Here is a 72089-nt window from a genome sequence, read left to right as displayed (position 1 = left end):
TGGCTCATGACGTTCCGTTAGCTGGACATCTGGGGCAGGACAAGACCTATGACAGGCTTGTCACCCATTTTTATTGGCCCCAGATGAGAAAGGAATTGAGATATCCATTGTAGGACCTGTCAAACTTGCCAGGCAAGTGGGAAAAGTGGGCAGAAGCAGAAGGCTCCCCTCCAACCTTTTCCCGTCGTCAGTACCCCCTTTGAGCGAGTGGAGATTGATATTGTGGGGCCACTGGACCCCAAGACAGCCATGGGCAACAGGTTTATCCTGGTCTTGGTGGACCATGCCACCCGGTACCCGGAAGCCATCCCTCTCCGCACAGTGACGGCCCCCGTGGTGGGACGGGCACTGATGGGTGTTTTCTCCCGCATGGGGTTCCCCAGAGAGGTGGTGTCAGACCGGAGCACCAACTTCATTTCGAATTATATGAAGTCTCTGTGGAAGGAGTGTGGGGTAACCTACAAGTTTACCACTCCTTACCACCCTCAAGGTAATGGGCTGGTTGAGAGATTCAACCGGACCCTGAAAGGCATGATTATGGGTCTTGAAGAACCAATGAGGCGTAAATGGGATGTCCTCTTGCCATGCCTGCTGTTTGCTTACCGTGAGGTGCCACAGAAGTCTCTAGGGTTCAGCCCCTTTGAGCTTTTGTATGGACACCCGGTAAGAGGACCTTTGAGTCTGGTTAAAGAAGGCTGGGAGCAATCTCCCAGGAAACCTCCCCAGGATGTATATAGTTACATGCTGGCCTTTAGGAACCAGACTCGGCGCTTCAGAGATCTTGCTCAGGCAAATCTGGAGGCCAGCCAGGAAGAGATGAAGTGGTGGTACGATCAGAATGCCACTCTGGTTGAACTTCAACCTGGTCAGAAAGTTTGGGTCATGGCCCCTGTGGAACCTTGTGCGCTCAAGGACAGGTGAACTGGACCATTTGAGGTTGTGGAGAAAAAGAGCGATGTCACCTACTTGGTGGACTTGAAGTCTTCCAGGAACCCCTTAAGGGTCCTGCATGTCAACCGGTTAAAGCCCCACTTAAAAAGGTCCGAAGTGGGCATGCTCCTTGCCACAGATGCTGGGATGGAGGAGGAGAGTGAGCCTCTTCCTGACCTCCTGTGTGCCAAAGAGAAAGATGGGTCGGTGGATGGTGTTGTCCTCTCTGACACACTGACCCCTGAGCAGCAGCAAGATTGTCTCCATTTGTTGGTACAATTCCCTGATCTGTTTTCCTTAATCCCTGGTGTCACTCAGTGGTGTGTCCATGATGTGGACACTGGGGACAGCACTCCTGTGAGGCACAAGGCCTACAGGATGACTGAAAAGGTCAGAGCATATATCAAGGAGGAGGTCTCCAAGATGTTTGCCTTAGGGGTGGTTGAGTCCTCTAGCAGTCCGTGGGCCAGCCCAGTGGTATTGGTCCGAAAGGCTGCGGCGCCTGGTGCTTCACCAGAACTTCGGTTCTGTGTGGATTACCGAGGACTCAATTCAGTCACCAAGACTGACGCGCACCCCATCCCCAGAGCTGATGAGCTCATCGATCGGTTGGGGGCTGCCCGGTACCTTAGTACGTTTGATCTAACGTCTGGGTACTGGCAGATCGCCTTGACTGATGGGGCAAAAGAGAGGTCTGCATTCTCCACACCAGATGGGCACTACCAGTTCCGGGTGATGCCCTTTGGAATGAAGAATGCCCCTGCCACATTCCAGAGGTTGGTTAACCAGGTATTGGCCGGGCTGGAAGATTTCAGCGCCGCCTACCTGGACGATATAGCAGTGTTCAGCGCCAGCTGGGAGGAACACTTGCGCCACCTCCAGGAAGTGTTGTTGGCCCTGCGCAGAGCAGGCCTCACAATCAAGGCCAGTAAGTGCGAGATTGGGCAGGGTTCAGTGGTGTACTTGGGGCACCAAGTAGGGAGCGGCAAGGTGGCCCCCCTGCAACCCAAGATAGATACCATCCTGGCTTGGGAACCGCCCAAAACCCAGACGCAGGTGAGAGCCTTCTTGGGTCTCACGGGTTACTACAGGAGGTTTGTCAAGGGGTATGGCAACATTGTGCACCCCTTGACCTCGCTGACTTCCAGGAAGCAGCCAAGACTTGTGATCTGGACTGACGCCTGTCAGAAAGCCTTTGACACCCTGAAAACTGCAATGTGTACAGCACCGGTCCTCCAGGCACCCGACTTTTCAAAAGAGTTCATTGTCCAGACAGACGCTTCAGAGCATGGTGTGGGGGCTGTTCTAGCACAGATGAATGAGGAGGGCTGAGACTTACCTGTAGCCTTCATCACCCGGAGGTTACTTCTCAGGGAACAAAGGTGGAGTGCGATAGAGCGTGAGGCATTTGCTGTGGTCTGGGCGCTGAAGAAGCTAAGACCCTACCTGTTTGGGACTCACTTCCGGGTTCAGACAGACCACAGGCCCTTCAGATGGTTAATGCAGATGAGGGGTGAAAACCCAAAACTGTTGAGGTGGTCCATTTCCCTACAGGGGATGGACTTTACGGTGGAACACCGCCCTGGTACAGATCACGCCAATGCTGATGGTCTGTCCAGATTTTTCCGCCTTAGTGATGAGGATTCCCTGGGTGAAGGGTAGTTCTCCCCACATTTCAGCTGGAGGGGTCACGTGTTAGACCTGGCATCATTGGCATAAGTCTCTCCTCCATTTTTTCCGTTTGCCTCCTCTGTTTACTATGTTTTTGCTGGAATATTGCTTTGGGCACTGTGCCACTGCTGATCAGTGCCACAGTGCAAGTGCTCCCTATGTTCAATTGTTACATTGATTGGTGTTACCATGATTGGCTTGGTTGACTTACTGTTCAGACCCTAGTCTAGTGCACTGCGTGTGCCAAGGGCGTGTAAGTTAACTGCTGCTGGTGGGCTTGCAGCACTGGTTGTGCCACCCACAGAAGCAGCGTGTAAAATATGTCTCAGGCCTGCCATCGCAGAGCCTGTGTGCAGTCCCTGACTGCCATGTCGACTTGGCAAGGAAACCTACTTGCCAGTCTCTAAAACCTTCACTTTGCCACATTTCAGACACCTCTATGGTAGGCCCTAGGGCTGGGTGCATTGTGGGTAAAAGGTAGGTCATGCCCTGATGTGTGTGGCATGACCTAATAGTGAATTACAGCCATTTTCGTTTTTCACTATTGAAGGGCTACCTGCCTCCAATAGGCCAGACTGGGCAGACTGATTATTAACTCCATTATAATCTATCTGACTCAGGGAGCATGGTAGCAGGTCGAGTTTAGTATCCCTGAACTCAGAATTTAATAACACACCCTTTAGGATGGATGGTTTTTAAATTCTGTGTTTGAAAATGGCCCTTTTAGAAAGTGGCTATTTTCTTGTCCAACTATCCACCGGTCTCTGCTGGTTTGGTGTGTGTGTCAGGGGCTGGGTGGCTCCAGAGGTCTGAATGAGTCAGTGTGGGGTGAATGAGGCATCTACACTTAGAGTGGGGGAAGAGTAGTCCCTGATAGCTTGCCCTGCCTGACACAATGCTGGCTCCACCTCCTGCCAGTGACAATACTGGCTCCGCCTCCTTCTGGGCGGCTGAGGACCCTGCCCTGCTCAGTGAATAGGCCAGGTGCCTCAGCCTGGCAACACCCACAACAAACCCAGGATAGGGGGAATTTCCCTGCTTGGACAAAGGGAACAAAGCAGAAAAGGGGTATAAGAGAAGGACCCCTGAACCAAGAACTCAGATCACTTCTGACAAGGAAACCTCTACCAAGGACAAGAAGCCTGCTGATCTAAGGACTTGCCTCCCCCTTCTGCCAGTGTGCTGTTTGCTGGGGGGAACCTGAAGCTGCTGCTTTATTTTTGCCAAGTAACAAGGAGAGAGGAACTTGGTGTGTACTCTCAAAAGCTTGCTAGAAAATCTCCAAGGGCTGGAAGAGTGCCAGCCTCCTGTTGAAGTCACAGGGCCAAAGGACTTCACCCTCTACTGAATTGCTGGTTGCTGGAAGGTGTTGTTTCCAGTACACAGGGAAAATCTGCAGTCTCGACGCCGCCGCCGCCGCCGAATCCAGCTCGACATCGTGAGTAACGGCTCCAGTGTTCCGAGTCTTCGACGCCGGGTGCCGGGCCCGATCGACGCCAGTAGCGACGCCAGGAGTAGTGAGTATTGGCTCCAGCTCCAAGTGACCCCGCCTTGACGCCGGTATCGACGCCAGTGAATAGTGAGTATCGGCTCCAGCTCCAAGCGACCCCGTCTCGACGCCGCTGCTGATCGCATCGACTCGACGCCCTTCTCGACGCCGTGAGCGCTGATCCGGCCCGACACCTCTCGACGCCGCTGCGGATCGACCTGAATCCGAGGCACGATCGACGCCGACATCTCGACGCCGTGGATCATCGTTTTCTTCATTTCCAAAGGTACTGTGTTTGGGGGTTCTGTTGCGACTCCAGGCTCGACGTAGCTCTCCTCGCGGTCGACGCCGAACCTTGGGAATATCGTAAACTCGACGTCGTGTGACTCCTGTGGGGGTCACATTGTTGCCAAGAACTGTGTTTCAGAAGAATACTTACTTTTGTTGCTAAAGAACTATTTCCTAAGAAGAAACTTCACCTGAACTATTATTTTTCCTTCCAAAGAGTATTTATTAAGATTGTCGTATATTTTTGTCGTTATTTGGTCTTGTGCTAAGCCTTATATAAAAATACTATTTTTATAATAACTCTTGTGTTGTGTCCATTTGTGGCGTATTCACTTTATTACTGTATGTGGTCATAAATGCTTAACACACTGCCTCTGAGATAAGCCTGTCTGCTCTGCCAAGCTACCAAGGGGGTAGCAGGGGTTATCTGAGTGTGTAATCCCCTTGCCCTGGCTAGAGTTGGTGGGTCCCTATTTGTCAGAAGTGCATACCTCTGCCAACTAGAGACTGCCGGTTCTAACAGGGAGCTGTTAGGGACTCCTGTGGAACTGTAGCTGACAGGGCTTCCATGCAGTTGTTTCCTTATTGCAGTTTTGATGAAGCGATAACTGATCGCGTTTGGTTCCCAATTTGCCACCACTAGTTGCAGGCATCTGTTACAAGTTCTAAATTCCTAGACCCAAAATTGTTGGCACTTATGAATATTGTTTTTATTACTGCTTTCATGGACTTAGCAGGTGCTGCTGTTACCTGGAAGGAATACTTTGCCACGGCTGCCAGGTTTTCTAGGTTTTGCTGCACTAGCCCGAATTCAAGGCCTGATCAAGGTGCTTCTTGAATGCCTTGGGAGATGGAATAGTTTTTTTATTGATTTATTTGTATTTTATTTTATTTTATTTTTAATCAGTGAATTAGACAAATAGATTAAACGACTGGGCAGTTATGAGAACATACACTTATCATTATAGACCCATGCTTTAACATTTCCGTACATGTACAATTTGACATAGATATTATGAACGCATATCCTAGAAACCGCTTCACATTGTTTAACTGTATATATTGCAATCCTTTACACTCAGTATCATCAGTATATTCAGTTACTTACAAAGATTAGGTTATTAAAACAACATACGCATTATCCAGGTTCATGTGTGCTCTAACATAGTTGAGAGTTTCACACCATTGCAGCAATCATATAGATTTAAGGATGGAATATGGAACCCGCTTGAGCCTCCAAGAGGTTCCACCAGACATGCCCTGTGGTATTCAAGGAGTCAAAACAACCGTGGCGTCTCTTGGAGGGAGAGAATAGGATCTGGGGGAGCGTGTTGGGCGCAGTAGGATCTCTTTCTATATGCAGATGTTCTGAGCCACCTTATTATATAGTTCTAGATCAGGTGCATTGAGGACTCCCATGTCATACGGCATGGTAAGACTTTCCCACTTTGCGCGTGGTTGTTTCTCAGCAGAGTGGGCTAAAGAACGGTGATGGATCAAACCCAGATCTGTTGACTGGGTGTGAGTGTTTGATTGGTTCTGATGCTCCGTCCATCGCCACCCCCTTTTGTACCGCTTTGTTTCTCAGCCCAAGCACATTTGATCATAATTGAACGTACTGTAATGAAAAATGCATGCGTCAATAGGACTGGGATATTCTGGAATAAAAATAGGAATCTAGGAAGGACTACCATTTTCATAAATGCGATGAGCCCCATTAGGGAAAAAGGGAGTTTAATCCAACAGTTAACATCTGTCTCAAGTTTATCTAGTGCTTTCCCGTAGTTTTCTCTTATAACCGTTGTGGGGTCTGTGTGAATCTGTATGCCCAAGTACCGGACCGTATCTGTCATCCAATTCACAGGGAACTCTAGCGGGACTGGCTTCATTATGGGAGTGAGAGGGAACATCATGGACTTTTCCTAATGTCTGTGGAGTCCCAAAAGGGCTCTAAACATACCACCTCTCTAAGAACTGGGGCGAAATTTTCCTCCTGATCTTGGATATATATTAGAGTGTCATCTGCGTATGCCGAGATAATACAATTATAATTTGGGAAGTGTATACCTCTGTGGCTATGGTATTCGTGTATGGTGCTTGCTAATGGCTACGATATCAAGGAATACAGTAAGGGCGACAAGGGTCATTCCTGCCTACTGCCCCTGGAGATCCGCAGCAGCGGTGAAACTGAGTTCCCAATGCGGACCCTGGAGACAGGGTCAGAGTATAGTATGTCTACTAGGCTCAGATAAACCTCTCCTAGTCCTATACATCGGAGCACAGCGTGCATAAACGCCAATTCAACTGAGTCGAAGGCTTTCTCAGGATCCAGAAAGACAGCAGCAGCCCTCACCTCTGGATTAATTGGCTGCATAACCCCAAAGAGGGTGCTGAAATTAGATGTAATACTGCACCCAGGTACAAACCTAGATTAATCTTGTTTTATCACTCCAGGTAATAATGAAGCTAGCCTGTTTGTCAATATTGTAGCATGCAGTTTGGTGTCCACATTCAAAAGTGAAAGGGGCCTATATGATGCACATTCTGTCAGATCCTTGCCCGGCTTTAGCAGAGGGATAATAAATTCTTCGCAAATAGAGGGAGGCATAGTTCCCTCCTTCACTATTTCCTCACATAGAGTGATCAGATGTGGGATGAGAAGGCCTTATAAAAGTTGACAGTGAGATCGTCAGAGTCCGGATCCTTTCCCAATTGCATGTCTGTGAGTGCTGCCTTTATATTCAGTTAATGGGGCTATCAAGTGCTCTCTATGTTCGTTAGTGAGCCATGTCATGGCTATATGTTCCAGATAATCTTTCATGGCTTCCTCATCTGGATCTTTTCTCGTAATATGTCTGTGGAATCTCTGCACTATGTGGGTTTCCTCGTGCAACAATCTTCCTTGCTCATCTATTAATGGCCGAGTCTCACCCAAGGCGCATGGAGGCTGCTAGTGTCGCCCCTGGGGAACTCCCCCTCTCTGTATATGCGGGCTGTGGCATATTTGCCCATGTGAACCACTTCGCTATTGGCTGTGTCATGGAATTCTAGTATTTTAGTTTTAATTCCTTTAAGGTACTGACCCCAATGCACTCGTGTCTTTCTTCTAGGGTCACTAGCTCACTTTCAAGGAGAGAGAGTCTGCCTCTTAGGGATCTTAACACCCCAGAATGTTTAGAAATTTGTGTCCCCCCCAAATGAAGATCCTAAATGTTTCCCATACATGGCAACACTCTTTACTGTCCCCACGTTGTTAATGAAGAAGTCTTCTAATGCTGTTGCTAATTCTGCCCTGAATACCTGATCTAATAGGGAATATGGAGGTAAGCTCTATATGAATGTGACAGTTCTCTGCCCTTGGGGATCTAAGTTGAGCAGTATCAGGGAGTGGTCAGAGTGGGTGTGTGGCAGTGGGTCGAATCTCAAGACTTGCGGTGCCTACTGCTTAGAAATCGGCCAGTAGTCCATATGAGTGTGTGTATTGTGTACCGCCGAATAATGTGTGAATCCAGCACTTTGGGGATTACGATATCTTCATATACCTACCAGATCTAGTGTTTCTATAATGCCACTGAAAGCGCGGGCAGAGACAGAAGGGCAGTGAGGAAGGCCCATGGAACGATCTGGCGCAGGATCCAGAACACAACTGAAGTCCTTCCCACCAACTCTGCGGCAAGGTGCTCAACTGAGAGAGGAGCGAGCTTGGTGCATAATGACATTTTGGGTCGTCATAATTCGGACCATATATCTCTACCAGTACAGCTTCACAATTACCTATGTTACAGCGGGCAATGACATATCTACCTCTTGAATTAAAGTGTACCTCCTGTATCTGGATTTCTACCCATATTTAGACACCCCGGGCATGTCAGTAAAACCAGAAATGCAGTACCTGCTCCTTAGGCGCTGTGATAATTCTTTGCTGCTGTTGTGTGCTAAGTGCGTTTTCCTAAGAAACGCCACCTGTACCGATTGCCGCTTGGGCTACGCCACAACCTTACCGAAATTTCTATGGTTGTTAAGGCCCCTAATGTTCCATGTGAGAAACCGTACCTGTGTATTGGCTTCTTGTCCATCTATGTCATGTCTCATAGCATGCTGCACAGTATCTGAGTGTGTGTACGCTGGTTCCATATGGTCCAGTAATGTTTCAACTTATTGTTTCCCAAAACAAATAAAACAAAACTCCCACAACTGTCCCTCCCATGCCATAAGCATATAACCTCTGCTTGGCTGAGCATGTGCCTTCCCGTGCATGCCCAAAAAGGGACACAACCAAAACCCACAATGCAAAGAAAGTGGTGAACACATGGGGGTGGATGCCGCTCGACCCGAGGCTCCCCCGGACATGTATCAGATAGTGTGCTTGTATATATTAGCTCCCACAAAAATATACACAGCACATCCCCCCAGCTTAATAACTGGAACATTTTCCATATTTATAGCACCAACCACTTGACAGTCTCGCTGCACAGAGGTTTATGAGCAGTGCGGTACTGAAAATTCTGGACCCGTGTTATAAACATCGTCGTATCATGACGATTTTGGTATCAGCAGACCGAGAATGATTCAAATACTATGCACAAGCATTTTCGTCATGTTCGGGTGACGAAATCACCCTGAAATCAGAGTTTCTGTCCTGAACCCTCGGTTTCCATTTGAACGGCAGCCATTTTGTGATTGCCCTCACATAGGCCAATGACTAAGGCCAAAAACGAGTCTGAAGGACACATGCACCTTTGCTGACTCCTCTGTGACCTGGGCAAGCTGACTCCACTGCCTGAAGCCAAACCTGTTCGGCCAGTTCCTTTCCCAGTGGCCGAATGAGATTAGTATCAAGGCACAACATATCATAAAACCTTTCATCACACACATTCCATGCCTAATCTTACACACACCTGTCCCTGTTTCTTCCTTTATGACTTGCTTTACGAGGAGGAGGTGCCCGTTTTTATTGGGGGTCCGTCGATATCTGATGAAAGTACCGAGCCTTGCCGGGTAATTAATTGAGGGCTGGAAAAACTGAAATATGGGCTTGTCATCATGACTCTGCTTTTTCTTTGTAGTGAAAATATGTGAATGGTCAACTGTAAAACACGGAATGTTTGCCTAAAGCATAATATTTTGTATAAAAGGAGAAGGCTGGCTTTGTAAGTTTGAGCAGTCTCCTGAGAATATACACTGTGTTGTACTTCTAGGATACCTGTTACTGGTTGCAGCCAATAAATACGATCTTTGACTTCACCAAGAAGACTCTGGGTTTCTGTAGTCTGAAACAGGAAGGACTCGAAGTCTTAGGGTGTGTTCCCTGGCACCACTGGGTTCCGAAAAACCCAGTACTTCAGTTGGCGCCCAGCGTGGGCCGATTTCAGCGGTACCGGTCCAAGCCAGAGGTTCGTGAGGAGCTTCGTGTGAAAATTCTGGAGGAAGGCCACCACTTCATCGACCCCTGTATGTCGACGTGGTCCGAAAGTCTTTGCAGCGAGGTTCCCCGTTTCCCGACGGCTACGAAGGACTGCTGCCCTGACTATCGCCCTGTTTTGGACCCTTGATGATTGGTAGAGTGAAACGATAAACAAGTCTTCTGGTGACGTCATCGATACCTCAGTTAAGTATAAGTGGAGCGTCTCCCAGTCCTTAGTTTGGTTCTTAGTGTGGTTTCCCCATGGGATCTTTGATTTGGAACTTGCAAGTACCAAAGCCGAGGGACTCGTGTATTCACGAGACTATCGTATTCGATATTCCTTTGAAGTTTGAAGCTAGACTAGAGAGCGAAGATGCCTGGTCTTAGCAGACTTGGAAATTTGTTTTGTCTTGGTTATAATAGGGATTCCTGATTGGAGGACTCGTGTCCGGTTCCTCCGATTGGAACTCCAACCTATGAACTATATGTGAAACATGGCGTAGGCCCCATCACATATAATGAAGTATGGATCCGATACACCAGGAAAGATGGTGTTTTAAAATGGCCCCAATATGGTAGTTTTGACACAGAGATTCTGAATAATCTAGAGGTTAAACTTTTCGAGAAGAAAGCCCGGCCAGCGATGTTTGACTCTTTCCGCCTATGGCGTAAGGAAGCCAAACAGAAGGAAATTAAATTAGCAAAGAGAAATAAGAGAGAAAAGGGTATCTCGATAATGCAAGCTGCTATGCAGTTTAAAGATAATGAAGAAGAACAGATGAGTGAGCAGTTGCACAGGCAATGTAAAATGGTGATCGATAAATGTTATCCAGTTTTGCCGCTTCTTCAGCAAGATGCAGCAAAAGAACTTGAGAAAGATCCTTTAATGTCACACTTGTTGAGTTCGCCACCCCCTTATGCGCAGAGTGCTACAGCACCTCCGCAACCTTTAGTTGTGCAACCCCCAGTTATTGGGCCACAGGTTCTTCCACAGCCGCCAGCTCCTCTTCAGTTGGCTCCTACTCCTATGGCGCAGCCCCCTCAAGGGCCTCCAACTTCGCTACCTGCTCCATCTGTACTTCCTACGATTTTGTCTACTACATCGACTACCTCTTCTGGTGTTCTTCCTGATACTGCCTCTGCGTCTGCATCTGCGTCTGCCTTGCCTCCCTCTGTTTTTCCTCCTGTTCTTTTGTCAACTTCTCCTTCTGCCCGACAGAGAATGACTGATACTATTGCTAGCATTATATTTCCTCTCTTTGGGTCATCTGGTATGACCCCTGATTCGGAGCGTAAGCAGTCGCGTAGTCAACTGCCTGATTCTCGAGAGAGAGAAGCATTTGACCATATGGCGCGTAAATGGGTCACTTACCCTTTAAGATATGATGTGGAGTCTGTTATGGATGTCTTCCGTCAATGGGAAGCACCGAAACAAAGATACGTTTTTGAGAAAATGTGTGCTTTCCTTTGTGAGGAATTGGAGGAAAATGATTTGGAAACAAATCCGCCTGAATTATGCCGTGTACGGTTTGAGTTTTCAAAGGGCACGATTGTGAGTTCAGATGTTGAGAAAGCAGTTGCGACGTTGTTGTGCTTTAGGAATGAGGATCCTTCCCAGTCGCTGTTTGAACATGACTCCTCTGTTAGGAAAAAAGTGCGACAGTACCCAATGAGAGAAGTCCCTCCAGTATGGAAGGACGCCGTTGTGGCTGATGCCGCTAATCAAATTGAGGCTGCTCCAGCTCATTTTCAGCGTGTTTGGGTACATGTTCCCTGGAAGTGAGCTGAAGTTTTAGCCCTCAAGCAGACTTTGCCTGACCCCCGTAAAAACCCTGCAGGGTATTATAAGGAATTATCACAGACTGCAGACTCATGCATTATGAATTTAGCCGACATAGACATGTTATTTGGGAATGTTGTTCCACAGCCTTTGTGGGGATTGATTCGCCATACAGATCATGCGCAAGAGTTAGGTGACTCATGGGCTAATATTAGTACTGCAAATGATAGACAAGTTGGTGGTGCCAAGCCTGAGCCTTTGGTAGCATAACTTCCTGCTAGGATCATTACTTACATGAAGACTTTAATGCCTGCGATGCGTGTGAATTGGGATAAATTGTCTGCGTGTAAGCAGAAGAAAGATGAAACAGTGTCTGATTTCTTCACCAGGTTTGAGGAAACGTTTATCGACCATAGTGGTCAAGATATGAGTACAGAAGGTGGTCAACGGTTGTTCGTTGACAAGTTTGTGCACAATTTGCTTCCCGAGCTGTGTAAGCAATTGAAAGATTCAGAGAGTTCTTGGGCCGTTTCCTCTTCAGCACAAATATTGGCTACTGCACAGTATTACGAAAATAGGGATAAAGATGAGAAGGATAGAGCAGAAAAGAAAACTAAAGAATTGAAGACGAAGGTTCTTTTACAACAGGCGTATCCGCCACGTGGTGGTCAGAGTAACTATCAGCAACCTCAACAGTTTCAGAGAAATTCGCAAAGGTTCGAGTCTTCTCAACAGCGTTTTTCTGTAGGTCCTAATCAGTGTGCGTATTGCAAAGAAGAGGGTCATTTCAAGTATAGTTGTCCTATTTTGTTACAGCGTACGAATGGCGCTTCTGGCGCAAGAGGTCGAGGTGTTCAACAAGCTCCTAGAGGTAGAGGACGTGGGAGTTTACCCCAGAACGCACGTCCCATTCCGTCTCAGAATTCAATGAATAGTTTTGACCAGTAAAATAACGCGTCTGGTAGGACGGCTCAGTACTATGCTGACGACTACTATGCAGAAGATGAGAATATGGAAGATAATGATTGCTAGGACAGCCATAGACAAAGAGAGGGAGTTGTTTCAGTTCCAGTAGATCAGAGAGGACCATATGTTAAGGTGATTACATCAGGTGTGTCAGAGCCTTTTCTGTTGGATACTGGTGCTACAAAGAGTTCTATTATGCACTCAAAACTCCCTGGCGCACCTTTGTCTGGCGAGATGAATGTTTCAGTAGGTTTTTCTGGCGCCCCGGTTAGGAATCCGATTTCTAGTCCTATGTCCCTTTCTGTTGGACCTTGTGAATTGGAAGCACCCCTTATTCTGACAACAGGTTGTGGTGAAAACTTGTTAGGATTGGATTTGTTGAAAAGATTGTATGCGACATTATATTGTTCTCCTTCGGGAGTACAACTTACACTGGGTAGGAAAGTGATCTCTCCAATGTATTTGTCGAAGGATAAACTTCCGACCGAATTGTCGTTTCTTCCTGATATTCTTTGGGCTACTGGTCCTAATGATGTAGGTCTTTTGGAAATACCGCCATATGTTGTGGCATTGAAAGCCAATGTTAAATTGCCATGCATTCCCCAATACAAGATCTCTAGTGAAGGTGAAAAGGCGTTGCTAGCGATCATTTATGATTTGATTGAAAAAGATGTAATTGAAGTGACAAGAGGCAACGTTTGTAATAGTCCTGTGCTGCCTGTTTTGAAACGTACTGACCCTTCTCAGCTACCTGTTTACAGGTTCGTGATTGATCTTAGAGAAGTCAATAAAATAGTTGTGCCACAGTTTCCAGTTGTTCCTGATATCACTGCCCTATTGACTATGATTCCAGCTTCCGCCACCTGGTTCTCGGTGATTGACTTGAAGAATGCTTTCTTCAGCATCCCGATTGCCGAGGAGAGCAGGGATATTTTTGGCTTCAGTTTAGGAGGCCGAAGCTTCCGCTTCAAACGCGCTCCTCAAGGCTACTGTGAAAGTCCATCAATATATAGTCAGGCTTTAAAAACACAGCTTGATACAATTGTTTTAACTGATGGCGCTACCCTTATTCAGTACGTCGATGATTTGCTAATCGCTGCAGATACTGAAGAGATTTGTAAAGAAGCCACCTTGTCGTTGTTGCGTCATTTGTCTGATTTACATCACAAAGTGTCTCTTTCAAAACTGCAATATTGTCGACAAGAAGTGACCTACTTAGGTCATCTCTTATCGAAGGAGGGAAGGAAACTGACCCCAGAAAGAATTCAGTCAATTGCAAAATTGAGTGTGCCAAGGACACAGAGAGAAGTACGTGCTTTTTTAGGCATTACATCATACTGCAGGCAGTGGATGCCGAATTTCTGTTTGCTGGCCAAACTTTTGGTAGCATTGACCTGTAAAGATACACCGAATCCCGTTCCGTGGTCTGAAGATTGTCAGAAAAGTTTTTCCGAATTGCGTAATGCATTGTGTTCGGCTCCTGTGTTGGGTACCCCCGACTACAGTGAGCCCTTTACACTGTATGTCCATGAGAAAGAGGGTTGTGCATTGTCAGTGCTGACACAGTCTTTTGGAGACAAGCAGCGTCCATGCGCATATTTTTCGTCGACTTTGGATCCGGTAGCTAAAGCATTGCCAAGTTGCTTGAGAGCCACAGCGGCAGCAGCTGTTTCTATTTGACAGTCTGCTGGGTTAGTAATGAATAATATGTTGATTGTGATGGTTCCACATGCAGTGGACACGTTGTTGAACAGGACCAAGACACAGCACTTAACTAGTGCTCGATTGTCAGGTTACGAGTTGACACTGTTAGCGAGCCATGTGCACATAAAGAGGTGCAATACGTTGAATCCAGCCACGCTATTGCCAATTTCAGTACAGACAGATGATGTTGAACAGCATGATTGTTTTCTCAGGACAGAAGAAGAAACGAAAGGGAGAGTAGATCTTAAAGATACTCCTCTTGTAAAGTGTGATGGTACCTTATGGGTGGATGGTTCATGCTTCAAGCTTCCAAATGGTGATACGACTGCAGCATATGCTGTCACGACTTTGCATACGATTGTTGAAGCTGCACGTATACCACATAATTCAGCTCAAGCAGCAGAGTTGATTGCACTTACGAGAGCGTGTGTGTTATCGAAAGGAATGAAGGTGACCATATATACCGACAGCCAGTATGCGTTTGGTGTGGCTCATAGTTTTGGACGATTGTGGAAAGAACGTGGGTTCCTGACTTCGCATGGAGCTAAGATTCAGCATGGTCAGTTGGTGAATGAGCTTCTTGAGTCACTGACCTTGCAGCTACAAGTTGCAATTGTGAAATGTAGTGCACACAAGAAGGTTACTGATGATGTTGGTCGTGGCAATGCATTTGCTGACGAAATCGCAAAAGAAACAGCAAAAGATGTGATGAATCGAATGTATGTTGCAGGCCCTGCAAGATGGGTTGGTGACGTTGGAATGTGTGAAGATACGATAGAGAGTGTGAAGTCTCTTCAAGCTGAAGCTTCAGAGAAAGAGTTGAGTGTGTGGAGAGAAAGTACGGGTAAATTGGATGAAAATGGTTGTTGGGTTGACTTGTCAGAACATCAGCGATGGTTGTTACCCGATGCGTATGTGCTTGCAGTGGTGACAATGGCTCATGGAATGGCCCATATCAGTGTGAAAGGGATTTGTAAGTTGTTGGCTCCAGTATGGCAAAATACTGGAATTCCTAAATGTGCAGAGAATGTGGTCAAGAATTGCATGATGTGTCTGAAATACAATCCTGGTAGGGGAACCCCAACTCCAGCTGGTCATTTTGCGCCTCCAACGTATCCGTTTGAGGTTTTGCAGCTAAATTTCATCCACATGGAAAGGTGCAACAATTTGAAATACGTACTCGTTGTTGTTTGTGCCTTTTCAAGATGGTTAGAAGCATATCCCTTAAAAGACAACACTGCCTTATCCACAGCTAAAGCCCTTTCCAAAGAATTCTTCCCTAGGTTTGGAATGCAGAGAATGGTCTTGAGTGATAATGGGAGTGAATTTGTGGGTCGAGTGATGAAAAAAGTATGTGAAGGGCTAGGTATCCAGCAAAAATTTCACGCTGCAAATCACCCCCAATCAGCTGGACTAGTAGAGTGCTATAATGGCACGCTAAAATTGAAGTTGGCCAAGATACAAGCGAGCTCTGGTCTTAAATGGCCTGACGCTCTGCCTTTAGCACTCCTATCAACAAGAATGACTGTGCATTCGCGAGTGGGACTTAGTCCCTATGAAATTGTGTTCGGCCGCCCGGCCAACATATGGGGAGTGCCAAGGCCGACAAAATTCAGTGAGATCGAACACCCTGTACTGCTTGATTATTTGTATGAATTGACAGCTAAATTGCGTGTATTACACCAACAGGTTCACGATACTCTGCCTCAGGTCTCTGAAACTCCAGGACATCTTATCGATCCTGGATCATGGGTGCTGGTCAAGAACTTCCAGCGGACGAAGAATGATCAGCCCCGTTGGACCGGCCCCCACCTCGTCCTTCTCTCAACAAGATCAGCTGTTCGAGTGGAAGGGAAAAAGAACTGGATCCACGGCGTACACTGCAAGAGGGTCCCTTTGCCTCTACCGTACGATCGGTGGGTCCAGGAGGGGATCGCTGACTCTGAAACTGAGACTGTGCCTCGTTTTCTGCCTTTTAGCGATGCACGTGTAAAAGGAACAATTTCTGAACAAGAAAGTGACAATATTTTGCAAGAAGCTGTGCCACCGTCAATTCGATTGAACACTACAGAGCCTGAACTCTTGTTCCAAAACCAGACAGTCCCTGGAAAAAGCTGTTATAATTTGAGGCCGAGAACTAAGGACAAATAAAAGATCTTTTTTTTTGCTATTTTTGAAAGTGCAGCTCTCTCATCTGAGAAACTTTCTTATTTTTGTTTTTCGAACCGCCATCCGGGTTCAGCTGTAGGGTCGTGGTTGCCTAAGTCTTTGGAGTGCAGGTGAAGACGTTAGGTCGACAGTTCTGGTCGGTCAAAGGGAGTTGCCCTGGACTGACAGAAGCATTCCTTAGCATAGAACACCCTACCACCACGAGAAGCAATTAGAGAGGATGGAGTTTTTCGAGAATGAGAGACCTGCCAAACAGATGAACTTTAAAGCCAGAATGTGTATAATGATGACAAAGAAACAATTTTTGATATTATGTATTTTCATGTTGCTTAGTGTAATGACGTTTCTAATAGGATATATTTTATTCTCTTTCCAAGTGACATTTGCACCCACTACACAGCCTATACCTCCTTCTACTGTTTCCTCGCATTCTTTTTACCCTCTGCCTGAGCACGAGTCTGCTAGAAGATTAGAATTTGTCAATAATTCATTCATTCAGCTTCTACACCAACACCAATTAGTAGTTAACACAACTAACTGTTGGGTATGTGGTCTTATGCCTCATACTACTGATAAAGGTATCCCCTATCTGGCCCTGCCTTTCAGCCATAATGGTTCTGTGTGGGCATATAGAACGGTGTTCATATACGCTCATGAAGCCAACCCCCTACGTTCTGTGAAAGATAATCCTAAGAATAGTGCTCTAGTTAAGGGTATAGTAGATATGATTAGGGAAGATATTTCCTATGAGACTATCCCGAGGGATGAGACACTAGCATATATTGGATGGAAAATAACAGGATATGGAGTTACTCTGAGTGAGAACCATGGCAAAACTCTTTACTGTCCCCACGTTGTTAATGAAGAAGTCTTCTACTGCTGTTGCTAATTCTGCCCTGAATACCTGATCTAATAGGGAATATGGAGGTAAGCTCTATATGAATGTGACAGTTCTCTGCCCTTGGGCATCTAAGTTGAGCAGAATCAGGGAGTGGTCAGAGTGGGTGCGTGGCAGTGGGTCGAATCTCAAGACTTGCGGTGCCTACTGCTTAGAAATCAGCCAGTAGTCCATATGAGTGTGTGTATTGTGTACCACCGAATAATGTGTGAATCCAGCACTTTGGGGATTACGATATCTTCATATACCTACCAGATCTAGTGTTTCTATAATGCCACTGAAAGCGCGGGCAGAGACGGAAGGGCAGTGAGGAAGGCCCATGGAACGATCTGGCGCAGGATCCAGAACACAACTGAAGTCCTTCCCACCAACTCTGCGGCAAGGTGCTCAACTGAGAGAGGAGCGAGCTTGGTGCATAATGACATTTTGGGTCGTCATAATTCGGACCATATATCTCTACCAGTACAGCTTCACAATTACCTATGTTACAGCGGGCAATGGCATATCTACCTCTTGAATTTAAGTGTACCTCCTGTATCTGAATTTCTACCCATATTTAGACACCCCGGGCATGTCAGTAAAACCCGAAATGCAGTACCTGCTCCTTAGGCGCTGTGATAATTCTTTGCTGCTGTTGTGTGCTAAGTGCGTTTTCCGAAGAAACGCCACCTGTACCGATTGCCGCTTGGCCTACGCCACAACCTTACCGACATTTCTATGGTTGTTAAGGCCCCTAATGTTCCATGTGAGAAACCGTACCTGTGTATTGGCTTCTTGTCCATCTATGTCATGTCTCATAGCATGCTGCACAGTGTCTGAGTGTGTGTACGCTGGTTCCATATGGTCCAGTAATGTTTCAACTTATTGTTTCCCAAAACAAATAAAACAAAACTCCCACAACTGTCCCTCCCATGCCATAAGCATATAACCTCTGCTTGGCTGAGCATGTGCCTTCCCGTGCATGCCCAAAAAGGGACACAACCAAAACCCACAATGCAAAGAAAGTGGTGAACACATGGGGGTGGATGCCGCTCGACCCGAGGCTCCCCCGGACATGTATCAGATAGTGTGCTTGTATATATTAGCTCCCACAAAAATATACACAGCACATCCCCCCAGCTTAATAACTGGAACATTTTCCATATTTAAAGCACCAACCACTTGACAGTCTCGCTGCACAGAGGTTTATGAGCAGTGCGGTACTGAAAATTCTGGACCCGTGTTATAAACATCGTCGTATCATGACGATTTTGGTATCAGCAGACCGAGAATGATTCAAATACTATGCACAAGCATTTTCGTCATGTTCGGGTGACGAAATCACCCTGAAATCAGAGTTTCTGTCCTGAACCCTCGGTTTCCATTTGAACGGCAGCCATTTTGTGATTGCCCTCACATAGGCCAATGACTAAGGCCAAAAACGAGTCTGAAGGACACATGCACCTTTGCTGACTCCTCTGTGACCTGGGCAAGCTGACTCCACTGCCTGAAGCCAAACCTGTTCGGCCAGTTCCTTTCCCAGTGGCCGAATGAGATTAGTATCAAGGCACAACATATCATAAAACCTTTCATCACACACATTCCATGCCTAATCTTACACACACCTGTCCCTGTTTCTTCCTTTATGACTTGCTTTACGAGGAGGAGGTGCCCGTTTTTATTGGGGGTCCGTCGATATCTGATGAAAGTACCGAGCCTTGCCGGGTAATTAATTGAGGGCTGGAAAAACTGAAATATGGGCTTGTCATCATGACTCTGCTTTTTCTTTGTAGTGAAAATATGTGAATGGTCAACTGTAAAACAAGGAATGTTTGCCTAAAGCATAATATTTTGTATAAAAGGAGAAGGCTGGCTTTGTAAGTTTGAGCAGTCTCCTGAGAATATACACCTTGTTGTACTTCTAGGATACCTGTTACTGGTTGCAGCCAATAAATACGATCTTTGACTTCACCAAGAAGACTCTGGGTTTCTCTAGTCTGAAACAGGAAGGACTCGAAGTCTTAGGGTGTGTTCCCTGGCACCGCTGGGTTCCGAAAAACCCAGTACTTCAGCAGAAGTCCTCTGGCAGTTCATAGCATCAAGGCGCAGTACCCCAACCACATGAGGACATTAGTGGAACCTTCTTACCATAATTTCCGCAGTGCCCCCTCTCTCTATTAAGATTTCAAACAGGAGATGGAATAGTTTCTTGTAGAATGAACACAGGAGTTATTGCTGTGCTTTTCCATGAGCCCTGAGTCCTTTTACAGACATTCGGGCAGAGCAGCAGACTGCTTGGTCCAGATTGCGATTATAACTGAGTTTTGGGGGAACAGCGGCCATCAACTCTAGTTTCCACCTTTCAATTTTCTCTTTGAGTTCTGCTGTACGTTTGATTCGGTTCACAAGTCTATATTCCTCTTCACCATTGGTCGTTCCTGCAGGATTTAGTCGATGGTGTGTTCTTGCTGAGATGTTTAACCCGACCCGCAGAGCAGCGTGGTCACTTTCCTTTCGCTGTATCACTTCATCAGACCTAACACTGTTGCTCAGATCTTGACTCAGGAATACGTAGTCAATAGTTGTTTGATTGTCAAAAGAGGGGAGGAAACGTTTCCCAAGGGCATAACGCACCCACTATATCTTGGACCGATTGGAAGTTATGGGCTCTCAGGAAGCTCTTACAGCTTGTGGATTTGCGGGACGCTCCAATGCTTCCTATTTCAACCCCCAGATGATGTATTTTGAGGTTCCCGAAAAGTAATATTTCTGAGCCGGAGTTCTGTGTTATTAAGTTGTGAAGCTGTTGGATCATTTGGTCAATTTCTTCAGTTGTGGCCATTCCCTGGGTGTTGGAGTAAACATTAATTATGAATATGGTGGTTCAGCCATCTTGGCCCTTGATGTCTTTTAGGATACCTGCTTGAAACATTTCTGACAGACTGCTTAGGTCCAAATATGTCAAATGTGTGTCTTGCTTAATGTAAGTTGAAGTCCCACCCGATGGCCTTCCGCTCAGATGTGTTTTCTTTGCTGGTTTATGTAATTCTGCGAATCCGCATAGCGATGTGGGGGAAAGTGCGCATGTCTCCTGTAGGCAGATCATATCCGAATTGTTAAGTAGTCCTGGCATTGCGTTACTTTTTACAATCTTAGAAATTGCAGTCACATTCTATTCTAATTCTACTAAATTGATAAAGGTAATGTGGCTGACCTTGTGGGCTGCTGCAGTTTCTCTTTATGCTAGGAGTCCGTCGCTTTCTTGTGTGAAAGAATTGATACAACCCTGTCCCAATAGGAGTCATCTGAAGTGTGCTGGACTGCATTACGGTGGCTGGTGGAGGCTTGCCGGGCCACCTCCTGTCCTTTATCCTGCACTGGATAAGCAGACTATCGTAATCTTGTGGGCCCTCGGGCCTTTGTATTCTCTTAAGGATACCCTTCTCAAGGCTTTATTTTGAGGGGGACTCGTACTATGTGCGGATATGTTTCTTCTTCCACTGTCTGCACAAGGGTTCTCCAGTCTGCGAACTGGGGGGCATATCAGCAAGGCGAGGCGATAAAATTATCGCCGCTTTAGCGTCCGTTTTCGGATGAAAAGCGGCGATAATTTTATCACCCTATCAGCATGGACACGCTAACGCGTGAATCCATGCCTTAGCGCCTGTTTACTGAACGACCAGCTTTGCATCTCTAATGAGATGCAAAGTGGGCGTTCCTTCCCGAAATAACTGGAGAAATGTCGCTAACTGACATTTCTCCAATTATCAAGCGAATCGCTAAGAGCCATAGCGATAAGAAAAGTAGTGCTAACCATGGTTATCGCTACTTTCCTTACGCCTGCTTTAATACTGACTTAGCCATGTAATCCAATGGGAGGTGGATTACATGGCTAAAACCACCCTGCCCTATCAGCAAGGTATCGCCGGTCACAGTCCGATTATCGCTGGATTTCCAGCGATAATCACACTGTTTTCCAGCTAACGCTTGCATTTCTATCGCTTTGGAGATAAGTGTTGCTGATAGCACGCTATCTCCCCGATAGAAAGCAGCGATAGCTGGCGATAATTATCCTAGCGCTAAGTGTGCTTAGCGATAATTATCCCCAGCCCTTGCTGATATGCCCCTGGGGTTTTCTTTCAGCCCCTTTGCAGCTGTGTTGGTATCCTGAAAAGGTTGCAATGGTGAGTACTCTACCTGTGTCAGCAAGTGTGCTGTTGAACTGTATCCGGATCGTGTCATTGCTAGCAATATGGGCCAGGGATGGAATGTATTGCAGCAATGTGAGGATGTTCGATATGTTAAGAATGTCCATTTGCCCTTTGTATGTGGACTGTTAGACTCTGAGAAAAGACACAATCCCTTTTGCTAATGCTAATTTCTGCATGGAACATTGAAAGCTTTATTTTGTCCCCTGGTGGAGGCTGGGATCGTGGCGGGAGGGTGATTTTGCCATTCAAAAAGGAGATTCCTTGCACTTACTGTACTCCAGTGGCTGATGCCACCTTCACCAGCCTCTCTGCCATTCCTTGGCCCCTCAATTCTCCCAGTCGGTCTCTTCTCCTGAAATTCAGACGTATGGGGCTAGGTTGTTCTGCAACTTGTTGTTGGGCGAACATACTTAGACCTATGCTGTTTGAAGGTGTGTTTGCATGGGCCTTTGGGGACCTGTATTAGATTAGTCAGGGGATACTTTCCATGCGTCACCTTGGGATGCAGTACTGGGGTTCCTGATCATCTGCTGCTCGGAGGCTAAGATGCCTTGGAGGAACAAAGGACTTTTTAGTTGTATACACTGACTGGTCAACCCTGCTGTGAATCTCGACCACTTGGGGATAGGTTGGTTGTATTTTTTGCGCCGGGGATATGTTTGCCTCTTCATCTGGCAAGGTGGATTGGCCCTGAAGGGCTGGAGGCTAGGCCTGACAGGGCCCACAATTCTCAGCATTATTTGCTAGCTTTGTAGTCACCCTTTTTTGTGCTTCTGTTTGAAATATTGGGTATATGTGCCCGAGTGTTTAAAGGCTTTGTTACCATCCAGGCGTTGTCATGCCGGAACCTCTCCCGTGCAGACAGAGCAATCAGTCTCTTTGTTTTGTGTTTTTACTGCTTCTGTTGCTTCCTTAAGCATTTCTCTGCTCACCAGGTAAGGGAATTTGTAGCTCTGAAGGGAATGATTTCCACCTCCTGGTTCCATTGGTTGCTGTCTATGTTGAATGACCCTTCACTTTCTTTCTCTGCATTGTTGACCTCGTAGGACGGTAGTTGTTTGCAGACCGATCTTTGTCGAAGTTTATGATTGGTTATAGAGAGGCATTCAACAAGGAATGACCCTTACCTGCCTCGTGCACACCTCCCATATTTAGCACTGTGTTATGAAAGCGGAACAACCTATCATTTTTTATTTTTTATTCAGCTACAAACGTGTTTACGACTGATGGAAGTGATCCTAGTTTGTTGACAATGTCTGGGCACGCACAATCTGTCAGGAGGTTTGTGCTTTTGTTCACTTAGTAGAGTGTAAAGATTTTTCTTGCCATGTCTGCCATGGCCAGCACCATTATTTGAATCTTTTCCTTTGATTGCCACGTACGAGCGTTTGTGGCCGCAGAAAGGGAGTCATTGATTCACCTCAACATGTTGTCCTGAGCATCCAAGAGTTCTAAAGGTGGAAAAGTTGGGGATCTTATTAAAGAGTTTGTTTGTTCTGTTTGTGTGTTTTTGGGACATTTTGAAGCCCCTAGTTGCAGGTGCCCAATTTTTAGTTGAACCAGATTTCCTGTGGTTTTTCATAGGATGTTTCCTTGCCTGAAGGAGCTACCTCTGTTGAGCCATCCCCATCAACCTGCTCAGGGGAATTATGGTGGATTTGAGCCATGGTAAGTTCTCTGTAGAGGGCTAAGGGGCCCACCTGTAGTGATGAAAAGTGCATCTATTGAAAGGTAAGATCTTGCTTAATTTGAGAGTGAAGAAAGCGGTAGATGAGACAGAATTTGCCTGAGTAGTATGAGATAGATCAATGTTTCACTGATTTGACTGGTGATGGAAAGAGACCTCATTCAGATGGACAACAGTTATGTGATCCGAAGGAGCATTGAGTTCTAAAAAGTAGTACCTCTGTTTTGGTGGAATTTAATTTAAGACAATTGGATGACATCCGTAGGCTGACTGCTCTCATACAGTCACAGAAGTTAGAGGATACATCTTGTTGCTCCTGGGAGAGTGAGACAATGATTTGTGTGTTGTCTGCATATGTGTTAGTGAAATTGAAGGAATGGAACAGATCTGCTAGTAGCGTAACATAAATATTAAATAGCATAGGGCTAAGCGAGGATCCCTATGGGACTCCGCATGGAAAGGAGAAGGAGGGGATTGTAAAGTTTCCGAAACGCACTGATTGCTCTCAATCAGTTAGAAAAGATTTGAGCAGCTGCCAAGCAGTTCCAGAATCCCACATGTGTTCATGCGGTGAAGCAAAAGTGTATGGTGTACTGTATCAAAGGCCGCCGAGAAATGCAGTAAAATCAGGTCAGCACTGTTCCCTTGGTCGAGCCTTGCCCTGAGCTCATCAGTGGCCTTGATAAGAGCGGTTTCAGTGCTGTGAGCTGAATGGAAACTGAACTGATTGGCATCTAAGAGAATATTGTTTTGAATATGTTCCATCAATTGTGAGTTCAAAAGCTCTTCAATGATCTACGCAGGAAGTGGAAAGCTAGCTGTGGGTCTCCCCTGTTTTCCAGTGGAGGGTCATTTGGAAGGATAGTGGCAGAAGGGAATGCTAAATAGATAGATTGAATCTTTGTATGAAAGAACTCTGCTATATCATTGCAGCATCCTTTACTATCAACCGCAGGTAAGACTGGCGATAGAGGGGTGGTTAGTGCTTTCAAAATCATAAAAAGTTCCCGCGGAACATTAGATGCTGAGGAGATTTTAGTTGCGTAATACTTAGATTGTGCTTTGCTAATTTCCGATTTATACATTTTTATGGCTTCCCTGTAAACATGCTTCTTCTCATATGAGAAATCTTTCCTCCACTGTCTCTCTGCTTGTTTGCACTTTAATTTCAGTTCTCTGAGACCAGGAGTATACCATGCTATACTCTTTTGGCCCTTTTATTGTGTCTCAACGTTTTAGGGGCCACCAAGTCCAAGGAGGCTTCAATCCATTCATTAAATTCATGATTCGCTGATTCTGGGTCACCTTCTAATAATGGGCGAGTATTATTAAGGGTAGCTGCCCATGACTCAGTAGAAATCTTGGACCAATTCCGGCTGAGTTTCTTGACTGGTCCCACCGGAAGGTCCCTGGTAGGTGCAGACCAGGAAAAAGATATCAAATAGTGGTCACTCCAAGGTAATGGGGTTGGGTTATCCACTAATAAATTAGTGTTAGTGAAAATAGGGTCAAGAAGGTGACCTTTAAGATGGGTTGACCCATTCACTTTCAGTTTAAGGGACAAAGCCCCTAAGCTATCAACAAGTTTCTCCACATTAGTTGAGGAAACCTCGTCAAAATGAATGTTCAGGTCTCCCAATACCGAGAAATTGGACAGGTAGCTAACTAAATTGTCTATGGTTTCTGGTAGATCAGTATTAAAATGGCCGATGACTCCTGGGGGTTGATAAATTAAGACCCCTGAGAGTGTGCAGGTGTGCGAGAAACTAATAGCGAAAGAAATACTTTCACAGTCGCGAATCAACCCCTCATTGATCCGACAGCTAAAGGTATCCCTGTGAATGATGGCCAGGCCCCCTCCTCTGCTAAGTGTCCGATCTTGTCTTTGGATAACATAGCCAGGTGGGAGTACCTGGACCACAACTGGGTCTGAGGACCACAACTGGGTCTGACCCACTAGTGAGCTAGGTTTCAGTCAAAAATACTACATCCGGGGTGTTTTCTTCCAATATTAGCCTGATCTCCATGGCGTGTTTAGCCAGCGATCGGCAATTAAGCAGGCACATTTTATAATCTGCGTTGGGTGGGAGGATCTTACCTCCTGCGCAATAGGGGTCAAGAACAAGAGAACAATGCGGGCACTTGTTTATTGCGAAGGGCGGCCCAAGACTATGGTGGCACATCTGCGTACCCTTGAGGTTGGTCAGCTGTGAGGCTGTATAAGAACAGGATACCACCTTGGGGGAACCAGGGTTCCTGGCCCCTGGTTCCGATCGGGCTCGGACGGGCGCAGACGGGCTTGCCTTAGACGCAACTTCGGCGCGCCAGCGGCAGGCACGCGGCACGCGTCTGCTGCGCGGCCGCGTCATCTGCCCCTTTTGAGTCAGGGGCGAGAGGGCCAACCAAAACAGCTGAAGCGCTGACTTATCCAAGATGTCCGCCACCCGCCCAGAGTATTGGACACAACTACGTCTCCCACACAATTGCAGTAAGTAAACAGTCATATTAGCAGTAAGGATTTTAAAATATCTTGTGCAAATTAGCAGTAGCGTTTAAAAACAAAATGAGCTGTGCGCTGCAGCCGAGATTCGGACTGCATGCGTCACCTCTGAGCCTGGTTTATCGGTCTCTTTGGTGGAGACAGGCTAAGCTACATTTCACTTGTGCTGGTGCCACCGAGAAGTGAGTGAGGAGCACTGTGAGGGAAGTCTTAGAGCTAGTGCGTGCAGTGCTGCTCGCTCCTCATGTTTATCAGCAAAGGGAGACGAGGGCTGAGGCAGGAAGTGCTCCCTCTCTCTTTCGCCTTCGTGCTGTGATTTATTGGTACCGGCAGCCAGGGTTCTGCTGCGTGGCCCCAGGCTGCCCACCGGCCCATCCGCAAAGGGAAACTGGAGCCTCATGGGCTCACACCTGCCCAGTCCACAGAGGAGTTCGCAAGGCGAGACAGGGTCGACAGAGACTTTGCTCCGTGTCCTGCCCATTCGGGCGTGGTTCAGCCAGAGGAGCCCTGTGGAAGTGGGGCGTTGCGTCCCTCCTGCTGCAGATAGCCTGGGAGAGTGGAGACATTGCTCCGTGCCTTCCTGGCCCAGCGGGGCCCCACCGGAGTTCTGCAATGGCAGAGGTGAGCTGGGGAGTAAGGACAGCACCGCAAGTTGGTGGGCTGCCGCCACAGTGAATCTACAGGCGGGAGACCCAGGGTGGGGTCTTCCTGCTGACATGAGCAGCACATGGGCCTATCCTCCTTGTTGCCCTGATGTGGGCACCAGCCTGGTAATTTGGGAAGCATGGGGCAACTTGCAAGAAAGCCCCCACGTCTCCTGTTGGAGAGGCAGGAATATTGCATTGGGGACGGCAGTGGATCCGCATCATCACGGCCAGCTGCCTTTGGGGACCCCTACTTGGTGAACCTATTCCTGGGCATCATTGTGGGGTGAGCCCATGACGGGGCCTACCGCGAGGAACTTGCTGACTTGGAAAAACTGCACCAAGAGTACTGGTATCTCAGTTAGGGGTGCGTCAGGGAGTATCATGTAGTTGGTGTTAAGGCTGAACGTCCACCGCAACGCCCATTGCCCACCCCTTTCACGCTAAGTGTAGCATGGAAGGGTGCTTATTCACAAGATAGTGTTACCCCATGTTAAGTAGCTTAACATCGCCTTGTGAATAGGCAAAGCTCCTATCGCCGCAGGGATGTCACAAACATTGACTTTCCTGTGGCGTTAGGGGCATGTAAATATGCCCCGTAATGTCTTTGTCTAGGACATGCACTGAAAAGACAGAATGGATATCACATGTCTCATGGAAATCACCTGCTTCTGATATCTCTGTCACCAATGCTATACAAATAACCTTTGCATTTCTTCTGGTGCGTCAAAACTATTCTCAATTCCTTCCTATCTGTCTCATCTTCAAGCCTTTTTGGTGATTTTATATGGGGTCCATCTTGCCTTGTCTACAGTTCTTCCACTTCAGGCAGTTATTGAGTCCTCCCTTTGCTTGTAACTACCAGCTTCCATTTATTGAGTTCCTTCTTTACTTTTGAATGCACCAATAATCCGAATGAAGACCTGCCAGTCTTGACCGTAGGTCCCTAAAAAGTAAGACTATATCTTGTACAAAAAGTAGGTCAGTCCTATTACAACACGTATCACCCTCGTCACCTAGACTAGACCAGGCTGAGGTTTGGTTTGCAAGAATCATGTTCTTTCAGGTCTTCTGGTTGAAAGTGTGCAGTTAGGAAAGGGACAACCTTTGGTGGCGCCTGGCTGCCCCTGCATGCTGTTTGTCTATGGGAAAATAAGTGCCCAGAGGTCTTCTGCTAAAGACGACATGGGCAACCGAGAGTAATACAGAAATATAGACTTTATGAGAACCTGTCATTGGAAGAATGGCGACTCTATTGAGATGTCTCATGCTGTTCGGAACTTTCTGTCACATGTGCATTATCATTTAGAAATAATGTTTTAGGCAAGGTCGAGAGAGACGAGAATGGAGCAGCACATGTGGAAGTTGACGTTCCATGTGTGGCCAGATGTGGTGGAGTGCTGGTGACAGCAATCAGAGCGTAGTGCAGACGCACATGGCTATTTAAACTTTTCCCCCATGTCCACTCTCAAAACAACAGCCCTTTCTTCCTACTTCCTTTTCCTCTTTATGCCAGGCCCAGCGTATCACATATTTCACTGCTCTTTTAGGGTCCCAGAAAATAGTTTAATCCTTTTCTAGCGCCTCACAGAGTTTCATCAGTTGCAGCAAACTTGCTATCCTCTCTTCTGGCTGTGAATGTCGTTCAGATTGTGACTTGTTTTGATGTTTCAGCACTTACTACCCTACACTGTTTCTAGTGCCAGACCGAGGTACACCAGGGTCTTTAACCTCTTATAAAGCATGCCTGATTAAGGCGCAATTGGGCCAGAATGAGGGTTGAGACTTGATTCTTCGTGTGGTAAAGGGTGTGAAAGTGAGAATAGATTAGGCTGGGATAGTGCATGGCTGTGACCGGAGAACAAACTTAATTGCATAAAAGTACAAAAAACAAGAGCTGCTTTGAGAGTGTCCAAGGCATGTTCGTATTCGAGGAAGTCGTAGATGTAGCTATTGTAGTGTCCTGCGAGACACGTTCTAGTATCCCGCAGGAAGCTGTCATCCCAGCCACTCCCTCGAGGGCTGGACACACTGCACCCCCACACCCATCCATCACGGGTGCCACGAGTGACGTGGTCCCGTCAACAAAAGGGCCCGGGTGCACGTGCTCGCGGCCAGTTACTGCACCCACTCTCCTGGTGTCTGCCTCTGTTATTTACAACATGTGGGCCTGAGGCCCGACATCACATTGGCGATGAGGCGGGCAGCTGACCCCGCATGCCTGCTGTTCTGTGCGTCATCACTCCCCATGGAGGAGTAAAGGAGCGTGACAAGCGGTGCCCGTGACTGCAAAGAAGACTGCACCCCTCATCCCCAGTCGCTGCCTCCCCGAGCCCTGGGGGGAGATCAAGGTAGCCTGCTTGGAGGCTCACCCTTGCCCATCGCCAGCACGACGGATGACAACTGTCCGGTGAGTTGACCGGTGTCTGCCCTGCCACTGGTTGCATGCGTGCGCCCCGGCAACCTCCTAGAGTCAGACTGGCCAAAGACTAACATCACCAGATGCCCCACGGGCAATGAGGCTGCGGTCGCTGCACCGTGACCAAAGCACACAAAAGAGCGGACCCCCGAAGCATGTCGAACCCATCCCCACACTGGAGGAAGCCTGAACTGGCAGTCCCAGCCTGCCGCTGCCCAGTGGTTCACCCGGGGAGCAGTAGCGGAGCCCACTCAAGCCGAGTGTGAGCCATCACCAAGCGAAAGTGAAACTAGAAACGGAGCGCAATCGTGCTGTCACCAGGCCAGCAAAACAACGCCTGTGTGGGGAATCACGCCACAAGCCCCTGAAAGTACCCGCTGGACGAGCAAACGCCACCTAGTTCGGCAAAGCCCTGAACAACGCCGCCAACAGAGGGAGGCCTGAAGGAGCGATAAGGGCGCGGCAGCGCCGTGCAAGAGTCCATGCCCCATACCTGCACAAGTGCTTGGAAGCTCCTCTGCCCGTCGTCTGCCAAGGCCTGCAGATATGAGACAGACTGCTGTGGGTGAAGAGTCCACCCCGCAACGCCCGTACCTAAAGCGGCCATCTGCGTGGAGGTGAGAGTGGTGGCCCGGCAGACGATCCAGTCTGATGCATCCACGCAGCAAAGGGGCATGAGACTATAGAGCCCTCCCGCGCCCCTGACAAGAACGGAACTGGAGGCTGGAGCCCACACCTCCAGGGGCCTGTACCACAACGGGCAGCCTGCAGGAAACGGCCCACAGCGCCACCTAGCACCTGCCCCCTCCGCACTCCCTGCAGCAAAAGGAAAACCGGTGCTCACCACAAGTTGGACTGAACAACCTACCCAGAGAGGAAGCTGCGCGCCACACAACCACTGCCCCAGGAACAGTGGAAGGGAAGTGAATCCTCCCAGATACAATGCCAGCAGACGCGCACCCCCACAAAGTAAGGCTGGAGCGCGAGAGGGACTGCCACGGCATGTAAAGCTACTGCATTTGCCTACCGGAGGTTATCGAGTGAGCGCAGGACCGCCTTGCAAGACGGAAGTGTTATCTTTGTCGCATGGCTCTGCACAGGCGTGTTCAGCCATCCCCAAGGCCACCAGCAGGAAACACGGCTGCCGTGACCACCGAGCAACGGCCACAGCGCTACCTAATGGCCTCCCAAGAGCAACGCGCTCAGAAACAAGACACACTGCCCAGCCTGAGCAAATAGCCAGCAGTGCCCTCTCTACCTATTCTCCCCCAGACTGTAGATACAGGCCGTATAAAATGCTCTGCTGCACTAGTACGCTGCCTATAGGCGCAGAGTCAGCAAAACAGACCACTAATCCTGGGAGGGAGATCGAGGCTCAAGTCCCGCAGGACAATCAAGCGCACTGACTGCCCTCAGAGGCTAACAGTCAAAGGCCCAGCAGACAGGCTGCAGCACCACCAAAGACCAAGAGATACCAGGAGCCCAGGACTACCCCAGCACAGGAACGTGCCACGAAGCAAAGGACAGCAAAGCCCCGGAAGAGGGAAGACGCCGAACCTCAAGAGGAGCACACGAAGACAGGGTGCATGGCGCACCACCCCAACGAGTTGCACATCACCAAAGGCTTCTAGGTAGCCCAAAACCTGCCGCAACCTGGGCAGGCCACCAAGACGACCACAGCGCCACCTGGTAGCTCACCAGGCGCAACGCACTGAGGAACAGACACTCTGCCGGAGCGGCTAGCCAGCTGTGCCCCACAACCGTCAGCCCAGACAACACCGGAGACCGGAAGAGAGGCCCTGACACCCCACTACCCTGCTGGAAGTGGCTAGATCAGCAACAGGAGTTTGCCAAGTAATCCTAGCCAGGGGATCCACACCGGCTCATCCAAAGAGAGGTCCAACACACTGACTGCTCATTGCGACCAACTTCAGCAGCAACCGACCATAGCGCAGCGTCCAGCCAACCAACCGGCGGCAGCAGCTAACAGATCCCCGAGTGTGCCCCGCCACCACAATTAAGACTGCCTGCGCACACCCAGTTGCTGAAACAGACTGCACCAGGCACAGCAGGACATACCCTCAGAGAGGAACACTCAGAGTGGCAATCTGCAACCTAAAAGGGAGAGCAGCAAGGACACCTTCAAAGACAGCAAAGTCTCCAGGTAGCTACCACACCTTGAGCCGACAGAGAAACTGGTGCCAAGCGCACACCACCGGTGGCTGCTTGACTGTACCTCCAGCAAAGACACTGTGACACAAGCCCCACTAGCAAGAGTGGACGATCAGCCAGAACAGCAACATCTCAAAGGAGCTGTCCCCACCGACAGCGCGAGCAGAGACTGGTGCAAGGCGTGCACCACAAGCGGCTACCTAATGCCGCTGCCAGAAAACAGGCACCACCGCCAGCTACACCACAGGCACACCAAGTGCCAGAAGAGAGCAACCATGTCTCTACTGCACCAGCGAAGCTCTGCATGGGGCTGAAGACCACACTTAGTGTCCTCCCTCACACTACCTCAAGACAGAGTCGGCCGCGACCCACGACAGGCAAGAGAGGAGTTGCACACTCCACGTGGCAGACCGCCACAGCAACATGCGCTCCAGCAACCAGTGACACGTGACCAGACGTCCCATCGCCCAGCAAGCAAGGAGCGTGCCGGAACGAAGGCAGAAGCCGACGCCACGACAGCGCCGCCTCGAGGTCCAAGCGCAACGCCCTCGAAGAATGAAGAGAGTGACAGCCCTGTCACCACGAAAATCGGAGGAACACAGGTGGGTGGAATAGACCAACAAAAGGGAGAAGACCAAGAACTCGCCCAGCAAGCCAAGAGCACACCCTGACACGCCAGACAGCCACCGAGGCGGACTGACGTCCCTGGATACAGCTCCACGGGTGAACTGAACATAAGCGACAGCAAGCGCAAGCCGCGTCTCATCCCTACGCTTCCCCAGGCGACCGTCCATCCCCAAGCATCGGTAGTCTAAGTCAAGGGGCATCCCTGCTCCTGTCCACAGATGCCACGGGTGAAGATCAGCACTGAGTGTCCATCCTCACACCGCCTCAAGACGGAGTCGGCAGTGGCCCCAAGCCAGGCAAGAGAGGATCCACACACTCTACATGTTAAGCCACCACAGACACACAACATCAGCAAGGCGGAGGCACGTGGCTGCCAAGGTCCATCCTGACATCCAAACACTCCCAGCAAGTCACCACCACCTGTCATTCCGACTCACCACATAGCTGGCTACCGTCATCACGCCAGCCATCGGCACATGCGTCAAACACCACTCCCCGAGTACCGATGGACTGGAGTTCGAAACCGTTGCCACACAAGCCGACTAAAAGAAATCAGAAGCCACCTGTGAACCTGACCTACACCGGAACCGCGGCAGCGAGTGCAAGTCTTGACCAAGACTCATCCACCCGAGAGGGTTGTGCGTGCGACCAAGCAATGGCTCCTCGTGGTCCTTCAGCTGCCCCCAGATGGCACACAAGCAGCGGCCCCCAACGCAACCTTCCTACAGTCCCGCAGCAATCCCAACGACAGGCCTCCCTAGGCGGGAGAGCGAGCAGAGACATTGCCCCACCGACAGGGTACCGGTCACAGCCAAGCGGTTCAACAGGGACAGTCGGTCTAGCAACACCTCAGTGAATTCTCACTCAAGACTCCATCCATGGTCACGACGCAGCCCACTAAAAGAACTGTTAGAACTCACCACAGACCATCACCGACGTCAGCAAAGTGGAAGCCATGCAAGACATGTCATTGTCAGGGAACGGACGGTATGCAGCGGACGTCTCCAAGCCAGCGGCCGTGTCCTGAGTCCCTCAGGTTATACTACGGGTGTCCACCGAGAAGGTCCTGCTGCAAGCCAAGTCACCAGCCCATGTCTGATGTCATCCTGCCACCTGACTTGAGAGACTGATGGACCCTGTGGTATTTATTTAACTGTCTGTTTCATCCCCACAGGTTGGACTAACATGTTGTTTGTTCCTCAATAAAGTTGAGGAGGAATGTAGTGTCCTGCGAGACACGTTCTAGTGTCCCGCAGGAAGCTGTCATCCCAGCCACTCACTCGAGGGCTGGACACACTGCACCCCCACACCCATCCATCACGGGTGCCACGAGTGACATGGCCCAGTCAATAAAAGAGCCCGGGTGCACGTGCTCGTGGCCAGTTACTGCACCCACTCTCCTGGTGTCTGCCTCCGTTATTTACACCATGTGGGCCTGAGGCCCGACACCACAGCTATTCCTCCATTTGATGAGGTGGGCACAAAGGCCGGTTCTCAGTCCACGTTTGCTTGGGGTTATGCAACAAGCACCAAAGGAAGTGACACCCACAGAAGTGACGTGCTCCACCATGTATAGAAGGTGGAGAATTCTAGCTGTTGAATGCGAACAGCACCAAGCACACCGAAGCGGATTGTGCTTGCATTGTATACAGCATGGAGAGATCTTGTTTAGGAATGCACAGCTGATGAGTTGTGTGGGGTTGCATGGTAGTGCGAGTGTGACCTCATATCTATGGTTCACTAGGGTTGTACCTTGGCATAGTTCTCTTTAAGTTTAGTTAGTCGGGGCGAGCCTGATGGGTAAATTGCATGCCCAGAAGGGGAGGGACTGATTTTGTGTTGAGAGCCAGATGCTGCTAGACATTAAGATGTTATCAAAAAGCCTGCTGCATTGCTGGTGGTGAGTGGCGAGTCACCCCTGTACATGGCTTAGGGTTCAGGTTCATGCTGCACAGTGGAAGAAGTGCACTGAAGAAAAGGAATACATCCAAGACGATCTACTGTGCAGTTATGGAGCTGCCAGTAGTGTCACAAATGTGCTGAAACAGCAAACAAGGATGGTGCTGAGGAAGGCAAGTGATGTAAGGGAATTAGTTTAGTGTTCAACTGTGAACCACCTACAGGTGGTTAGGGAATAACCCCAGTATGATGTTAGGCGTGGAAGAGCAGGGACAGGAATGGAAGTAGAGTGTCAGTGAGGTGGTCCACAGGCTTGGCACACTCTTTGATTAGTTCTATATGTACATAATTCTCAGGAATCTAATATCGGGTCAGGTTGTTTGAAAATGGTAAATGATAATGCTCTGCTAATGCATAGGAACAAAGTATTCCACGGGCAGATCAATATTGAGGAGGAAGGAGATGATTGGCAGTGAAAGTTACAGCATTGGGAGATTGTAGTGACTGAAGGAGAGGGATTGCAGAGGGCACATAGAAGGAAGCAGTAGCTTACATGGTTACAGATGGAAAGGAGGAGATTTCCATAAGTAGTGGAGAGTAGGGGAAGCCTGACTGTGGATAGCAGACAGAGCATGAAAAGTTCACGATTAAGGAGGTGGTTGATGAGGGATTCTGAATGTCTCTGCATGTGAGAAGCTGCTCATTGCAAACCTGTGTTGTAATCAGGTGCTAAGGAATGAGTACCAGTGAAAGTAACCTTGCTTCCTCACAGCCCTAAAGTGACATACTTACTGTAGTTTCACATAATTTTGGCAATTCTGCATTACTCGTTGATGCAGAGAGAAAAATATATAAATATGTGCATGAGATGGAGAAAAAGATCAAATCCAAGAAAATTTACTACACACAAAGCTTCAGATACCTCCTTTTACGGCACAATTTCCTAGGTGCTGCATTAGGGCATTTTTTACCTGCTGATTTCTCAGGCTGTAGATGAGAGGATTCAGCATGGGAATGATCACAGTGTAAAATAATGTAGCCACTCTGTCCTGATCCAGAGCATAGCTTGAACTTGGCCTAAAATACATGAAGAAACCTGTTCCAAAGAATAAAGTTACACAGATAAAGTGAGAGGAGCAGGTGGAAAAGGTTTGGCGTCTTCCTTCCAAGGAGCGTATTTTCAGGATGGTCGAGATTATCCTAACATATGACACAAGGACCACTGTCAAAGATCCAAAGGTCATGGTGCCAGCCACAGTGAACAGGGCGACTTCATTGAGAGTGGTATCAGAACAGGAGAGCTTCAGCAGTGGAGGAATATCACAAAGGAAATGGGAGATCTTATTTGGCCCGCAAAAGGTCAACATGAAAGTACAAGTTGTGTGTACCAGAGAATTCACCAAGCCCCCAAGATATGATCCAGCCACAAGAGAGATGCATACTTTGTCAGTGATAATCGATGAATAGTGCAAAGGATGGCAGATAGCTGCATATCGGTCATAGGCCATCATGGCCAAGAGAATGACCTCTGTACTGCCAAGTATGAGAAATATGAACATCTGTGCCACACATCCAGACAGAGACATAATCTGCCTCTTAGAGAGGAAATTTGCTAGCATGTTAGGTGTTATAACTGAGGAGTAACACAGGTCTATCACTGATAGGTTGATGAGGAGAAAGTACATTGGTGTGTGAAGATGAGGAGAGATCCTTATCAGAACTATGATGCTCAAGTTGCCCAAAAGGGTGATGATGAAAACCAGGAGGAAGACCCAGAAGAGTGGTATCTTCAGTTCTGGAATATCAGTGAGTCCTAGGAGGATGAAGTGCTTCACTCTGGTATGGTTCACTTGCTCCATTCAGGGTCTTGCCAAGATGGTACCTGTATGAAAATGAATAACATGGAAATAGTTTGGAGGAGTAGTCTTCCATGTGCTTGCAATAGGATCATCATTGGCATCATTAATTTAATGTTATGGCCTACATCAGGTGAAATGATTTGTCCACTCCCTAATAATTAGGCCTGGGCAGAATTTCAGGGTAATTAGATTAATTTCAGTAATTCTGTGTTACTCTTTGTCATGGAATGATTGATATTTACTCAATTATTCTTGCTTGCAGAATTAAATGCAATTTGGGGGTAAAATCCTACTGCAAGAGCACATTTAGCGAGCATGAGCTGACGCTTGCACACGCTATTTGAGTTCTGCTGCATTTAGGGCTGTTTCAGAGCACAAAATGCATCCTTGCATCCATTTTGGATGTGAAGGTACATTTTGCAGTAAGAAAATACCACTAAATACTGGTTGAAAGTTTGCTGGACAATCCAACCCCAAGAGCATGAGTAGCTGCTGCACTCGCACATTGTGTTCTGTTGCATTTAGCACTATTTCTCATTGCAATCCATCCTTGCATCCATTTTGGAGGTAAGAGAGCATTTTTGTGTTAAGAAATAGCACTTAATACTAAATTACTCTTCCTGTGTAATTCAAGTGTAATCTTGTGGAGTCTTTAGTTAATGGCACGCCATTCCGCTACAAGGAATTATGCGAGTTATGCCTGTCACTATTATTAAGGACCGTTCCTCAAAGAGATACTTTTATTGTGATGCTGTTTCCAAACAGAATACATTTTAACTTATCCCGTGTTACCCTATCATATAGTTAGGTGCTTGAATGTTTTCTCCTCTATAGGTTGAGGGCCTCTAACATTGGTTCCTGCAAACCTAATGTGAACTTTAGTAACATCTTTTTTGCTGTGTATCTATGCAGACGTGAGACAGAGATAGTTAACAGTGATGTGCTTTCTGGCTTGGTTGGTGATTCAGCTGAAATGTTCCACTTCTTGGACAACAAGTGAGCATGAGAGACACAGCAGTAAGTTAGCATTTGACTGGTGTAAGTGCCTGCCCATTGTTTTTTTTAATGTGTTTAATATGAATCAGTTGTTGAGAGGACACGCTGATTGTTTGATGCTGTTTAGTTTCAATATCTGGATGTGATCAGGGATCTTGGTGGTAAAATCCTCAATTGCTAGAGGCAAATGCTAATTCCTAAGCAGAAACCTCCCGCTGAATCTCTTCTAACCTAAAGGTGGTAAGGAAGGTTAATTCCTCTGGTAGATTTTCCTCTTCACCCTTCCAACAGAATTTGGAGGATTTTGCGTTACCACCAAGCTTTAAATAAGGACCTTTTGTTTATAAACTGTTCCTTTTTGCCTCACAGCAATGAGGAGGTTCAGATGCTTACTTGTTCAATACAGTCAACTGGAATTTTCCAATGTGCAACAACTTTAATCTGTTCCTGAATTATCCCAGCAACCGATAACCAGTATATGAGGAAAGTGAAGTTTACTAATTACATTCATAAGCAGTGACACTGTATATCTTTTTTAGGTCTTGCTTCAAACAGTTATATTTGTTTGTGAACCCTCATGTTAACCATACTTGAAACAATATGTACACATAAAAAGGTTTGCAGAGGGCCACAGAGAGAATGGACTTTGGGTCAGCACCCTTTAGCCATTGGATCTTGGGTGGTTTTTAAACTTTTCAATTGGCCTAATAGGCTGTCCTTCAAGCCCTTGCCATTTGGTGGAGGGTTAAAATGTCCTCTTTCTCTGTGTCACCTATGTCTCTGGATTTCTTCTCTGTCCTTCCCTTCTCCCCACCTTCACTACCCTTCATCACTCCCCTCACTATGTTACTGCTATGTTCATTGTTGCCTCATTTCCTGTCATCGATAGAAAGAGAGACACGCCGAGGAGCTCGGGAGGTCTTCATGGTATAGATAATAACTGGTTTTTAACTGTGACAACTGCTTTTTGGGAATTGCATTTGGGGGGAAAGGTGCTATTATTCTGTCGATATTGAATTTTAGTAACATGGTTTTTTAAACGGAGACAATTGTTTTCAAGTGACATACATCCTGTTTTAAATACCAATTGTACTTGGGGTAGCGCGGGGAGAATTTTATTGGTCTCACCCACGGCCACGATCTTTTCCGCTGCACACCCATTTTTAAAGCACTTCCGCTTTCCTAAATGCGGTCTAGTGCTTGGGGGGGAATACAGCTGCTGCACAGCAGAGCTGATTGGAGGCTGGGCGGAAGGGGTTAGCCTTGACTGCGACGCTGGAGCGAACGTGCAGCGGACGCGTGCAGCTGGTGTGCTGCTGGCGTGCCGGAGGCGCACCTAAGGCAAGCCCGTCTGCGCCCATCCCCGTCCGTGCGGGGCTAGGGGCCAGAACCCCTGGTCCAAAGAGGAGATATTCTGCATTAGAACTGCAATCCCTAGCCACAGGTAACCATGCACTTAATAACAATGCCATAGTCAAATTGAGAACCAAAAACATTCTGAGGCACAATGGGACAGTTAGCCATACTAGCCTTAGGTCAGCACCTAATAATAGCATCAGGCCGGGGCACCATCCTGGCTTAAAAATGTCAGTTTTAAATACGAGATCTCTACAGAAACATCATCTGGAGATCTTCACGTTTCTCCAGGAGGGGGATATTGATATACTGGCACTCACGGAAACTTGGTTGGGCGACACATCGGTCCCGGATATCATCGCAGCCCTCCCAGGTGACTTTGATGCCCTCTGGCACAATAGGCAAGATAACAGGAGAGGAGGGGGAGTGGCGATCTTTTTCAACACCAGGATCATGGCCACCAAGATAAAAGCAGAGAGCGTAGATAACACAGATATGCTAGGAGTTAAAATCTCCTTTAAATCATCTTGCCTCCTACTCCTGGTAGTCTACCACCCCCCGAAGGCAACCCCTGGGTTCAACAACTACTTCACTGAGACCGTGTCTGATCTTAGTACATGGTACCAGCGACTCGTGGTGGTTGGAGACTTTAACCACCACTGGGAAAAAAACCCACGAGAGCCGCATGCCAAATAGCTTGACATGGAAATGTCCTCCATGGGGCTCCATCAATTGGTGGATCGCCCAACCCATTAAAGGGCACACTTTAGACCTGGTCTGTTCCTCTAACCCTCGGGATAGGCTAACAGATATTCGGCCCTGCACCTGGTTGGACCATTCGTTGATGTCATGCTGGGTGCCAATGGATAGCCCACTTTCACAAACTCCTCTCGAGTGGAGGAAAGTGAGGAGCTGGAACAAAATTCAGGCAGATACCTTAGTGGATACACTACAGAGGCTACCCTCACCTAAATTTGAGGAAGTTAACATTGACTTAGAAAGCAAAATTTTCACTAACACCCTACAAACTGCTATTGATTGGGTAGCTCCATAACGTAGCAAAAGAATTAGACATAAAGGCAAGGGGTCCCCCTTGTTTAACGAGCAACTGAGGAAAGGAAACAAAGCCTCTGTCAAGCAGAAAGACGGTGGCTGAAAACCTATGACCCCGCTGAACTAACAACCTATAAATCTCTACTCACACTTTATAAAAAATCCATCATATCTAGGAAAGCTGAGTACTATGCTGTGCGAATCACCGACGCACCAAATATGCAAAAGGAGACTTTCAAGATCTTGAAAGAACTCAGCAAAAAGTCAGATGCAAACTTCGCAGTAGCATCCACTGACTGTAACGTCCTACAGTCTTTTTTCCTCCAGAAAGTAGCAGACATCCTTCTAGAGATTGAAAATACCCGCATCACCATGAGCTCCCAGGTATTGTCCACACCCCTACCCCTCACTGGTTTTCTTCTCACTAGCTTCCCTCAACTAGACTCAAGGTCTTTAATACTCCTGGCAAATGGCACCAAGTCAGGTTCTCCTAACGACCCATGCCCACCACGGATCTTCAGGATGGCACTGCCTGCCTTGGAAAGTCAGATTCTCACCCTCCTGAATAATTCCTTGGTGACTGGCCAGGTCCCCGTAAACCTGAAGGAGGCTAGAGTTACTCCTCTATTAAAAAAACCAGGGGCAGACAGGACCATATTAAAGAATTATAGGCCTATCTCCCAGCTCCCTTTCCTGGCGAAAGTTGTGGAGAAACACGTCTTGAAGACCATTTTGGCATTCCTGGAGGAACACGAGTTTCTCCAATCCCACCAGGCAGGTTTCAGAGCTCATCATAGTACGGAGCTGGTTATGTATCAGTTCTGGACAAACTCAGGATTAAGGCCGACAACAAAGAATCGAGCGCCCTGATTTTATTAGACCTGTCAGCGGCGTTCAATACGGTCTGCCACACAAAATTATTGACCCGGCTGGTGGATTGGGCATTCGGGGGCAGGTCCATAAATGGTTAGAATCCTTTCTATCAGGATGAGCGCAGAGGATCCAACTGGGCGAGCAGGTATCGGAAAAAGGCAACATCTCATGTGGAGTCCCTCAAGGCTCCGCACTGTCCCCTCTCCTCTTTAACATATACCTACACCCTCTGGTGGCTGCGCTAGCCAAAATGGACTGCCGAGTATTCAACTACGCGGATGACACCCAACTCATCCTAAGGATCGATAATTCAGCCCACACCCAACAGTCAGCCCTGAGCATACTCAGGTTTACAGTTAACTGGATGACTGATAATTCCTTAAAAATCAATCCAGACAAGACTGAAGTCCTAGCTATCTCAACTAAAAACAACCCCTGGAGCGATCAGTTTTGACCCCAGGAGCTGGGGGCCACCCCTAACCCAGCACCCGTTGTGAAAAGTCTGGGCATTAAGATTGACTCCGAGCTCTCTATGACCAATCAAGTCAATTCTGTGGTCGGAACATGTATAGGTCTTCTAAGACAGCTGAGGAAACTGGTCCCTCTTCTTTCGGTCTCGTCAATGAAAACGATAGTATCAGCAACTATTGTTTTGAGACTTGACTATGGCAATGCGCTTTATGTCGGGCTACCCCAGAAACTTACTGACAAACTGCAGGTAGTGTTGAATGACGCAGCCAGGCTCATCTTTAGGCTGCCCAGAAGAACTCATGCCACTCCCTTGCTGAGCAAGCTGCACTGGCTGCCCATTAAGCAAAGAGCGAAGTTTAAGGGGTTGTGCATTACCCACAAAGCTCTATATGGACACGCCCTAGGGTACATAAAAGAACGTCTACTCAAATATGTGCCAGGGTGCGTGCTGCACTCAGCGGAAGCTGGCCGGCTGACCTGCCCATGTTTTAACACCACATCCAAAGGATGCCACAAATTTGGAATCAGTTGCCCGTTAATCTCCAGAAAGAACCCAGACTTCTCCCCTTCAGGAAACAACTAAAAACTTTCCTCTTTAGGGAAGCATTAGATATGGCCTAAAGTCCTTTCAGTACCTGGAGACTTTTCCCGCCTTTTGACTGTGTTTCTCCTCTTTCCAAAGTGCTAAGAGACGTGTTGGTGTACACGTTCTATACAAGAGTAAATTAACATAACATAACATCTCCACCTCATCCCCCATCATCATGCCCCTACCCCTCTTCATTCCACATTACCATCTCTCTTCCCCTATATTCCTTTTCACTGGATGATCATAATCTCATCACCACCTCCCCATCACCCACTGTCATCCACTTGTTCCTGTCATCTCTTATCCTTCTAATTGTGGCTGCCTTTGTCGCTCACATTGAAGGACACGGCGAAATAGTTGTTCCTTATGGAGAGAACAAGTAATGTCCCAGGATTGGAGATTTTAAGGTCACAGGAAATAGGCTAAAATCATTAAAGTTGCTAAAGTGAGCCACGGCTTTATTATTCACTGCTCCTAGCAAGGGACACCCCATAATGCCAAGCAAGGACTTTTAAGTAAAAATTTTGGATGATGGTGGTAACCTAAGAAGGTCAGGGGCTCCACACAAATTGTTTTAATATTGTGGGAGTCTACAAGTGCGAAGCAGCACCTATCAGTCTCCTGGGTCAATTCATTTATGACCCCAGCAGAGCTTACCATACTTTGTTAAACACTCAAAGCCGGAGCTGTTTGCACTTCAGCTGGAATTCAGGGAACCCTTGGAGTTGGTTCAATGGCTGCACTTTGTGGGATGATTTTTTTTTTAAAAAGCCTCAAAAAATACTTAATGTTTTTTTAATACTTTATTAAAAGTATTTTGTGACAGTTATTATTATTAAAAATTGTAATAAATTAACTTAAAAATCTATATTTGAATAGTTATCAGTTACCTTTTTTTTTATAAAGCTAAAAGGTCTGGTTTGTATATGTTGATGTGCTGATCCCTTGTTAAAGCCAATAGACCTCCTCTTTTCATATTTTGTTTTTTCTGACCTTTGACAAAGCCAGAAGGTCTGCCTTACTTTAAAAAAATGCTTAAATAAAAACAAGAGCAACCCTTATGTCCATGTGAACATGGGTATCAAGTTATCCTTGGAACAATTGTTCACATGGTATTCATTAAAAAAAAAAATACTTGCACAGATCTGACTGTGTAGAATCAATCTTTTATGCCAATATTATTAGTTCTACTGTGATTAACACTTAATAAATGGTTGAAAAAAAGAAGTTGAAAAACAGCCAGTATTTGATGAATAGCTACGATTCAGCCGAACCGAGGTTTATTATCAAGCTATAAATATGTTTTCAACAGATTAATCAAAGAAAAACAAACAATTTGTGAGTGATAACAAGTTTCTCTCAACATGAGACATAGAAGAACGTATAGACCCCAGGTGTGAAGAGAAACAAAACCAAGAAAATGAAGACACAGTGAAAAATAATGTGACTATCAACGGTGTATTGGTTTTTCAAAGACAGCAGTTTATATTCAGTATATAACGGACACAGGAAATAAACCAGTTTATCACAAAATCTACAGAAGACAGTCTGTCTTTGTACACTTGTGAAAGGCGTTTTGACCCTTAAAGAATAGAAGGGTCTCATCAGGACTGTAGTAAACAGAGGTTGGCTGGTAGTGTGGAGACCCAACAAGTAGGGAGCTCTGGGTAAGTGAATAACTGTAAACCTATTTCATGAAGGCAGCTGCTAATGCAGTTGTGTAAGGGGCAAAATACAATAATTTGTCTTAAAAATATGCAGAGTACTCAAATAGGCTCTGATTGGAATGGCAGAGTCCTAGCAGGACTAAAATACTTCTGGTACACGGCTCATGGATAATTGAGTAGATAGCTCTCCGGATGAGAGATGCTCTCCTAGAGAGCATCTCTGATTGGGAGAGCCGTCTACTCAATTATCAATATTCCATAAGCGGAGTGACGAATGCCTCAGCCTCCCCAACATCCCCCATGGTGCAAATGTTATTGACTGCAGATACTATTGCCGTCTCAATCCCATGGTTGCTCCTGATGCCAAACTGAGATACATCTAGGAATTGAAATTGTTCAAGATATTTCATATCCTGGACCTTAAGATGTTTCTATAGGATTTTGGTGGGTACAGGCAGGAAGGAAATATGGCAATAGTTTTTTAGTTCTGCAGGGTCTAAGTTGGGCTTTTTGAGCAGAGGCTCAACAAACGCCTTTTTCCAAAATCAAGAAAAGCACCCAAATGTGATTGCTTTGTTCAGAGTTTCAGTAGGATGAGGAACTATATTCTGAGCTCCTAATTGCAAGACATTAGGGAAACAAGGTTCAAGTGGGGAGCCCGATTGGACACTAAGGAGGTAATGTTCCGTCTGTTCTTGTGTCAACGGACCAAAACACGATAGATAGGCTGTGGGGCTGTCTTTAGTGGGCAGAATTATTTTTTAAAGGCCCAATTCAACCTGAGAATCTATATTAAAGGAATTAGAGGACGCAGAGTTGTCATGGTCAAGGTCTTCGTATATGCCCACAAATTTAGAGTAGAAAATGTTTGCCATTCTTTCACAGTAGTCCTGAGAGTTATCTATACTTAAAGGAGCTGAGGTAACAGATAAGAGATTGATCAGCTTAAAGAGATCTCTGATGGTTTTAGTTGAAGCAAGCTCATTAGTGCAATACCGAAACTTTTCCTCTTTAATTGCCACTTTGTATTCATCTAAAATAGCCTTATAGGCAATTTTTTCAGGGAAAGGTAGGATTTTCGCCATGCAAGTTCTTTGCGACAACAAGCCTGTCTAAGCAAACAATAGATGTTCTACTCGAATGGCAGCTTCCTCAATGTGAGTTGCAGGTTTCTCAATGCGAGCAGTAGCAACCTGCTGCGACCACTTGTGATGAGAAATTTCACCATTAAGCGGTCTGGTGTATGATTTTCCTGGCTCGCACTTGATAACTTAATGTTTTTTGGAACTCCTCGCTCTTTGCTTCACATGGAGAGAGCAAAACTCTGCAAACTCTGCGAGTGGAGTGGAATTTATTGCCCAGGCCTTGTAATCACCCGGTTATCTGCAGCTTGTTGTTTGTCTGGTTATTTGCTCCCTGGGATACATACAAGATTGGCTCTTAGCTAAAGATACACCAGAGCAATAGCCTATGCTTCACTCTCTGACAGTGACTCCTCGTGATTGAGCATATCATCTATCGACCAGTCACAGGCCTCCTTCCTTTTATGCACAGGGCCGACACTGGGGAAAATCCAGGAAATACATCTAGGGTAGTTACTCCAATATCAACACTTCACCCTCTCCCAAATCCAATTGGTAACACAGATATAGACAACATAAGAGATGACCAGTGTAAGGTTCTATTTGGAATGTGGAGGGATGCCGATCCAAGACTGCATTACCAAAATTGATTGACTTTTTAGAAATTTCAAAATGTTCTGCAAACAGGAAACTTATAGATGGTACACCACAGTTGTACCATCTACATCTGGAAGATCTAAAGAGGGGTTATGCACATATATTTCGAATTATATGAATGCGACTAACATAAAGCTGTTAGAATCCAAAATCTATTATCAAGTCATTACTATCGAAATCGGTATGGATTGCTACCTATTTGTGGTAAATTATTATAATAATGCTTTGTCCTAGCAGATATGCGTGGCCTTCAGACAGTTCTGCAATGACCTATCGCACATACAGAATGGTAATGCTGACAAAATATGTGGTATAATAATAGATGGCGCTATAGGTTACACCTTTTCCTCTCATTTGCTCAATGACAATAATCTGAATAATATTCTGTTCAAGTTTGATTTAGGATTTGCTAATGAATTATGCACTCTATCGGTACCTTTTGATTGTACCTTTAATGGGAGAGGGGTAAATACTATTATAGATTCTGTGCTAACACCGAACAGACATTCAACTAGAGTTAAGCATTTAAAAATACATAATAAACCCTTAAGTGACCACTTTCCACAGAGCGTGCGCCTTAAATTGCCTAGTAAAGTAATGAAAATAAAGGGTAGGAGTTCATATGCGGTTAACGACATTTCTCTGGACAGAAATAATGGTTACTACCTAAGGTGGTCCAAAGTTAATCCTGTCAATTTTACCAAGCAGCTTGTGAGTAAGCATTACAAAGCTTTTTCAGCCTACCTGGATGATAATGTGGATCAGGTCAAAAACATAGAAGCCTTCTAATTGATTACAACAGGGATTAAAGAGAGTTTATTGGTTGAGAACAGAAAAGTGAATAAGAAAAAACATGGATGCTTTGACACTAGATGCACCATGGCATATAAGAACTTGAAATATGCGCTACACAAGCCTTCGAAATCCAAGCAAGAGATAAAACCATGGAGATTGGAGTATAAACAAGCCCTTAGAGAATGTAGGAAGGGAATGAGAGAGGATGCATAGAGGTTTCTACACAAAGCGACTTTGGTTAGAGACAACAATGTGTTCCGGCGGGCAGTAACTGCCCCCTTTTTGAGCTCTCAAGAGATCCCGGCTATAGAGATTGCAATCAGTGATGAGAGATGGGTGACCCTCTTCTCTAACATGTACACACTTCCAGTAGGGAATACAGGATCCTGTAGTGCCCCAATAATTACAAGTGCCGCTTTTCTTTCCAAACTGACAATAAACCTTCAGTTTACCCTGGAAGAGGTTACTCTAGCTTGAGAAGCAAGTAAAGGGGGGAACGCATCCAGTCCCAACAGTATACCAGTAGACCTTTTTAAATCTAATGTTGCTCTTTGATGCCCACTACTGACGCAAGTAATGGCAGCATGTTGTACCATAGGTTTTATTGAGACCTGGTCGGAATCACTTTTGGTACTGATATATAAAAATGGTGACCATCATAATCCCGCTTGTTACCGGCCAATCTCATTACTGGACTCATTGGTCAAGGTGGTAGGATGTATTATACTAAACAAGCTTCAGGACTGGACTGAAGGCAATTACATTTTATCCAAGCTGTAATTTGGCTTTCAACCAGGTCTTGGTACAGTTGAGCAGGGCATTCATTTGAACCTATTAATCAGGAAATATATTTTATAGGCTGTTTTTGGTATTTGTCAACTTATTATCGACCTTTGATTGTGTGGAGCATGACAAATTGTGGACCATAACAGCCGATCTAGGTGTTGAGCCACTGCTACTTGATTTCCTGAGGCAATTATATACTGGCATTAAAGCAAGGGTTCAATATGGGGCTAAGGGAGAGTGCACAACATCATTGAGCATAGAGAGACGGGTAAGACAGGGATGCATTTTGGCACCCTTTCTTTTTACATTATACATTAACAGTTTGGGTCAGACACTGTCTGATCAATGTCGGGAACTACCACAAATTGGACATCGCCCAATACCTGCCCTCCTCTATGCTGATGATGCAGTGCCTATGGCACACACTAAGCTGGGGCTCCAACATCTATTAACATGTTTCACTACTTACATGCAGAATTTTGGGCTTCACGCAAACAACCTCATAATGAAGTGTGGGTAGGGGAATTCAAATGCAGGGATATTCTTGCAGTCAATAAGAATATTGATTTTTCCAAGACATTTTTGTACCTGGGTACCTTGTTTGACCTGAGTGGCTTGTGGAGTCAGGCAATCAAATAAAAAAAGCTGCTGCTTTTGAAAGCCATGGCAGTCTTGTCTAACTTTTCAAGGAAGCTGGGCAGAAAACCACCCGTAGAACTAATAAAAATATATAAGGCAAAGTGTGTAACAACCACTATCTATGGAGCTGGTGTATGGGGCTATTTTGATTGCTAGCCTCTAAAACTGGTGGAGATTGCCTTTTTAAGATTTCTACTAGCTGTTCTGTGTGGTTGTTCCACCTATGTATGCCATGTGAAGCTGGGACTACCTTATCTATCAGACATAATTAAGATACAGCCATTTCGTTTATGGCAAAAGACTTGGTCCTCGGAGAAAACAACCCTTAATATGGATATTATAAGGGATTGTTTTAAATAACAGCGGGTTCTCAGTATACCCTGGATGTAGTTTATTAAAGATTTCATGAACGACCTGGGTCACCAGGAATATTATGAACAGCCGGAATCCCTAGAACACATCAGCAGAAAAGATCTTAAAAGAGAGTGTATGGGGGCGTGGTCTTGCCAGCGGCAAGATGGCTGCACCTTGAGTGAGCACTGTCAACCGGATGCAAATTATCCGACATTATCCTGGACTTAGGCTTGCCAAAAAGGTCTGAAACACCAGCCGGTGGTGGGGGTCACTCCGTAGCCCGATCCGATCTACTTCCAAAAGTAGACCGATTGAGTGACATCCTCTGTGGGGCTCATCGGATCCGACAGGCCACGTGGATGCGGAGGCTGGCTGGGCGGAGTGCTGAGGGGCAGGCTGCGGCTTCGTTCTTGCAGGTTAGTGTTGGCCACGCCTATCCTGCCTGTGCCGACCCCCACAGGCACCGGGAGACAAGCGGGCCCGATGGGTCAATTATGGTGGCTCCGAAATCCTGGATGCGGCCTCCTAATACAGGAGCCTGCCTGGGTGTGGCGGATCTTACCCGCGCAAGGTGAGCGCTGCTACGAGCCAAACAACAGCCCCCTCCTATTCCATAGCTGCAGCCAGGATCCCTATGCTGATACCAGAGGGTCTCTTCATGCCGGTGAGGTGCCTGGCTGCCTGACTAACGTAATTTTCGGCCTGTCTATCTAGTGCGTCTTTGCTGCCTACCCTGTAGCACTGAGGAAGTGCAGCCTGGAAAGGAGATCTCCGGCCCACCTTGAAACGGCGACGTGCTGACCTCTGGGGAGATCCCCGTCTCTTGCTAGGGGGACAACAATGACCTGCCTGTGGCCGGCTACTCTGCTGCTGCATGGCCTTGAGGTGAGTTGCTCAGACATTTTGCTGCTTGCGGTGTGCTGTGTACATGCTCGGTTGCAGGCGAGAGGACATTTGTGGCCTACATGCGGTATCTGACCCTACTGCTCCCCCCTGAATTGGTGTGACGCCGCCTGCGGGTGAGCGCTCTGGCATGCTAAAGTTAACTCTTTACTGACTGCTGGGGTTTGCTGGTGAGTGCCTTGGGGGTCTTGGTATGTTGGAGGAGCGCCGCAGCTCCCTGGTAGAGAGTGGAGATCTGATACATGATTTGAACCCTGGAACAGCATAGCAGGTCAGTTTTTGTGACTGCACGTGGGGATGTGTACTGGAGGATGCCACAATTTGACAAAAAGACACGCTCTGTGACAAAGATCGCCTTCCATTAAAGCAATAACTGGTTGTCCATGCAACCTTCAGTCATCCCTGAGCATTACAACTGCTGGTTGCACAAAGATTTGTGTGAAATCCACCTCTTTTGGGCCTCATCCTGGGGCTCCTACGCTGTTGTTTTTTGTGAGGTGCACTACCTGAACCACCCCAGGTCAGTGCCTCCACCCCTTGGTCGAGATGGGGAAAACTGATCAGAAGCAACCTAAATTAAACTTTGAAGGTAGACGCACAGGCCGTGGCGGCAACTCGCAGCAAGATGCCGGCAATCAGGCCACATAAACAGAGGCTCCCACTGTACAGATCGAGGACATTAAAACCTTACTCCTGGAAGTCAAAACTAATCTGAAGACAATTGACTCTAAAATTGATCATCTGGCACTGCGCCTGGATCAGGTCAAACAACAAGTGGACTCCCACGATAACCGAATCACATTCTTGGAGGTGCATGTGTCAGACGCCGATGACTCCATTGCTGAGACAGCAGAAACTGCTCAAGATGGACAAGTTCTTGGATCTCATACGCGCCAAGAATGAGGACCTTGAAGCACGTTCCCGTAGGGACAACCTGTGCATGAAGGGCATTCCTGAGACCACAGCAATGGGCAAAGTGGAAGACTACCTAGAATCGCTGCTGCACAAACTCTTTGGTTTTGCGTTATCTGAATGCTTCATAGTGGATGCGCCCACCGCTCTCTGGGGCTTCGGCCTCAACGGGGGCTGCGGCAAGGCCAATCATTGCCCGCATCCTAAACTATTGTGACCGTGACACCATCCTGAGGAAAGCAAGAGAGCTGAAAGAAGTACGACATCAGGGCAACACTCTTTACTCTGAATGTCCAAAACACCAGAAGGGACTTCTTGCCGGTGAAGCGGCTGCTTCACCAACTTAACATCACATATGCCCTTTTGAATACGGCCAAGTTGAGAATCGATACAGAGGGCAAACGCCACTATTTCACGGACCCCAAGGTGGCTATGACCTTTGCAAAGGAGGCTTGCCGCTGGAGGGTGAAAAAAGTCACCTAAGTGACAATGATTAGTCTTTCTTTTCTATTACTGTCATTGCTGACCTCTGGGGGGTATATATTCTACTGTTTTTTTCTGACGTTACTTGTTTCCTTCTATATCGTATTTCTCTTCATTTCACAGGCGAACAATGTTGAGACTATTGGACCTTTTCCTATTATCCTACACTCTAGCTTGGTCACCCCGTCATCGGACGGGGGATGGTCCTGCTGAGCCCTCGCTCCCAATTGGGATGAATCCCACTTGTCTCTTATTCCTTATATTTTTGTTGTTTGGGGGTGGTGGGGGAATATATCTCATCCTGATTGGGGGATTGGAGTGGCAGGAGGGAGAGACAGGATATCTGCAGTCAGAGGCTGGGAATTCGCCCCTCTGCTATGGCGTTGTGTTCCTTCTAACTGTTTTCTATCTTCAGCATGCGGTATACATTGTCACACTTGACAACAACACATAACATGATGGAGACCCCACCTAGAACGGCAGGTGCTACAACACCAGCAATACACCTCCACTTGTCACAGGCCACTGGTATGGCCGAGGTAACATTTATCACCTGGAATATTAGAGGCATCAATGACCACCGTAATCCAGGCTCATCTACGCCTACTTAGCAAGACATAATACCGACATATGTTTTCTACAGAAAACTCATCTTGCCTCCACTAACACTGCCAGGCTCAAGGCCCGCCACTGGGGCGATTCCTACTTGGCGGCACTGATACTGTGGGCTGATATGTCATACTAACGGGCACACTCTACTCCAAACCTCTTATACTAGCTGCCATTACGGCCCCAATCTGGATGACCCAGACTTTTTCTTGAACATCTGGAGACAGCTCTCCTCCCATATCCAGTCATATGGGGCGGCGACTTCAACATAGCACCGCTCAGCACTCTCAACAGATCTGGTGCGTGAACACAGCATCCACTTGCCACCCTACCCTACACACACTGATGCAAGAAAATACCCTGGTGGGCCTCTGGCGGCATATGCACCCTACCATAACTGAGGGCACTTGTATTTCCACTGTGCATGGCTCTTGGTCGCTTATTGATTTCTGGCTCACTACCAGAGACATGGCCAGCTGGACAATCTCCGTCGAACATATGCCCGCACCTTATCTGACCATGTCCCTGCACGACTTACGCTAAAACTGCCACAAACCTGTCTGCGCATGTTCTCGTGGAACTTACCTGCTCATGCCTTGCGAGACACTGTATTTAAAGAAGAATTACACACCGCCATCACTGACTACTTTAATCTCAAATCTCTCTCAACCCTCCGGGAATTGTTTAAGGTGGTAATAAGAGGGGTGTGCATCACTAAACAGGCCGGAGTCCTCCCGGCCATACGGGACACTCTGAGATGCCTAGAGACTGGCCTCCAAGCTTTAGAGCAAGCTTATTGCTCTAACCCCAACCCAGACACACTGGCGAATATTAGGGTTAAAATCACTGAGTACCACTCAGAAGCTGAACGTGAGATTAGCTGCCTTGGTCCGAGACGACTGCTTGCAGATATGGTAAGACCTGCAGATATTAGCAAAACCTTGGCTAATCTGCTGCGGCAACCCCATGATGACATCATACAAACAATCACTAACTTTTACTCTCAACTCTACACTGCGGTATCCGAGCAGGACCCAGACTCCCTACAACAATACTTAGACTTGATTGAGCTCCTTTGGCTCATCCGGGTCACCGCGAATATCTTGGCGTTCTATTCACAAATGAGGAAATCCCCTAAGTCATTACGGGACTCCCAGCAGGCAAGGCACCCAGCACGGGTGGCCTTACCCCAGCGTTTTACAATGAATATACCCCAATTTTAATACCACACTTAGTGGAAATGTATAATGAATCCATTGAAGGCGGACGCCTTCCCCCATCGCTACATGAGGCACTCATCACCCTAATACTGAAACCAGATAAGCCACCAACATCTTGGGACTGCTATCGCCCTCCCTCGCTGATTAACACGGACAATAAAATACTGGCCAAAGTATTAGCAAATCGATTGATTCCCCTCATGCTACTAATAATACGTCCAGACCAATCTGGCTTTATCCCAGGCCATGCCACATCACCTAAGCTCAGAACTCTTTTCTCAGTAATGCATAAAATGAATCCCACCCTACCCGCAGTAGCAGCGCTCCTTGACGTCACTAAGGCATGTGACTCCCTTGATTGGCCCTTTCTGTTCTCTCTTCTGGCCTGCCTTGGCATCAGTTTGGGCTTTATCCGCAACATTAGACTGCTATACTCACTCCCCACTGCGTGCATAAAACTGAACGTACAGATTACCAAACCCATTATGATCACCAGAGGCACCAGGCAGGGATGCCCACTTTTGCCTCTGCTTTTTGTCATTGCCATGGAACCCCTTACTGCTCGGCTACGGCAATATCACACTCACTGTGGTATTGGGTTCTCCACCCGTGCTTGGGTTACCTCTATGTATGCTGACGACATCACATTATACATTTGTGAGCCACATAAGAATTTAGATCCCATGAAAAGGGAAGTCATACATTTCGGCGGATACTCGGACATCCACAGTAACTGGATCAAATTCATATTATTTCCTATTATGGATGCAACACAACCTTGCTCGACTGAGTTCCCGCTTAAATGGGCAACCGAGCCGATTAGATACTTGGGCATTTGGCTCAGCAGAAATACGGATGAACTCTGGTCTGCAAACTATGGTAGGGCTATGGAACGGCTAGAAGCAAAAATTCCAATTTGGATTAAACTTCCACATTTCTTGTCAGGCCGTATCGCCATTGTCAAAATGATAATTTCACCAAAATGTCTTTACTTGTTTTTAAACATATCGCTCGCTCTCACAATGCAATTCTTCAATAGGTTGCGATCCAAACTTAATCTCTCTGGCTTGGGCGGGACTCCAGCCGCAAATTGCTTATGATATCCTGACACTCCATTTCACACGTGGCGGACTTGGCGCCCCCAATCTAAAACTATATGCCTACTGCGCTCAGGCATGCTTCCTACACTTCTGGCTTCACTTGACACCATTCCAGCCTCACACAGTGGTAGAGGCTGATCTGACCTCTCCCATGCCGCTTAGCATGCTGCTGTTTCTGCCCTATAAAACCCCAGAAAAGAAGTCAATACAGTCAAATGCCTGCGATGGGCATAAGAGGGTCTCCGTAAACACACAGACACCCTATACGCCCCATAGATGCAACTCGCCGAGAATCCTACATTTCCTTGATTACAAAATAAAGGAATGGAGTGCCGCGTGAAGGCACTAGGAATTTGCATAAATGCGGACCTATATCCAGAAGGCCACTTCCTTCCGCCCATGAACGCACTGACACAAAATTACCAACATTTCTAGATAGCCTGCTGTACCACCAGATAGGTGCAATTTGCAAAAAAGTGAACAGCACATTTCCGGCACCACCCCCCACCAACCCAGTGCTAGAATACATACAAATAACTACCTTGCATCAAAAACGTGTTACTACATTATATTCACTATTCATGGCCGCTGCATCTATTGATACTGAATGTGCACGCAACGTATGGTGGGTGGACTTGCTTGGCTGTCCCACACTTGAGTAATGGCAATACTGCTGCAACCAGATAGAAAGACTCTCCCCAATTATAGGTTGAGGCAGATTCACTTAAAATTTCTTCACAGACTTTATCGTACCCCTTTGGCACTGAACAAAATTGGCCTTAGTGCAGACACGCACTGCACACTCTGCTAGGTGCTTGACGCTACTTTCACGCACTTGGCCTGGTCTTGTCCTAAAGTGGCTTCCTACGAGCTGGAGGTCTGCGAGACTATCACCACTATTACCTCAACTACCATCACACCTGATCCCCTTCTCTGCCTACATGGGTATGTTAAAGAAATCCCCGATGCCTGCAGCGCCTGGTGCGATACTACCGGTTTCGCCAGGCGTAGAGTGGCAATACACTGAGAGCGTAAACTGGCGCCAATGCCCAAATACTGGGTCACGGACGTGGCATATTGTCAGACACAACTGACAGAATTCTGGAATCTTATGCCGACAGCGAGTAGGCCACATGACATTTGGGGACCACTAGTTACTTACCTCCATGGCTTGACAGATGCTGTCTCAGACCATTACACTGCCGTGAATAGTCCTATATATACACCTGTATGCTTGACCGATGCATGCGCAGAGGAGCCCATACTTCTATAGATCATGACTGATGCTGTGAGCTAACATGCCTCTGTATGATTCTTTATTTTTTAGAATTATTGTCTGGTGTGGGGCTTGATGATGCAGACTATTGCTGGATACCCTGCACACTTGTAAATTAATCAATATATCATTGTGTCTCGATGGTGTTACTGCTGAACTGTTTGTACTAACATGTTCCCATTGAAAATGTTAAAAAAAAAAAAGAGTGTATGGTGTTACGGAAGACTCTTAGATTATCCTCTGAACTATTAATGCAGAGTGTTTGTAATAATGAAATGATCTTGGTCACTTATGGTATGCAACCATATAAACAAGTATTGGAGGGGATACAAGACAGTTTTGTTTTTGTGCTATACCGATTTTAATTCTCTACAGTTGTTATCCAATGAGTATATCATGCTGTCTATGGCAAGTTTGTTAAAGAATGTAATTAATTGCAGAAAGACCATTAGATTGTGAACTTTATGGTGATATGTTTTTAAGATAGTGATTGCTGCTGAAAGAAATTACATTTCTAAAGAAGATTGCTTCACAATCAACTAGTTTGTATACGACTTTTAGTCTTGTAAATATTATCTTTTTTTATATGACTCTGTTTTCATGGTTTCCTCTGAAGAAACTGAATAAAGCTCATTTGAAATTGACTTGACTCCTCATGAACTATGCTTACCGTGACTCCAATCTTGTCATTTTTATTTTGCATTCAGCATGCATTCTCTTAACTGTGTGTCGTCCTCCCTATTTTGTATTTTTTTAGCATAGTTGATGAAAATTTAACCTGGGAGTTTGGAGCTACTAAGAAAAAAGCAGTTTGAATCTGGTTTCAGAACTGTCATCTTCTTTCACTACATCATGGACCTGATGAATAATGTGTTTGTCTATCTCTAAACTTTTCCTAATTCCCCCTACCCATCAATTCATGAAATACCTAATTCTCTTTTCCAGGTTGTGTAATCTGTTGTGCTGTTAATTGTCCTCCTCAATAGATCACACAGATTTACTTAAAGCTTTACTAACTGGTACAGGAGAAAGAGTTTACCAAAAATGGCAAATTTGCCCATGCAAGTTCCCCTCTAGCCAGCCAAAAAAGGGATATCATAGTTCAGATAATGAATTACAATGGTTGGGCAGGTATAGATAATGTACACTTTTTTACCACAAATTGTGGTCAATGGATTCTACTAAACTTACCTTCTCCTGAGTCTTGAGACTTGAGGGGTTCATTAGGCTTACATTGGTAAATACATTGTTTTATCATGATGGTGTCTGTATTGGATTTTCTAATCAATCTGTGTTTTCTTTAGTCTAGTTGCCTATGAAAATATGGTAATCCTTTGGCCGGTTCACCAGCATTATTCAGAATAGGAACACCATTATTTTTCCTGTAAAGTATTCCCCCTTAGCGGCAAGTCACACACCATTAGCATTTAGAAGGGTCTTTGTAAAACCCAGCATTAGGTAGTGAGCCAATTGGTACAGGTAGGAGTGTGATGAACCCAATCTACTCCAATAAAGGCCTAGGTAGTTAGACAACCTTTTACCTATATTCGTCCTACCATTTTTCTACATAACGGGTTTGGTGCTGACCTTTTGCCCAGTTAGGTGCTACATAAATGTTGTGTGGTTTTCTCCTAAAACTAGCCTCATGTATTATGCATGAAGATTCTCAGTATCACATCAGGATTACCATTTTCTGCATACTAACTCTGTATAAGGGTCATCACTATTGTCATCCTTGGCTGATATGCCCACAGTACCATGCAAAATCTAGGTAGATCCACTGATGGTACCTGTGGGGTATATAAGCACCTCATCTTTGCTGGGAAAACCAGAGGAGAAAGACTTCCATGCTGACATGTTGATAGGAGACGCTGAGATCTCTTCACCGAGACACTCCAGCAAGCAGTGTTCTGACATCCCTCGCGGGGTGTCCAACTGGAGATCAAGACGGGGCCCTACGCTCTCTCACATCAGATTTTGGGGTTTGCTCTTTCCTAGGGGGATTCTTGGCTATACACCTATATTCATGCTAGGTACACTTAGGTACATCTAGTTAGGGTTCACATCATAGGAGTACACATTATTATTTTCATGTATTTATATGCCTGCATATATTCACTGTTTTAGCACTATGTTAGAATTCTAACTTTTATTTACTCTGTTGGTGCTTATGACCGTATATATCTGTGTCTGTCGTATGGTTGTTGAGGACCCGTATACTACACTAGATTGACGCTGGTTCAATAAATGCTTATTGAAAATTTCCCCACCGTTTATTCTGCGTAGCACTCTGAGACAAAGTGAGCATGAGTGACTGAGCGAAAAGTATTGTACTGTTTCCACTATCCCCGAGGGATATGGGCTGTCATGTTCAATAGTTGCTAGAAACTATTCGCTCTTTGGTAAGGTTGTGGGGCTTATAGTGGCACTGTGAGCGAGCTGGTCTACAGATGAACATATCCTCAGGGGGTGTCTGGAATCAGTCTGGACACCAATCCCTTAGTTTATGTTGTCTAAATGCACAGATCCTATATCGATGTGTAGGAACTACACAACAGGAGGAATCACTTTTTCTATTCAGAAAAGATAAGAACTCCTAAGTACATGAAAGAGTGATTGCTGTTTTTGCTCTGTGTTCACAGACAGCATTAGTTGTCAATAGTTACAGAAGGTAGGGCAAGGTCAGTAAGTATGAAACTTTTACTGATGGGAGGATGGGTGCTCATGTAGTTATGTTATGTTCATTTGTACTCTGCACTATCACCCGCAAAGGTATTCTGGCACTGATCAGGTGTGTGTCCCTTGCCCTGATTTGGTAGGTTAGTTAATTGAAAAGCCAGGTCCTCAGTTGAAAATCCAGGTCTTTAGCCTAATCAAGCCAATAAAGGCTGGATGGGTATAGCCATGGTCAGTTTTCTAACACTGATTGCAAGGAGTTGACTGTGGGAGGTAAGTTAAGTAACCTACATAAGGTGGCAAGGGAGCTCGGGAATAGCGAGAATACAAAAGGGGATAGACATAGTTGGGCAACTTTTATGTGATGGGCCAGCTATGGGATTTAGCTTCTGTCATCACTATGTTGTTGGAGCTTCCTGTTTAATCAATTGTGATTCTACACCAACCAGTAATGCCTTGAGGTAAATTAAAAAAATAAAGAAGAAAAAAAAACGTTAGTTACAAAATTTCTAAAGTCCCATCTATGCCTCACACAACATGCCAACACTCACTCCTTGAACCCTAAAAACACCTTCTGCAGCTGTCCTTCCCCATCTCCTCACACAACAAACCAAAACATCTCCAAAAAGAAATTACCTTCTATGAACTCCAACCTACTTAAAATGTCCAGCTGCTTTTCTTCCAGTCAGTGCTGGCACTCATTGACTTCCTCCAGGCATTTGATTAGTTGCTTCAGGAGGAGGAAATCTGTGGTTTGGGAGACTTAGGACCTTGGCTGCCTGCGGTTCTGGCGATGGGGTACCAGGGATCCCTCATGCTGATGACCTGAGGCAGCTGAAATGGCACACTCCTGTTCCTCTTCCAGAACCACTAGCTGGTGGTAGTCTACTGCATCGTCTTCCATCTTGCAGAAGCACATCTGAGAGTCTATCTCCAGCTGGGATTCTGGGGCATTACCAAGAAATGAAGGAAAGAACATGAATTTTTGTACTCAAAGCATATAGTCAGTAACTTGTTAGTCTCATAGGGCCACTGGATTTTTTCTGGTAATTCCTTATGAGAGTCTTTTTTCCCTATACATATTTCACTTCATGTAGCATGTGGTATGAATGAAACTGTGACCACCACCATAATCCCAACTAGATTTTTTTCTAAAATGGATAAAAAGTTTAAATGAATTTACATGGGGATACTTTCATCATAAACGTAATTTGTTACTAAAAAAATGAATGAGATGCAATAAATAAATATATTGACATAACAAATATGGTGCATTAAATGTATGCTGCGCTATTTATTTGACTATATGAATTTATATTCTGCTACATTACTGGAGTCAATCTGATGGGGAAGCATGTTTTTGGAACACTAATGGCATATCATTAAATTCCAATGGCCCTGCACTTATCCTTCTCCCTCCTGATACCACACTGAGTCTATCCTGAGTCTCAGGCTATACCCTTCACCCCAAATTAATTAAATGTACAACAACTTTGCATAAAATTACCTCCTTGTGCCACCATCAGACACAAAGGGTGCAGGACTCACAGATGACAGTGCTGTCAGCCTCTGCCAAAGCTTGAACATTTTTAACTGATCCCTACGAAGGACCACCTTTGTTCTGTGGATGATGTCATTAGTGAAGCCATCAGTGATATCATTTGAGATGCCATTATTGATATCATCAGTGATATCACTTCCCATGTCATGAGTGATATAATATGTGAAGTCATAAGCAGTGATTTGCGGGGGCGTCAGTTATAGTTATTTCAGGTAACTGTAACTGATGAATTTCGCTGGTTTTGTAGGAGTGAAATCTGAGCCTACCCATATCGTTCCTGTAATTTTTGTTTTTTTCTGGGAATTTCTACGTTTCTTAAAAAATTCTATTTCCCAACTATTACGTCCCTGTAACCTTTGTCATATATATACATATATATATATATATATATATACACATATATATATATATATATATATATATATATATATATATATATATCCATTTATAGGTACATTTCTTTAAGAAATAAACATCCAGCACTCCAAAGACAAATCTGGGCACTCGGTCTTTATTCAACGAGCGAGGTATAACATCTACGCGTTTCAGCAGACTCACGCTGCCTTGTTCACGATGTCTGTGCGCCATTTTTTTGTCAATAAAATACACATCAATTGGTGAACAACATCAAAGAGGGACTCGACACATTACACCATCGGCTCCACTGTTTGCTGTTTGGCCGCCATTTCTTAACATGTTAATCCTTCTCTCTTAAACATGTTTCTTAGCATTAAAAGAGTTACTCTCCTCCCTTAGTGTTCTCTTCGGAGTCATATTTATATATAATACTCCTGGGGGGGAAGGATATCTTACACCGATCTAATGACTCACAATTTTTTAGCAGAAATCCCATTCCTTGCATACAATCTTATTCGTCAATCATGATCGGATGTATCTATATATTCCTAAAAAAATGCTGATTTTAAAGTGCAAGTGCAAACATTGTTCATTTTATCATTCATATTCGGCAAGTGCCTTCTTCATTGAGTGCAAAAATTGGCAATTTTAAAGTGCTAGTGCTACTGTGCAAATTATGCGAACATCCCCATTCTGCCATGTGCAAATAATTGATATATGCAACACACCAAGGTCTTCTACTATTAAAACAAAACCAAGAATTTATACATTCTATGATGAAATTAAATAAGGAAAGCAACATTCCTAATAATAAATATCATCACGAATTTAAAGTGCAAGTGCTTATGTAAACTTAGGCAACCATCAGACATAAATGCCTGTTTACTTTCTTCAGCCTAGCAAATTAAAATACAGTAAATAGGGATTATTGCGATATGCACATACATATATGCAAATATTTGAACCATAAAATGAAATATTCTTTGCAGTAGAGCAATTAATTGTGTCGAATTCACCTCTATACAGATCAATATTCACCATTAAAAACAAAAAGGCAAGAAAAACCATATCATCAATGGTTTACCATATGTGCAGTTTCCTATTCTCTATTTCTCTTCAAGTGTTTCAAGACAGGCAGGTGTAAAGATCCTCATCTACATTTAACCCCTGTGGTTCTTTGCAGTTAAACTCTAGGATAAAATACGTTTCTAGTTTCCTTAGTTCCTTTTCCCTATCCCCTCCTCTTTTTTTCCTGGGGACTTCTGCTATACAGGAATACTGCAAAAACACAGGGTTACTCTGATGATGGGTCTCAAAGTGTTGTGCTATTGGATACGTTCTGTCTTGGTTCACGATTGCCCTCCTATGCTGCAAAATTTGTTTATATACAGATAGAGTTGTAATCCCTATATAAATTTTAGGACAAGGGCATCGTAATAAGTAAACAACAAAGCTAGATCTACAGGTCAAAAATCTTTTAATGGTCACAGTTTTATTAAAAAATGTTTTTAGATCGATGCAATTCGTGCCATGCTGGCACGCTTTGCATTTTGAACATTTTCTAAAATCTGGTTTCTGTTGTAACCAAGTTGGAGCATACCTTTTTGTTTCCTGATATTCGCTCCTCACGACCAAATCTTTCAATGATTTCGATCTTTTATAAGTAATGTCTGGGTGTCTTTTCATTCTGGGACCTAGCACAGGATCATTTTTTACTAGATGCCAATGTTTATTTAAAATAGATCTAATTTCTTTATGTTTTTCATTGAACGTTGTTATAAATCTAGAATTATCTTGATTTTTATTCTCTTCTCTGAGTTTTTTCCTTTGTTTAGTTCTGGATGGTTCAAATAAAATCTTATGTCTGTCTAGGTTTCTTGCCTTAGATGAGGCCCCCTTAATAACAACCGGGGAGTATCCTCTTTGGGTGAACCTACAGGTCATCTCCTTCTCAATTTTGTCATACTCCTCCTGATTGCTACATGCTCTCCTTGCTCTAAAGAATTCCCCAAAGGGGATACTCCTAATTAATGTAGTCGGGTGAGCAATTTCCGCATGGAGCACTGTATTTCCAGCAGTAGCTTTCCGGAACACTGACGTTTCCAACTTTTCTCCTACTGGTTTAACCCGAATATCCAAAAAGTCTATGGTTACTTTACTATAGTGACCTATGAACTCTAGGTTAATGGAGTTTTGGTTGAGGTCCTTGATGAAAGGTTCTATATCTGTCTCCGTGCCCTGCCACAGCACGAAGACGTCATCAATAAATCTGACCCACAGTAGTATGTGTTCAGACCAATGCTCTAGGGGACTACCTCTGAGCACCTGTTCCTCCCACCAGCCAAGATGTAAATTCGCATAACTGGTGGCGAAACAGGTGCCCATCGCAGTCCCCTGTTCCTGTTGGAAGAGTTCATCATTAAACAAGAAAATATTCCTTGTTAGGCACCATTCCATTAATTCTAAAATCATTTTGTTATGTTCCAGAAGTCGAATTGGTCTCCTATTTAAAAAATATTTAGTTGCCTTTAGACCATCTTCGTGTCTTATACTAGTATACAATATTGCAATGTCAAGTGTTAATAATAGCAGAGTGTCTGCATCCCATTGTATATCAAAGATACATTTCAAAAAATCCGTTGAGTCTTTAATGTATGAAGACAAAGATTTCACAATCGGATTTAAAAAATAATCAATGTATCGTGAAGCATTTTCAAATAAGCTTCCACAAGATGAAATAATTGGTCTCCCTGGTGGACTGGTGAGACTCTTATGTACTTTGGGGAGCATATAAAACACCGGAATCGTTGGTTTCTCTCTATTAATAAATTTGTACTCATCCCAACTCAATAAACCTTCCTCCTTCCACACATCCAGTCTTGTGAAAAATAATTATTTCACTTTTTCATATTCCTTCATATTTATCCGGATGTAACAATTGTTATTGTTCAATTGACTAAGGGCTTCTTTTTTGTATAGTTCCCTGCCCCATAGGACAATGTTTCCTCCCTTGTCTGAAGGTTTAATCAATACTCCATCCTCTTTCTGGAGTTTATTCACTGTCTTGTGGAAAAGTGCTTTTTTTGGACACATTTTCTTTTTCTTTTGGTCTACCGCAACATATAGTTGTTTCATATCCTTGGTTACATTTTCCCCAAAAATATCAAGATTATCTCTTATAGATTGGAGCAAAAATTTGGATGGTGGTCGAAAAGGGGTATGATCTTCTTTGTTCATCCCTATAGTGAGCGATACTACTTGTTCCTCATTTTCTGGTGGGTTGTCATCATTCGCCAGTGAGATCAGATCTGTCAAAGTGGGTATATCATTCATATTCAAGAAGGTTTCATCAATAGAGGGTTCTAGTGCTCTTTCCTGTGGCAACTGATTGATATTACGTTGGTTCAAATGCATTTTTGATAATTTGAGCTTTCGGATGAAGCGATATAAGTCCATTCTATCGTTGGGGTAATTATATTCATTACTACTACAAAAAGACATGCCTAGTTTTAGAATTGATTCTTCATCTTCCGTTAGCTTCATATTGATCAAATTAATGACCGTTGTGCTATCCATTACTTCTTGTTTTGTTTCCTCGTATTGGAGCGCAACGATCTTTTTGCTTGCCAATCTTGTACTCCTCCTATATCCCTCACCTCCTCTTCTTTGTTTCCTCTTCCTTGACCTTTTCCTCTCCCACGTCCTCTTCCCATGCGATGATCTGTCTGTTGTTCCAGAAGCATAAAACGGAATTCCTCAGTTACAGCCAATCTTACATCCCTCACCCCTCTGTTTATTTTATTTTTTATTTATTTATAAAGTTTTATATAGCGCGATCTTGACCCAAGAGGATATCAGAGCGCTTTACATTTAGGATCGTTGCATTACAACTTACATCAGATACAAGAGCATAGTAAGGTGCAGTACACATCAACAATGTTTCAATAATTCGTAGGAGGGAGAGGAGGAAGGAGTAATAGCGGAGAAACAAGGAGGAACTGTGCCCAATGTCCGGCTGGGTAGGTGACGGTCAAGGGGGAAACCAAGGCCAATCTCCTCATTAGTTGTCAAGCAGCTCCACCGGGCATCAGCCATGTTGCTCAGGTCTCAGCGTTCAGGAAAAAACAGTTTTTAGTTTATTTGATTTGCTTTATATAGGTTATATAGTGCTATCTAGACCCAGAGGTATCAGAGCGCATAACCAGGGGAACGTTGCATTAGAAGGTACATCAAAAGGATTATAAAGCGCTGGCTAGAACCGTAGGTATCAGAGCGCTATAACAGAGGAACATTGCGTTACAAATTACATCAGTTACAATAGCGTAGTAAGGTACAGTAAACAAACAACGAGGTTGAGAGAATTTATAGGAAAGGAGGGGAGGAAGGAGCCATAGCAGGGAGACGAGGAAGAACTGTGTCCAATGTCCGGCTGGGTGGGTGACGGTCGAGGGGGGGGAAACCAGGGCCAATCTCCGCATTAGTTGTCTAGCAGCTCCACCGGGCATCAGCCAAGTTGCTCAGGTCTCAACGTTCTGGAAAAACAGTTTAGAATAGATACATAGGCTACTAGGATAGAGGTAAAAGAAGAAGGTGGGGGGGAGGGCGTAGAAACAAGCCAGAGAGGGAACTGGTGCTAACCATATAGGCCGATGAAAAAATAAAGGAAAACCAGCTTTCCTGTGGCTGTATTCATTCTTGCCTCGGGTGTCGGCGGGTGGGTTTGACTCAGTCTACCACTTGCAGCGGGCCTCTCACGTTTCCTGATCATGTGCCCACCCCTTCAGCCCCCGGGACGCTTCTGTGAATCACAGCACCACCAACAGCCCCCAGACCCGCACCGCCCAGGCCCTGGGAGGCGTGGAGAAGCTCAGGGACTGGCGATTCAATTGCTGCAATAGAGCAAGAGGGGGAGCCATGGACCGAAAGAATTGTAGTGATCCTCTTGAGGACAGGCATAGTTCTGGAGGGGTTGAGAAAGCAAAAGTCAAGCAAGGAGGTAGAAGTCATCATTGTCAGCCATGTTGGGGTCAGGCATCCTGGGACCCCTTTCCTGACCGAGAGCGTGCCGAGTACAACAGAGCTTAGTGGGGAGGGAAAGGTCAGACTCTCATTGAATCCAAACAGGGCCACAAGAACTCCCCCGGAGACCCTAGGCGCTCCAGTCGTAGCGTAGACCCAGAAAGCGAGCAGGAACACATCGCCCATTAAGGTGGGGACAGGAGTAGGACTCTGAGTCCTTTGAAAGGTTCTTGGTGACCAAGACTTATTCCTTTTGAGATTTACTCAAGGGGTAATGGGCCCTTTTAATTAAACAAGCACTGGCAATGCCCCTAAATCTGCCTTCTAAGGGACAGTGTGAGTACATGCACTCTGCCTCTCATCCTGGCACTCATTCATTCATTCACCCCGCTGCTGAGTCAGTCTTCATTACCCACTTACCCATCCACAATAAAGCATCCATACACCACATGAAAAACTTGTACAAGATAAAAGAATAAAAATAGAAAAAAGAAAAAAGAAAACTTGATGTGTTAAATAAATGTCAACAAAACATGGTTGGATGACGGCTATGGCGAATCCTGCTTAGCGCAGCCTCAGGTGACCGCATTGCCCCTCCCCCTGCTTCAGAACAGATTCCGATGCCGGCTGCCGAGTGAGGAGACTCTGAGACGCCGAGTCACGGAGTCAATATTGAGGAGGCTCCTTCTGCCGCTCTTTCAGCTTTTTGACCCAAACGGATCCCCATGCTTGGAGGGGCGTCTGTGGAAAGGAGAGTAAAGCGGTCCGTAGAGGACAGTCTACGAAGGGATAGAGCCGCTTTCTCATGAACTGGCAATTCAGGTGAGCAGTCTCTCTAGGACTCAGAGACATTTCGTATCCTGGGGGATTTTTTTTGCTGCTGCTTGGGACGACCCCCGGTAGGCACTATTTTGGAACCTTTGGAGTACTGCCATGCTGGGTGCCCATGATGCACCAGAGATGCTGCTTTACTCTTTCATCAGTTTTTGGTACTTTGGTGCTGTGCCGGCTGCAGATAGGCCCTGGTAGGGCGGGGCATTACTCCTCCATAGATGGTCTGGGAACGGTGTGGGTTCTTCTGCTGCCTGAAATGTGTCCATTCCTGCCACTTCACTGCAGCATCCCCGGGCTGCCGTCCTCCTCTTCCTCACGTCTCAGGGTGATCAACAGGTTGCTATCAACAGGTTTAACGACTTCAGAAGGACAGAAGGCCGAGTCTACCTTACTAGGTTCATGAGCCCGGACCTTCAGGTAACTGCAGATGTCAGCGGCGAGCGACAACTCCGTTACTGTGACATAACTCGCTCTGCGCCGCACTCCTCCCAGTGCGATCCACATCAAAGATGTCAAAAATAAATGCAAACTGCCTTAAAGTTTTTTTCACATGCATTTTAAATTCAGTACCATTGCTCAAAGCCATCCCTTTTGCTGTTTTGAAGTAGATATTTCTGTAATAAATCAAATTAAAAAATGGCCTAGGGGGTTCCTAGACTCTTGCAACAACAGATAAATGGGACACTCACAAAGCATGACCATTTATAATAACTGACACGATAATTTATACGGTTACATTTCTGGGTGTCGATGCCTGTCAATCACTAGAAGTGTTCAAGTTAAGAACACAAGCTGTTCGATCCTGAATTAATAGCGACTCCGTGGGGCGCAAAGTCTTCTGGGTCTGAATACGCATAATAAACAAGGGGCCAGCGAGTCATTTCTGGGGCACCGTGGTGTAAATACCATTCCCATGGTGTTAGCTTTTCAAATGCCCGCGGTGGTGGCCGTCCGTCTTTTGATCGTCTGCAACGCTGGTGACCCTGAAAGTGAGAGGGGCTGATCTGCGCGGAGGGGGCCCCAGGCGAAGAGGCCGCATTGTGCGGGGAAACAATGCTTTGCTCCTCTTGCTCTTGCTCGGAGCCAGTGTCTGAGCTGACTTCACTTTGTGCGATATCTTGGTGGTCCACTTGGCCACTGTGAATCTTCTGTCGCCTTGCCAAATCGAATTTCCTGGCGAACGTATAGATTCGTCCTGATTCGTAATCTATACGATCTCTTAAAAATTTCGTGGCTTTCCTATCTTTGATACGCCTATAATATTTCTCCAGCCTATTCTTTAATTCACCTTTGAATTTACTCACTTTGGCCTTGTCATCATTTTTCTCCAAGATATCATTTAATTCCTTTAATTTCGCAACCACCTCCAGTTGTTCTTTTTCTGCGTATTTAATAGGCCTGGGCGAAAATTTTGTTCCGTTCGCGGAAATTGCGATAATTTGACATTTTCGCGTTCCGTGGAGAGCGCAAAAATGTCAACATTTCCACATTCCGCAACTTGGCGATAATTTGTTTCTTGCTCGCGCTGTAAAATAATACATTCTCGCGCGCGCGATCGCCTTACCTTAATCCCTGCATTCGCCGACAAGTTTTCTTGATCCGGTCGCGTTCTCCATGAGATGTTGTATTGTTTTTAGCCATTTGCGCTGTCTCGCGACAGTTCGCGCCCGCAGTGACATCATGCGTCACGCGATCACGTCTTTCTTCTCGCGATCATGCACCGCGAGACAACTGAAAACAAGATGGCCGCGCCCGCGAGCAACCACATGGGTAAGTTGGCGAGCCGCAACCATGCAGAAAATCTCGCAAACATGCGGGAAAAAAACTTCCGCATCTTTGCGATATTTCCGCATGTTTGCGATAATTTTTAACATTTTCGCGATAATTTGCGAAAGTGGATTTCGAAAATTCCGCCCACCCCTAGTATTTAACCAAAATACGAATCATATTACTAGAGCTGGCTGCACTATTGTCCGCCCATTCACTGAGCATTTCTAACTGAGGATTCTCATATGTAGGGGTGATCATTATGCGTAGTCCACATGGCACACGTCCCACCTGTAGATATTGTCGTAGGGATGCCACTTCCCACCACCGTGAGATCTCCCTTTTTTTTAGTTTCTCGTATTCATGTAGTTGTCTAGCTACGTCACTGCTTACTTTAGGTGCCGCTGCTCCCCTTATATTCTGTATTGGTTGAGCAGTTTCCTCAAAGATTTTCAGAGCTTCTTGCTCTCTTACTGCACACTCCTCGTCACTCATACTTGCTGCCGGTGCCTATTATTTCTCACTGGGGCGTTCTCCGTTTTTCCCCGGTCTGAGTTCACAGCTTCGGGTTATGTATATATTCTCCTTTCCCCCAGCCCGGCTCCCATAGCTGCCTTTACCTCCTCCCGTATTTAAGAGTTCGGCCGCGTTTACTCACCGCGGTTCCGTGATCCTCCGATCTCCGGCTCCAGCTGCGAGTTCGCGGCTCCTCCACTCTCTATGGCTCCCGGGGGTTTCCAATTGCAGCTTACACGGGGGGCACGCCTGTCTCCTTTACTCTATTGTTATGGCGATTTGCACTGGCGTGCTTCCTGACCGCCGGTGGTGCTGGTCCAAAGACGTTTTGCGCCGCGTCTTTAAATATCCATTTATAGGTACATTTCTTTAAGAAATAAATATCCAGCACTCCAAGGTTAAATCTGGGCACTCGGTCTTTATTCAACGAGCAAGGTATAACATCTAAGCATTTCAGCAGACTCAAGCTGCCTTGTTCACGATGTCTGTGCACCATTTTTTTGTCAATAAAATACACATCAATTGGTGAACAACATCAAAGAGGGACTCGACACATTACACCATCCGCTCCACTGTTTGCTGTTTGGCCGCCATTTCTTAACATGTTAATCCTTCTCTCTTAAACATGTTTCTTAGCATTAATAGAGTTACTCTCCTCCCTTAGTGTTCTCTTCGGAGTCATATTTATAAATAATACTCCTAGGGGGGGAAAGGATATCTTACTCCGATCTAATGACTCACAATTTTTTAGCAGAAATCCCATTCCTTGCATACAATCTTATTCGTCAATCATGATCGGATGTATCTATATATTCCTATAAAAATGCAGATTTTAAAGTGCAAGTGCAAACATTGTTCATTTTATCATTCATATTCGGCAAGTGCCTTCTTCATTGAGTGCAAAAATTGGCAATTTTAAAGTGCTAGTGCTACTGTGCAAATTATGCGAACATCCCCATTCTGCCATGTGCAAATAATTGATATATGCAACATACCAAGGTCTTCTACTATTAAAACAAAACCAAGAATTTATACATTCTATGACGAAATTAAATAAGGAAAGCAACATTCCTAATAATAAATATCACACAAAAACAGTTTTCCGTAAAATACCGGTCACATCCACCTGGCGGGGCTGGTGCGGTATCACAGATCCGGATCTGTGTATTAAATCAAAGAAGCATGCCTCCCTTCATGTCAAGGAAGCGAAACACTGCACTGAGTATTTCCAAGTCACAAGATTTATTTGTGACAATTTGCGAATAAATCTTGTGACTTCGAAACTCTGAGTGAGGGGTTTTGCTTCCTTGACATGGAGGAAAGCATGCTTCTTTGATATATATATATATATATGTATATATATATATGTATATGGACGTGGCCTTCTCTGCGTGGTCGCCCTCACCCCCAAACATTTTTGCCTTCACCCCTCCTATTTTTCTTAATTCCTTTTTGTTGGTCTTATGACTGACTGTACTTTGCAACTACTAACCAGTGCTAAAGTGTTTGTGCTTAGTTCCTAAAATACTGTAACATTGCATCATTTACTTATAAGTTCATAGTGGTCCTACATTTATCCAGGACCTGGAAATGAAATGCTACTAGTGAATTTAATTTTTTTTTAAACATTTTTAATGAAAATTAGTTACAGTTCGTAGAGTGCAGTGTAGCAGGTGGAGAGTTGTTATGTGGGTGTTGTACCGTACAATGGAGGAGAGTGTTGTGAAGTCTATTGTCATAGACTGGAGTATTGTAGATTAGAATTGAATGGAGCAGAGTGAAGTGTAGTAGCATATCGTACAGTGTAGTAAAGTGATATGCGGTGTAGTGGCCTGGTGTGGAATCAAGTATCGTAGGCTAGAATAGCAAGTTGTACATTGGAATGGCTGTCGAACAGTAGAGTAGGGTGTAATTGATTTGTCATAGAGTGGACTACAAGATTTTAGAGTGGAGTGGGGTAAAGTAGAGTGTCATAGAGTGATGTATTGTCACGTGGAGTGTCGTAGAGTACAGTGGAGGAGAGTGCTGTAGAGTGGAGTGCTGTGTCATGTTTTTGAGTGGAGTATCGTAGAGAGAAGTTGAGTAGCATGTAGTCGAGTGTTATACAGTGTGGTACAGTGGCATAGAGTGGGTGGACATAGAGTAGAGTAGAGTGTCATACAGTGGCATAGAGTGTAGTACAGTGTTAGACCGTGGAGGGGCGTAAAGCAGAATATAGTACAGTGTAGAGTGTGATAAACTGTAGTAGAGTGGAGAATAGTGGAGTGTAGTAAACTGGAGTGGGGTAGCATAGAATGGAATAAAGTGTCATAGAGTGGAGTGGCATGTTGTATACTATAGTGACGTGGAGTACAGCAGTAGTTTAGTGGCCTAACATGTAGTTGAGTAAAGTATCATAAATTGAAGCACTGTGTTATGCAGTAGATTGTAGTGGGATGTCATACAGTATTGTAAAGTGATGTAGCCTACAGTAGAATAGAGTGGGGTGCAGTGGCCTACAAAGAGTTGTGTAGAGGGTTGTATAGTGGACTAGAGTATCATAGAGAGAGTGAAGTAAAGTGTCGTCGAGTGACATACAGTAAAGAACAGTGTTGTACAGTAGAGAGAAGGGGGGGATAGACTGGAGTAATGTGTCATAGTGTGGCATATAGTGTCGTAGAGTGTTGCAGAGTGAAATTACATACAGTACAGTAGTGTGTGAAGCAGTAGAGCCGAGTAGTGTAGATTGTTGTATTTGAAGAGTAGAGTGAGGTACAATTTCGTGGAGTGTAGTGGAAAAGATTTGAGTGTAGTGGTGTAACGTAGTGGGGAAAATGTAAAGCATTCATAAACACCAATTCAGTAAATAATTAAGACACAGCACACAATAGAAATCCAACACTAATTTATTAATATAGTAAATATTCATATCTTTAAAATGACACTAACATGAAAAAAATCCAATGTAGAGAACCTGAGAAATTATTTTTTTAAGATTTAGCACTATTTGGCACATAGAAACCTATAGCGCCTATTGGGACATCGCACTAGACCGGGACAAAGTCAAAGTTTCAGGCTGATTGATGGAGCCCTGCGTGGCAAGCCCTCATGGTAGGTCTTGATAAAAATGTTTACTTTCTGACTTAGAAACCTTTCAGGAGTTTTTCTTCCCGGTGTCCCTCGAAGTTCTCAACCAATATTGATTCGGTGAGGGTTTACTGGATTGCCTTGTGAGGAGCTCCTGGTCAAACCTATGGAAGTCAGACCTATGGAGCTATCCAGCAGGATGAACCAATGATCCAGGCCTCCTTACGGTTGAAGATGGGTAGCATGGCTCTCCCGTTGGTCCCACTCACATTCTATAAGTTCGGACTTTTACAGAGCTTTTTCTTGTAGAGTCCCTTGATGCTCTTCACCAGGCTGAATTCAGTGATAGTTCACCAGCTTGGATTTCAAACAACACTCAGTCAAACTCTGGAATTCAGACCTCCGGAGATTTTCAGGGGGACGAGCCTGGATGGTAGGCCGGCTCGCGGTTGAGGGTCGCCGGCGTTGATAGTTAGGTCGAGTTGGTCTACTAATGGAGATGTTTTTCAAAGTTGCTCCAAAGTTCTTCAAACTTCTGGAACTTCTTCCTGAAGTTCCTTTGAGGGTTCCAAAGTGTCCAAAACTTACTCCAAGGGTCTGGAAGCTCCAAGGTGGTCCTTGAATTGTAAAACTTCAATTCCCACAATCTACTTGGACAAAACCCTTACAAATCCACTGGTAGTACTCCAGGCTAGGGATTCTTGGTGGTGATTGCACAGGTGAGCTCCATTAACCTGTAGTTGCAGGGAGTCTACTCTTTAGTTATTTTGAAGCAAGTTAGGTCCACAGGGCTGTAGTTCCAGATTGTGAAGCAGGCACAGCCATGCAGAGTGCAGGGCCTGGTTGGTGCAAATCAAACTTCTCACCATGGACACTTTTTCTTCCTCTTGTTTCAAGCAGCAGATCTGAGAGTCACTGCCCCTCTCAGATGCAGATTCAGGGCCTGATTCCCAAAGGTAAAGTTAGACAAAAGTCTAACTTAACGACTTTTGGTATTCACAAAGGGCATTTACTACTCGTTAATACCCTTTGTGAATACTGAAAGTCTACCTTTACGACTTTCAGTATTCACAAAGGGCATTTACAAGTAGTAAATGCCCTTTGTGAATACTGAAAATCATAAAGTTAGACTTTCATCTAACTTTACCTTTCTGAATTTGGCCCCACATGTTCTCTGGGGTCACACATAAGAGCACTCTGTCCAATGAGGTGCAGGGCAACACCCCAGAGCATGAACATTCCCTCCAAAGACACAATGGTCTCCAAGAAATCACAAGTTCTACAAAATTCAATATGTCTGAAGTCTCAGCATAGAGGCAAGAGCTGGCTAAACCAACCTCTGGGATGCCTCATCTCCATATTCTCCCTACCCCTGGCATCTGAACATTCCTTCTCTAAGCCTGCCATCTGGCTGGGGTCATCGAGTAGGGGTGTAAATGAAACTGTTTTCTTCTGCCTGTCTCCTCCTTCTTTTGATGATCATTGTTTACGACCCCTCCCACTTGCTCTGGCATTCCTATTTAGCAGAGCCCTCTCCAGCCTGACTACTCCACTTAACTCTGACTACTCAGGACAGATTACTGGAAGGCTCAATTTTTGCTTATGGACAAGAAAGACATATAGCTTCTTGCTTTTACATTTTAGGATAAATTCAACAATTGCATATTGTTCGATTTATCAATACCATTCTAGTATGCCCTTGAATTATGTTTTTCTGTGGTTCCTGATGGGAGTTATTAATTAACTTCTTGACACGTTAACCTCTGTGGCTTGGGATCTGAATGGGGAAAATAAACTGGCCAATTTCTCCAATAGCAGGGCTTATAAAACATTGTTTATAAGGACCCTGCCTATATCTACAGACCCCACCCCTCCAGCCCTGGAACACCTCAGGCCTCAGTAGTGCACACATGCAAGTGCAGACTGGGCTGCTGGCCTCTAAACTGCCGAACCCTATTATATACTAGGGACTTAAAGGTAGTTTTGATCCCCCTGCCCTAATATGTACTAGGGCCTTATAGGGGAGGTCATGACATTCATAGGGGCACCCTAACCCATAGTGTACCCTAGTGTATATAGGTGTTTTTACTGTATTCTAAGTGTGTTTTCAGCATAGCACTGGCCCTGGGCCTGGTTAGGCAGAGCCCAGCGAAGTCAGAGTCCGTTACCACCAGTACCAGTCAGCAAAAAATGGGGGTGCCCAAGACACAAAAATGACTCTGCAGCAGTGGAGTAAAGTACAATAGAGTGTATTAGTGTGTTTTAGAGCGGTATGAAGTGGAGTGGACTGGTGTAACGTAGCGTAGGTAGTAAACTGTTTTAAATTGAAGTGGGATCTTGTACAGTACAGTGGAGTGCTCTGTCATATAGAAATTTGTTGTATAGTGGAATAAAGTGTTGTAAATTGGAGTGTATGGGCACAGAGTGGAGTATATAGTTGGATAGTGGAGAGTATGGTGATAGAGTGGAGTAGAATGTCGTAAAGTGCCATGAAATGTGTTCGATTTTTATAGAATGGAGTTATACAGAATGGAGAAGTGTGTCATAAAATGGAGGAAGGTGGAGTGGTGTACATAGTAGTAGCAGAGCATGGATTACTGTAATGTGGAGTGGCATACAGTGGAATCGAATATGGTGTAATTCTGTACAGTGGAGTGTAGAAGAGTGGAGTGGAATAACGTAGAATAGCGTAGAGTGGAGTGGTGTAGAGTGAAGTGGCATTGAGTGGAATAGGGTACAGTGAACTAGCGTAGAGTGGGGTGGCATACATTGAAGTGGTGTAGTTTAGAGCCGAGGAAGTTGAAGTGGCATCTCATACAATAGAGTAGAGTGCTGTGTTGTAGAGTCTTGGAAATTGCCGTAGAGTGGAGTCTAGTGTTGCACAATAGAGTTACAGGCATAGAGTTGAGTGCAACTTTGGAAAGTGGAGGGTGTGGGGATAGAGTGGAGTCGAGTCTAGTAGAGAAGCATAGAGTGTAGTATAGTTTGTAGAGTGGAATTATATAGAGGGTAGGAGAGTACACTGGAGTGTAGTAGGGTGGTGTAGCCTACAGTAGAGTGGCATAGCATAGAGTGGCGAGGCGTAGACTGGTGTGGCTTAGACTGGAGTGGCGTACAGCGGAGTAGCATAGAGTGTAATAGCGTATAGTGTAGTAGCATACAGAGGAGTGGCGTAA

At 45.6% G+C, this 72089-nt stretch overlaps 1 protein-coding gene across 1 annotated transcript; it reads right to left on the bottom strand.

Annotated features, from left to right (window-relative positions):
- Positions 1–28688: 28688 nt before the first annotated feature.
- Positions 28689–35296, bottom strand: LOC146853923 (olfactory receptor 5AR1-like). The gene is made up of 2 exons (XM_085650974.1): positions 34394–35296; positions 28689–28730 (listed from the first exon to the last, which is right to left on the bottom strand). The coding sequence occupies exons 1-2, from the start codon at positions 35294–35296 to the stop codon at positions 28689–28691; spliced, it is 945 nt and encodes a 314-aa protein (XP_085507100.1).
- Positions 35297–72089: the final 36793 nt, after the last annotated feature.

The sequence above is a fragment of the Triturus cristatus genome, chromosome 4_1 (genome assembly GCF_964204655.1).
Source record: "Triturus cristatus chromosome 4_1, aTriCri1.1, whole genome shotgun sequence".
NCBI lineage: Eukaryota > Metazoa > Chordata > Amphibia > Caudata > Salamandridae > Triturus > Triturus cristatus.
The sequence above is the reverse complement of the archived record's forward strand: the minus strand, read 5'-3'. Positions and strand labels throughout refer to the sequence as shown.

Bases quoted from the DNA above. Each gene is read 5' to 3' on its own strand.
- LOC146853923 (XM_085650974.1), bottom strand. From the start codon at position 35,296: ATGGAGCAAGTGAACCATACCAGAGTGAAGCACTTCATCCTCCTAGGA. The intron at 28,731-34,393 runs ATGCAGCACCTA...CGGTCAACTCAC, and splicing joins AGCAGGTAAAAAATGCCCTA to CGGACAGTTGTCATCCGTCG.